General features: G+C 34.9%; 3 protein-coding genes and 1 pseudogene across 3 annotated transcripts; 1 reads left to right on the forward strand and 3 right to left on the reverse strand.

Annotated features, from left to right (window-relative positions):
* Nucleotides 1-2,712: 2,712 nt before the first annotated feature.
* Nucleotides 2,713-3,458, reverse strand: LOC132253836 (disease resistance protein RUN1-like; annotated as a pseudogene).
* Nucleotides 3,459-7,197: 3,739 nt separating this feature from the next.
* Nucleotides 7,198-40,306, forward strand: LOC100245124 (uncharacterized). Its single transcript, XM_059737001.1, has 13 exons — nucleotides 7,198-7,457; nucleotides 17,047-17,120; nucleotides 17,192-17,318; nucleotides 17,478-17,566; nucleotides 17,654-17,807; nucleotides 17,887-18,089; nucleotides 20,195-20,403; nucleotides 20,502-20,600; nucleotides 35,941-36,062; nucleotides 38,325-38,426; nucleotides 38,800-38,909; nucleotides 39,026-39,112; nucleotides 39,759-40,306. The coding sequence occupies exons 3-10, from the start codon at nucleotides 17,253-17,255 to the stop codon at nucleotides 38,367-38,369; spliced, it is 987 nt and encodes a 328-aa protein (XP_059592984.1). The 5' UTR covers nucleotides 7,198-7,457; nucleotides 17,047-17,120; nucleotides 17,192-17,252; the 3' UTR covers nucleotides 38,370-38,426; nucleotides 38,800-38,909; nucleotides 39,026-39,112; nucleotides 39,759-40,306.
* Nucleotides 40,307-46,314: 6,008 nt separating this feature from the next.
* LOC104877294 (disease resistance protein RUN1-like) lies at nucleotides 46,315-50,959 on the reverse strand. The gene is made up of 5 exons (XM_010652003.3): nucleotides 50,330-50,959; nucleotides 48,589-49,678; nucleotides 48,131-48,442; nucleotides 47,073-48,035; nucleotides 46,315-46,984 (listed from the first exon to the last, which is right to left on the reverse strand). The coding sequence occupies exons 1-5, from the start codon at nucleotides 50,827-50,829 to the stop codon at nucleotides 46,418-46,420; spliced, it is 3,432 nt and encodes a 1,143-aa protein (XP_010650305.2). The 5' UTR covers nucleotides 50,830-50,959; the 3' UTR covers nucleotides 46,315-46,417.
* Nucleotides 50,960-53,874: 2,915 nt separating this feature from the next.
* Nucleotides 53,875-60,705, reverse strand: LOC104877444 (disease resistance protein RUN1-like). The gene is made up of 5 exons (XM_019219970.2): nucleotides 60,101-60,705; nucleotides 58,405-59,497; nucleotides 57,947-58,258; nucleotides 56,679-57,851; nucleotides 53,875-56,590 (listed from the first exon to the last, which is right to left on the reverse strand). Exons 1-5 carry the CDS (start codon nucleotides 60,586-60,588, stop codon nucleotides 55,994-55,996), a joined length of 3,663 nt encoding a protein of 1,220 aa, XP_019075515.2. The 5' UTR covers nucleotides 60,589-60,705; the 3' UTR covers nucleotides 53,875-55,993.
* Nucleotides 60,706-72,089: the final 11,384 nt, after the last annotated feature.

Here is a 72,089-nt window from a genome sequence, read left to right on the forward strand (position 1 = left end):
CTTTTATTGGCTCAACAAACTCAATGTTGTTTGACCCCTTCTGAGCCACTTCGCAATATATTTATCTTATATTGAAGATAAATATTTAGTCAAAATCTTATGGTGTTATATAGTCCCCACATATCTTAAAGTAATTAAGAAGGGGAAGGATGATGACTTACCAGTAAGTTCAGATGAGGGCTTGAATGAACAAATAAAATAGAGAGATGGTGGAATATAAAGAGGACTTTGCTAGCAAGCGCACCTGGCAATGGAGCTTAATGCTTGAGATCAGTGTTGGATGCTCTCAATCTTTTAGGGTGTGGTTCCTGATCATCTGCTTTGTTTTCCCCGGCATCATCATAGCCCCTTTGATGATACAACAACATCATGATATGGGTGTATATCAGCTGAACTCCGCACCTCATGATATGGGTGCAAGTAGACGGATAATTAATCAAACTATCAACATCAATCGCAGCCAGAAAGTGCCATGGTTGATTGCGGTTGTACTTATTTGGAATAGCATTCTTAGGATAGAGAGCCACCCACAATTGATCTGATCCATCATCATTAATCTGGCAGCAGTTATGCCAAGAAGAAATGGAGAAGTCATCCACAATTTCATCCGGATCACCACGCAATCTCAGATAAAAATGATCTGGATCGTCCAAATAAGTTCCTCTATGATAAATAGAGAAGAAAGCAAATCCCAGAAAGTGGTTATCCTCGTACCAATTCAAAGGAGGCTCTATTCTTACTTGGCTATACCCACCCTGGAATTCCACCATCTCCTGAGATAATAATCATCTTGCCTTTCTTGCAATTCAAGTGCTGCATGTACAATCAAAGCTAATATGTAATTGGAGTACTACTGGGTGGATGAAAATTTTTACGTGTCGTTATTAAATAAAAATCATACCTCATTACTTGTTGGTTTGAACCATTTGAGGAGTGAAGACCAGAGTATAGATGATGGACTTGATAACATTTCCAGCTTCGTGAAATAGCTGGCATGTATTTCTCGTAGACTCGATGGAAGCTCTGGAATTTCTTGGAGCATCTTGCAGTGACTGATGTAAAGGGAACGAAGCTTACAAAGTTGAGAGATGCCAGAAGGTATGCTAACCATATGGTTTACACTTAAATCTAAATTTTCTAAGGAATATAGGCCCCAGATATCAGTGGGTATTGATCCTTCCATTAGATTGCAGTGACTCAAATTTAGTGCTGCTGAGGAGCAAAAGCCTTTCAGATTCTTGGGGAACCTCTCCAAGTTTGAACAACCATGGAGCATCAGATATTTAAGGGATCTCAAATCATAAATGCTGTCCGGAAGAGTCACAAGGTGCTTGCAATTCCTCAAAGACAACTTTCTGAGGCCTTTCAGAATTTGAATTGATGATGGTAATTCTTTTATAGCTGTTTCTTCCAAATAAAGATCAAATAATAAGTCTTTCTTATCCTCCATGATTTCTTGAAAAGCATCTAGATTTGAACAAACAAAGAGTTGGAGGTCTTCAAGGGACTTTAACCTGCAAATGCTACTTGGAAGACTCCTCAAGTTTTTGCAGTGTTTCATATACAACTCCTTAAGTCCAGTGAGATATTCTATTGGGGAGGGTAATTCCTTAATAGCAGATCCATCAAAGTGAAGATAGGTTAAAGCTTTCATAGAACTCTCCTCTATCTCCAGAAATTTCTCCAAGTTTGAGCAATTATTCAAGTAAATAGTTTCAAGAGAGTCCAAGTATTGAATGCTACTTGGTAAGCTCGTAAGGTTTTCACACCCACTCAAACTCAACAAAGTTAGCTTCTTGAGAACTCCAATAGATGGATCAACAATATTCAAACTTGTAAAATATCCAAGTTCTAACTCCTCTAGATTTGGCATATTTGAAAAGTTCGATAATTCAGTGAGCTGCTTCTATCGTTGTAAATTTAAGATCTTTAACTTTCCCAAACACTATGACAAAAGGAATTTTGATTTAGTAAATGAATTTTCATAAACAAAAAATTAATCTCAAAACAAAATAATATGATGAAATACTAATTATACCTTATTTCCTTGCCAAAGTTGTTTTATGTTGTTGTCCATCATTTTGAGTACAACAAGGTTCTCTCCATGAACATTTGACGGCAATGATTTCAAAGGGTATCCTTTCCAATGAAGATATCTCAACTGCTGTGAAGGAAATTGAAAGTCTTCATGAAGAATAATTTTATACTCCTTGTTCATAGAACCACAATAATCCATCCCATAAATCTTGAGCAATCTAAGTCGTTTCATCTTTGCAAAAACCTTTGTACTAAATTGTAGTTGTTTTGATCTAGACAAGTTTAAAAATATGGCCTCAACATTTTTCATCCCCTACAAACTATAACAAAAGGATTAGGCAAGCATAAAAGAGATAAAGCTAGCTAAAATTGTATGGATATGTAACTTAGACAAAAATTATATTGCTCACATTTACATATTTTTATGAAGCTTAAGAAAGTTCATGAGTTTGATGGTTACCTTCTTCATTGTAAATGCACGATACACATCACTCGGATCCCACAATTTGCTCCATTTTCCAGGATTATCAGGAAATTCAGTACGAATAATGTTCCATCCCATTTCTTGTATCAAATCATGCATAAGTATCTGATTGTTGGAAAGAGATATAAGACACTTATCATATAGGACTTTTATTCCTATCTATGCATACAAATCACAACTATCCAATATCCTTAAAACAAAAAGCTTACTTTAAGCACATTTTGAATTTTCACTTCAGGTTCTCTTTCCAATTTACACAATTCACTTTCCCATTGGAGTATTGTCTTGTTAAACAAGAGATAACTTAGGACTTTTAGAGCTAAAGGAAGGCCATGACAATAATATACTACATGATCCGAGAGGTGGATAAAGTCTTGTTTCGGAAGATTTTGTCTAAAAGCAAAGAGACTAAAAAGCTCACAAGCTTGTTCATAATTTAATTCCTCAACCTCATGTACGTCATCCATTTCTTGTAACAAATGTTTACTTCTAGTTGTTGTGATGACTCTGCTTCCTCTTCCAAGCCTATCACGATTTCTGAGTAAGTATTCTAATTGATCTGAATCATCAATGTCATCAAGAACAATAAAAACTTTTTTAAATCGGAGAACATTTTTATCATATTAGCTCCTTGGCCAACATTGCTTACATTTTGATTTCTCTCCACTTGTAGTAGATATCACAAAGAAGTTGATTTTGTAAATGATGCAAACTCATAGTATTGCCAACTTCTCTAACATTTTCGAGAAAGCTCATATACTCAAATTCACGAAAAAAATTTATTATTTACAACTTTGGCAATAGTCATCTTACCTATTCCGCCTATTCCACATATACTAATCATACGAACATCATTCAATTGATCAATGCATAGCTGCCGAATTATCTCATTTACATGAGAATCCATACCAACCAAGTTGGCACCAACATCAAACATTCTACAATTCAACCTCATGAATATATTGTTGATGATTTTCTTAATATGCTCGAACTCATACCTGCCAATTGTAAAGTACATGTGATGATTGATTAGGCTATAGCTGATTAAAAAATAAATACATGTTAAGCTTCTTCATGAAAAATGAATTATAGTAATATATATATATATATATATATATATATATATATATATATATATTAAAAGTATTAAGTTTTAAAACTCAAATTACATTTTTAGGACATTTTCACTGTATCAAGTATACAAGACAATTTTCTACACAATCACAAGATGACCGTGAGGAGGACTCGTTCGACTCATTGGAAGAGTTATCTTCTATTAGAAGATATTGGTTGTCATTAGATGATTCTACCGAGGTTTGACTAGATGAATCCGACTATGACTTTATTTTGATGAGATTAATCATTTGTCGTTTGGGACGCTTTCCTATGTCTAAGTCGGCAATTATTTCTTTGATTTTGCAATTTGGGGTGATATGTCCCTTTAGCCACAATTGAAACATTTAATATCTTTCTTTTCTATTTTCTTTGAAGTGTTTTTATATTTTTTATTTGAATATTTCTTATGTTTCGGCTTTCTATAAAAGGATTCTTCTTTGAATTTTAAGTATTTTTTATTTAATCTCTTTTTCTTTCATCTATAGTATTTTTCCTGTTTGGTCGAAAGAGGAAGGTGATTTTCATATCCATATTGGGCACAAAATGATTCTAATTCTTTCTTTGAGGTTTTAAGATCTTTTTTTGTGGGTAGCATTAACTTTGATCATATAACAAAGATTTAATGCTTTTTGATTGATGAAATTGCTTAATTGGCCATAGGTAAGGGAATCATAAGGTATGACACCATTATACATCTCTTTGATTCTAAGTTGGACTTTTTGACTAAAGGACTTAGATAACCCATTAAGGAATCTTTATTTCCAATAAGGTTGGTTTACATCTGGTTTGGTGTGGACTTTAGCAAAGTATAACTCTTTATACCATCTATAGTCACTAAGCTTTCTACATCTAATGTTTTGAAGGATTTCTGAGGTTCAGGCTTGAAAGGCAATTGGATCTCCAAGGAAGTGTTTGATTATGGCAAATATTAGGGTATGAACTGAATTTTGATTTCCTCTTTCATCTAAGCTGGTTTGAATATAGTCTTTTTCTTCTTCAGTGAGAGTATTATCCCACCAACTTTTGAGCTAGCTAGTGAATCCTGCAATCAGGTGTACACTGATCAGATGGTCAGAGTTTCCAGAAGCTATTGTGTCATCAAAACCACTCTTCAAAATGGTGGACTCAAATGATGGGCTTCAAAACTGCCTTTCAAATTCAAAGACATGTGCACAAATGGACAACCGATTTTCGGTGGATTTCAAACCATTTTGTATCTGTGGACTTTAAATCTGTCTCCAAGGGCCTATATGAGGCTCATTTTTCTCATTGTAAGGCAGAGAAAAAGTTTGAGTGAAAACTTAGAGAGAGAAAACAAGTGAGATTTTCCTCTATAAGATAGCCTTGTATTTGAGAAAGCTCTCAAATTCTGTTGTAAAAGCTCTCTTCAAGGATTGTAAGTTTCAACTTTTCAAAGTTCTTGTATATTTTATGTTTTGAATGAAAGTTTAAATTTCAAATTTAACTGTAGATCAAGTTTATTATTGAATATTTAAAGAACCTCTTCGAAAGTTTATGAACTTTCTGAAAACACTGTCAAAGTTATTTGGGTTTTAAGCAAGACCATTGTGACTCCTCTAGATTCAACTAGGAGATTTCTTCAAAGTTCGTATTGATATTCAAATTGAAGTGTTTTTCTTGCTTTAATTTTCTTATCATTCCTCGATCTTGTATTTATTGGTATCAGAGCCATGATAGTTAATTTTCAAATTTAATATGTTATTTTATTTTATGATTATTTGTTTAAATCCAAACTGCTTAGCGTTGGTTAACCCATAGTATCCGTTGGTAAGCCATTGTAGCCATGCTAGCATTTAGGTGTTCCCGATGGTGGTCCCACTAAGTTGCCTAGGATTTAAATAGAGAACCCATAGAGTAAAATGTCAAATTTGTTTGGAAATTTTTCTAGAAGTAGCTCTCATAGTAATATAAGTAGCATGAAACATGATCTCAAAATGCTAGAAGAAAACACTTCAAAATTTGAGAATCAATTGAATGTATAAATTGATACTCTGGAACAATATATCAAAAACGAGGAAATGCCAAGACAACATATCAAAGATATTTATCAAATAGGTACTTTCAGATTTAGATCAACATATAAAATCAAAGTGTCCAAAAACACACATTCTATAGGATCAGAAACTGAAACTATAGAACTCCTTAACCCCAGGGACATTAAGATGTTAAGAGAACAATCTTACAAAATTCTTCACATAGGAGCCATTCAAGTAGCAGTCAAACCATTAACCCGAATTGGGTTCAACAACCAATTTGTGTTTGCCTTAAAGATGCAAGACACAATAACTTTGATGACTCCTTGTTAAGAGTCATGGAATCAAACATGGCACATGACCCTATTTATTTCAACTGTTTCCCTTACCTAGAGTTAAGTTGTATAGATGATATGACTATACACAAAGCTTTAACTTTAAATGTTCAAACCAAGGGTTATGACATGAACCCTAGAGCAAAGAACATTCTTATATTATATCGAATATACTAGAAGGTCATGACCACCTCAGTAAATGCTAAGTGTTTATTGAAATCTCCAAAAGGGAAAACACTTTTGTTCCAAGCCAATGAGGAACATTCCTCAACTATAACCCTTGAAGAAATCCCTTGGGAATCTTTAACTCTTTCAAATACTTGGAATTTCACACAGTTAGCTCTTCCAAAACCTATTCAACATAAATTACACCTACAAATGTAGATAAAATAAGAGCCATATTTGAGGAACAGGACCCTCAAATAAATAGGATTAGACATCAATTTAAACAACAAACTAAGACTAGGAACTACTATCCTAGACCAACTCCTCTTGATCTTCAATATGAAGAAAGGAATCAAATCACCCAATCAAAGTATGATGGAGATGGCATTTATGAATGGAACATAGATGGCATAAGTGAACACCAAGTCTTGAATATTCTTTAAGAAATGATTATGGCCTCCACAACCTACAAATCCAGAGGAGACTTTGACCATTTGATTAGTGTACACCTGATTGCATGATTCACCGATCGACTCAAAGGTTGGTAGGACAATTCTCTCACTGAAGAAGAAAAAATCTATATTCAAACTAGCTTAAATGAAAGAGGAAATCAAAATTCAGTTCATACCCTAATATTTGCCATAACCAAACACTTCCTTGGAGATCCAATTGCTTTTCAAGCTCGAGCCTTAGAAATCCTTCAAAACATTAGATGTAGAAAGCTTAGTGATTGTAGATGGTATAAAGAGGTATAATTTGCTAAAGTCCACACCAGACCAGATGTAAACCAACCCTATTGGAAAAAAAGATTCCTTAATGGGTTACCTAAGTCCTTTAGTCAAAGAGTCCAACTTAGAATCAAAGAGATGTATAATGGTGTCATACCTTATGATTCCCCTACCTATGGCCAATTAAGCAACTTCATCAATAAAAAAGCATTGAATCTTTGTTATCTAATCAAAATTAATGCTACCCTAAAAAAAGATCTTAAAACCTCAAAGAAAGAGTTAGGATCTTTTTGTGCCCAATATGGATATGAAATTTTTTTAATGAATTTGAAGAATTTGATTACTCTGCAGTGAATATTTTTTTTTAATGATAATTTTTCATACTTTCCTTTTGAAATGTTAATAGCATGGTTTATAGATATGCTTTCAGGACATGTAGGAAGAGAATTGATTGGACGAGGACTTATCGTCTTAGTATTTCAGAATAGTATGGCAAAGGTTGCTACAGCTGGTCCTTTATCTTCTGACTCTTCGTTTTGGTGGGGGTTCTGGGAAGGTGGGGGCAGGAGTTAAAAGGAAGACACCATCGGAATTGAGAGTAAGTTTCTGAATTCGTGGTTTTGCTCTGTTCTCTACATTATTAGATGATAAATTGGGCATAAAATGAGTTTCTTTAACCTTTTATATGGAAGATCTTGGCAGGTTGTGTCTTCTTTTTTAATTTTTAATTTGTTAATTTGCAAGTTTTATGAGAATGGAGGAACATAGCCATTGCTCTGCATGTTTGCTTCATATACAAAGAAAGGAAGATTACTCTGATTATCTACTTGTACACTCTCCTGGTGCAACAAAGAAAATAAAAAATTGAATAGCTCTAGGCATAGAAGTCATCTCTAAGAGTTCTTACCTTTAATCTTCATGGTGGATGAGATTGATGGTTTGAAATTGGGATTTGAGAATCTCAGAATTGGACTTGTCGTACTTGGTATCAAACTCGGCGTGGTCAATATTGAGGCAGATACGACTTGGTTGAGTCATTCTGTGGATCCGCATTTTTCATGTCCTCACTCAATGGCGAGACTCGCTTTTGTTTGGTGAAAAATTAGTTTTGGAAAAGTTGGAGTCGTTACTTATTTTATTTTATTTTAAAAGGGGAAATAAAATAAGAAAGAAAACTTTAAAAAGTGACTCCATAGTTTGGGAAAAGCAAGTCTTGAAAAAACCTGAGTTTTGGTTCGGGGATCAGGTTACCTATTGGGAAGGTACCTCTAAGAGGTAGCACTCCTTTAAACCTTAAAGAGGTTTCTACAAGCTAAGTTGAAGGATGTGACAATTAATTAGTTGATTATGGATACCTAGGTAGGCCAAGGTGATTTCGAAACTAATATGCCAAAAAGAAATTAAACCACAATCATAAAGGAGGGTTAGGGTGTGTACCTGGATTGTATCTCAAATGCTATCATAAGAAATCAAAGTTAGCGTAGAAATATAGCATACAACTCAACATGCGCTTTATAAGAAATAATCGAATAGTCAAACAAATGTCAAGACACCCAAGTACTATCAAACATAGGCATAGTTCACAATGACATATATGTTCATGGAATTTTGAAATTAGAGAGTAGAGATAGCGTACATGGCTAGCAAGCATCAATGTCTCTATGGAAAACAAGGTTAGCTCAATAATAGGTGTAAAACAATCTCGTGCATATCATCAGGAGGAATCAAAATCAATTGATCACCAAACAACCATCTCACTTGAGTCAATATCAAAGAAGATGTCAAGAATGTTGGACCCCCCACCAAGGTCCAAATTACTTTTGCATGAATTGGTTCAATGGGTTCCATTATTTGGAACCATGAAGTTCGTTCATGCTTGTTTGAAGAAAAGAGAAAATTAGTTGAAAACAGTGAAAATACATGCTAGAAGGAAAATGACAGTAAGGAGTTTATTTAAATCTGGATTTTATGCCTAGGAAGGATCTAAATATGGATTTTTAAAACTGGAATTATTCAGTTGGAAATGGATTTGAAAAATCAATTCAAAACTGTAAATTTTCAATCCAAGAAACAAAAAGAGGAAGAAGAAAAGGTGTGCACCGAGGTGGCCTTTGCTGGAGTAGGACTTGGGGGTCTGGCTGTGACTGCGTTGCTGGTGGTCGTGTGAAGAGACCTCTGTATATTGATGGCATGACTGGAAAAGAACTGACCGTATTCATTCCAGAGCCCAAACTCACTGGGTTTGAGTGTATAATTTTATCAACAAAGACGTTCCAACCCAACTCTGGCTTCCTAGAATCACAACTTGCATTGCTAGCAGGAACTTGTGGTGAAGCAATTGAAGTCTAGCTCCAGATCTGATTCCCTTGCTGCCACTCATTCTCAAGTTTCAAGTCTTTGCCCAGAAATCCATCTGATTTATCAATTTTCTCACAGTTCACTTCTGGAATTTTATGTAGCTTAGATTCTGTGTCTTCTTGCTCATCCTGAGCTTCATTTCTTACCTCTTCGGTTATCCTAACCAGTCATCTGGAGCCTGCATGCGGGAGCTCACTGATTGATGCTCACATAGCCCACCTCCATCATTTTAAGATGTGACTGTGGCAATGGCAATAGTTCTGATCCGGGATGCTGCTTTGCTCAAAGAGGGCTCTCAGCTCTGTCTAGTGTCGTTGATGATGGGCTATCTCACCTCCAGCACTAGGGATTGGAGAGCCTCTTCAAATATCCCAGCATCTAGGTGGCCCATTAATTTTCCATAGCCAGCTAGAGGACTATAAACCCGTAAATGCCCAGCTTCATCTTTCCACCTTGCTTTGAATTCCCATCATCAGCCTCCAAGAGTGAAACAGGGGCCTTGTCCAGTAGAAATGCCATCAATGAAATCAACAATTCTGTCTTCTTGGCATTCTTAACGTAAGCAATCTGTAGTAGATTCTTCTCACATCTTCCAAAACATCTTTGCTGTCATTCCCAAATTCTGTTGGCAGTAAAACAGAATGAATGCTAAGTGAACTCCCTTGAAGCCACAGTACTGTATAAAGCAATAGGTAATCCTTTGGAAGACTGGGCAATATTAGGCTGTGGCAAAAGCTTCAGTAGAGTTTCGATCCCTGACTTTCATGCAGATAACTGGCGAGCTTCTGAATTTTCCATTATTCTGTGGACTAGAGCCATCACATGAAAGATGCAAAGTTGGAACCACTCATTACTGGTGCCTGCTGTAGCCGAAATTGTCGAACTGACCAGACAGCAATGGCCATCAGACAACCCAGGCAACTTTTCCTACAACCCTTCTTGTCATGAGCAGAAATGTTCAGTGGCTCACATCAATTTTCAATGGCTTTCATGTCAGAAGAACCTGTGTTATTAGGCTCTATCTCAAACAAAATATAAAAAACAAACTCCCTATGTCCAAAGTCACCGGAAACTGAAATCTCGATGAGTAGTGCGCTCTGAACCTTTTGGCATTTGTTTTAATTTGCACTTTGGGTACGAGTTCTGCTGAACCACACATGAACGGCGCTTTGGACAAGCCTGCTGCTTGTGGTGGAAGGCATGCTCTTTTCTCATGAGTGGTATACTGATCATCCACCTCCCATGGCCCAAATGCATGCATGAGGGCCTTCACCTCAGGTACAGATGAATTTATGGGAATTTAATACCAACACATGGGACTTCACTGATCTACAGCAGCTGACAACTTACCCTGCTGATGCTAGAATTGGCTTGGAATTACTGATTTATCGATACTAATCTCTTCGCAAGTGGTGTTGATAGGCAATTCAAAAAATTTCCAAATTAGATGACTAGGGAACTTTCTTTGTTTGGACATGAGTGCTATGAGCTGTTACAGTAGTCAGAACTTCTTGATGACACACCCCAGCTTGTTCTTGATTTTAGTCATGTGGATGGCATTACATCCAGGAACTTCACCAGAATTGGCCGAGCTTTCCTGAGAACGAAAAAAGAATCTGTGTTGTACCCAATTTCAGTAACCAGTTTTGCCTCCCGTTTTCTTCCCTGCAGTTCAAGTCTCTTGAAAGTCTATTTGCTGGCAAATAGATGCAGGCCGGTAGCTAAGAGACTGGAAATGCCTCATATGATGTCCATTGTCCTGAATGCATGAGGGTGAAGAAACGAAACATCTTTTAGTTCCTTTTCTCATCAGTTTCTGTAATCAACAAATCAGCCAAAATGCTCTTAGTTCTCTCCTGAGCATCACTTTCAGTTCTGCAATATGTCTTGCTCTCTTTTATTGGTAGAAATTCTGAAAGAGCCACTCAAAGAGTCTGATATCTGTCAAAGTATGTTGAACAAGCCAATTACTCCCCCCCCCCCCCCCCCCCCCCCCCCCGCGACAAATCAGTCGTTGTCCAGTTCTTCGCAGTACTAATGACCAGTGGGGTGGGATGATGCTGAGTGAAGCCTTCTATAGACCAGGGTATTGTGTAGAGCAATAGACATTACTTCAGAAGACTGGTCGAGATTAAGTCATGGCAGTAGCTTGAGTGGAAATTCGGTCCCTGATTTTTCCACAAATAATCAGCAAGTTTCAGAATTTTCTTTGTTCTATGGACCGGGATCATCTCATGAAAGGTGCAAAGTTGGACGAATCACTCGTCACTGATGTCTACGGCAGCTGAATTTATTGATGGCTATCATTTCTTTGTCTTCAAAAGTCATTTTCATTGCGGCAGTCCCGTTAAATCTTCCTGATGGCCCCCACATTTTCATCCCATGTTGAAGCAATTCTATTGACAATTTCGATAGTTATGTAAACACTAGTACTCCTTAATGAAAATACAGCAAAAGCTTTTCCACAACATTAGCCAAGGGAGCAAAAATCTCATTCATTGTTCACAAGGGATCATGACGCTGAAGCTTCTTTCACTTCCTTTAAGCCCTTGAGACAAATGGCACCAAGACCCTTAAGAACAAATGCGAGGGCCTTTGAAGAAGGGAGTATTCCTGCCACTATTGAAGATAAAAGGCATCAAGGTGATCCAGTTCATGCAAAGCAAAAAGACAAGTGAGAGCCTCTGAAGGAGAAAGTATTCCAGCCGCTCCAATCATTTCTGCATTACCAAATACCAGTGACAAAGTAGCAAGTAAAGGATTATCATAAGGATTTGATGTCTAATATCCGTATCATGGATCTCAACTCTTGTCACTCCGATCTCAGTATGATATATTTGCTTATCCAATATGAGATGCCATGTCAGGCATGGCATTAAAGAGGACTATGGCAGTCTTTGCTGAAAATCAAGACCAACATATGTTGTAGGACTTTGTCCGGCTTGTGGCACACAAGAAGGTAAATACCAATGACTTGCTACAATTGAGGAGACCCCACAAAGCTCTTAGTCCTGACATTTGTAAGTTGTGTATGGAGCAAGGAGAATCAGTAGATCATCTATTCCTTCATTGTTCTGTGACGTTGGGGTTGTGGCACAGACTATTTCAGCTAGCCAAGATGGATTGGGTTCCTCTGAAAAGCATTTCAGACATGATGTTCATCAATTATAAAGGTTTTGGCAAGTCCAAGAGAGGGTTGGTTTTGTGGCAAAATGCGTGCATAGCTTTAATTTGGGTTGTATGGCAGGAAAGAAATGTTAGGATTTTTTAGGACAAAGTTAGGAATTCAGAGAATCTTTGGGACTCCATTCATTTCATCGCTTCGTTTTGGGCTTTTTGCTTAGCGGGTTTTAAGGGCATTCCCCTTAACGTTTTACAACTAGATTGACTAGCAGTGTATAGTTCCAATGAGACGGTGTAGTGTCATGTTATTTTTTTTGTGTTGTTTAGTTTTAATTTTGGCGGGAGGATTTCTCATCATGTGTGGTTTCCTATTTTATCCTATCAATATATTCATGTGTGGTTTCCTATCAAAACATATGTTGTAGGACTCCATGAGCCTGGATCAAAAAAAGATGAACAGCAGCCCTGAATTAATAAGAAAACAAACGACAACTTGACCTTTGGCAATTGTGGCAGACCCTCTGAATCCTCATCAGCTATCAGACCCAGTAGACCCCCCTGTCATTTTGCTTACTTGGAGGTTCTTCAAGATCGTGGACCATGCCGGCTCCGTTTTGCAGTCGATATACTTTTTTAAGATTAGCAGGAGCAACAATCTGAACTCAGAATCAGACCATCTATGACCGTTTGGTCATTGGATGAGAAAACCTCCAGGTCCTTTTTGAGGAACATGTATTATAAGGACCCTACCATAGCTTTCTTTATCCATTCCTTTGCCAAGTAATATGTTCTCTTCTATCTTGCCACTCTGAATCCAAGCAAAATGAGTACCAAATTAAACATCGTAACCAACTTGTTCACCATGGCGGCCTTTAGTTTGAGCTCTACAATTTCTAGAAAACCCGTGACTGATCAAATTCCCATGCTGCATACCTGAACGCACCAGAACTGATGCTGATGCCTTCATGGGCACCAAAATTGATCAATCTCACCGCTGGCAAAGCTTCTCCAAAAAATGGGCAAAACTATCTATGCTTCACCTCTCCTCTGTTCTTCCACCCCTGTTTTGCTTCCTTCATTCTCCAGTAATAGATACTTCGACTGGTGCCAAACAATCTTCCTCATGAAACAGTAGTTGTATGAGAAACCACTGAACCTGCTTTTTTCTTCCAAATTTGGGTATTAAGTTTTGACAGCATCAAGAAGCCATTGTCTAGCGCCATCAATCAGTGACGCAGACGTGGCTGGAAATACTCGAAATATCCACAGAATACAAAGGAAGACTACCAAGGAAACGGAGCACGAAGAAAATAAACAAAAAAAAGAACCAATGGAAGCCACATTTCATATTTTATTCCACGGGCTTAGGTTGGTGAGGGGAGTACAAGCAGATTCCAGCAAACAAATACAGCCACAATTCTCATGTAATGCACAGTAAATATAAAAAAAAAGAGCCTTTCAGTTCCAAACCTAAACTAGAGAACTCCAAAGAGAGAAATCAACAACTATAGAAGCAATCTAGTACCAATGCAAACAAAATATAACCTTTGTCATTCTACACCCAAGCATCCAGTCAAAACTTAAAATCCAGTGAAGATTAATACATAACAAGAGGATAGTGGGAATGAAGGAAGAGTCTGCGGAAAGCGTACCTGGAAATGCTCCTTTCTGGTAAGAAAATCCCCGCTGGTATATCGTCTCAGATCTCTTACTCTACTTTGCCGTGCTTCCTTCGTCTCCCTTTCTTCTCAGAATGTCTTTTCTTTTCTCCCTCCTTTTGTTCTAATTCATAGTCCTCCTTCTAAAAATTCATAATCATCCTTTTATTTGCAAATTGGAAATTCCTTCCTTATTCACTTCTTGTTGATCCTCTCTGTTAAAGAAACAATCTTTGCCAGCCCACTGTATTTCCTTTAGTGGTGTGTGGATCCCATATGATATGCCTGTTGTATCTTTGAAGAACCTCCTCTTCTTGTGCTCCAGCCGTGCGTTCCTTTCTTGGAGAAAATTCTTCATCCAAAGAAACCCATAGGTCTCCTATCAATCTATTAACCTCTTTTTTTGAATTGTTTTCTTTCCTTGTCCAAAATTGCATGAATATCCTCCAAAGATCCCTACATGGCAGCCACGAGTTTGGAGAATTCCACCTTCCCATATGAATCTTTTTCTTTACAAACTTAGAATCCCTTTCGTGCGTGATTACCCTCAATATTTGCACTTCATCTATAGCAGTGGACTTTCCTTTGTCAAAATTTTTGGTTATCCTCTTTCCAAATAGCTGGTAGTCGTTTCCTCATGCAAGAAATAAAAATAAAGATAAAAATAAAGATAAAAATAAAAATAAAAATAAAGATTAAAATCAATAAATATCATGAAATTGAAAATCAAAAGAAATTTAAATCACGCAACTAAAAAATAAAAATCAACCACATGCAAGCCATGCAAGAAAGTGAATCATGTAATCATGCAAAAATACGTGCCATGCAACCATGCAAACCATGTAGAAACGCCTGAAGGTGACCTAGGGTGTGTCTAAGTGTCCTAGGATGAACTAAGTGGGCCTAGATAAACCTAGGTGGGCCTATGTGAACCTAGATGTTCTTGGGCAAACTAAGTGGAATCTAATCCTAAACTGCACTTAAGTAAAACCTAATCTAAACTTGAAAGGCGGCCAAGGTTAGATAAATCCCTCAACTAAAGTCTCCGAGGTGGCTTATAGAAGGCAAACTATATGAGTAAAAATGGGCCATCAAGGAACTACTATGGAGTATTGAAAGAGCACTTAAAAACATGTGCTAAAGGGACAAAATGGAGGGTCTACATGTACCGGACTCGGTCGACTTAGTTCGTCCTAGGACAAAGATTGAGAAATGTAAAAGGATTTTCTTTGGTTAGGGTTTGGGGAGGGAAAGAGAGAGTATCTTATAAGCTGGATCTGAGTGTGCTTCGAGAAATAAGGCCCTCTTAGAGAAGTGGCTATGGGGGTATACTAGGGAGAGTATTGCTTTATGGCACAAGGTATTCTTGAGCATCTATGGGACACATTCAAACGGTTGAGATGCCAACATTTTAGTGGAAAATGGGTCAAAAATCCGTTTTTGGGAAGATTTGTGTTGGGGAAATCAACCTTTGGTTGCATAATATTTTTGAGTCTTTACAAACTTTTATCAGTTCAAAATTCTCATATTTCATTTGTCCTCAGTCTTTCTTCTCCTATTACTTGAAACTTTAACTTTCAGCCAAACCTTACGGATATAGAGATAGAGGATCTTGAAAGACTCATGTCCATTCCCAATAGTGTTAATCTAACACCGTAATCCCTAGATATGAGACCTTGTTTATTATCACCTTTCAACTTATTTTTGGTCAAATCTTTTTTTCTTAACCTCATTTGATCATTTAACTTTAGTTTTCTTTTCTCTTGCTAATTTCATATGGAAATCAAAAGCTTGGCCAAAGGTCAAGGCATTTGCTTCTTTAGTGGCTAACAAGAAGGTTAATATCAATGACTTGCTTTAGGTGAGAAGACCATTAAAATCCCTTAGTCTAGATTGTTGACCTTTGTGTATGGTGAGTTGAGAATCAATGGATCACCTTTTTTACATTGTTCGACAACTTTAGAGTTATAACGTAAGCTATTCAAACTAGTAAGTTTGGATTAGGTTCCTTCTAGAAGTGCTTGTGACATGTTGACCATTTCTTTTAGGGGTTTGGGTAGCACTAATTGGGGTAAAGTTCTAGGGCAAATAGCTTGTTTTACATTGATTTGGATAGCACAATGGGAAAGAAATGTAAGGATCTTTGAGGACAGGTGGAGGACTTTCAAAATGATATGGGACCTAGTCTACCTCTATCCATATTTTTGGGCCTCTACTACCATAGTTTTCAAAAGTATTCCTCTCAACATTATTCAACTTGATTGACTTTCAATATGTAGATTAGAAGGGTTAAAATAGCAATGTTGAAACATTTTGATGTCTTTTGGATTGTTTTTCTTTTGCTTTTTTTTTATCAAATTTTGTATTTAGGGAAAGATTTCTTATCCTTCTTTTGTTTACTTTTTCAATGAAAATGTTCTTTGTTTCTAATAAAAAAAATTATAAGTTTTGTTTATTTATTTATTTTTACCAACCATGAAAGTCATGCTAAATATGGAAAAATGCACATTTGCTGGGAAATACTGCAATGCTTTTGTCTTTTGGATTTGTTTTATGAAAGTTTTAATGGATTTTTGTGGGTATTATATTTGGTTTCACATTAATGCAAATCTCTTGGGAATTACAGCAGTGTTTTCATCTTTTGGTTTCCTCTTCCTAAGTTACTAGTGATTTTTTTTTTTTGGTGGGTATTATATTTGTTGCCAGACTAGAATGCATTTTTAAAAAAAAATCTGTGGTCGGATTTCTTACTGTCATGGCCTGTAATTTAATGGGTTGACGTGGAACAAACATAAAAACAGGCTGGACCCTGATCAAAGTCGGATGCTGTGATATCCAGTTGCTGTGGTGTACAGCATCTTCCAACTTTTTGTGTGATGTAAAATAGAACTGTTGCATTTAACTGTAGCTTATAGGCTTCAAATATTAGCCTTAATTGGCAACAAATCTTACCACTTTTTTTGCAATTTGGTTTCTGCGGACCTTTCTGTGTAATCTTTGCAAATGGTTGTGGGGGAAAATTCTTAAGATTTTCTGTGTCTATTACAGGGAGAGCAGTTAAAGCAAAGGAACGTTATAGAGCTTGTAGATGAATCTCCGGCTCCTTTGCTTGGTTCTACAAAGTAAGCTTTGTTGTATTTCTTTAGATTTACCTTGATTTATATTTCAATAAGTACTTGCTTACTTCTCTCAGGAACACAATTGAGCTCAAGAAACAAGATGCATTCGAAGTTCCAAGATGCATTGACACCCGTATGGATGGAGTTTTTCCTGCTAAAAAGTCTAGGTTTAGGATGCTTTCTGGAAAAGAAAATGCTAAGGTACAATACTTTTTCATCTAAAATTGATTTATTATCAAGTATGTTTACGGTAACATGTTAGAACTGTCAAATCACTAATCTGTCAAGATCTTGAATGTGCCATGCAATTTACCATGCATTATTTCTGTCTTAATTTATTCAATTTTTTAATATATGCAGGAAGATATTTCAGCTGCGCCAGCTGGCTGCTTGAAGAATATCTGTGTTTCTTTGAATTCAGTTGTCAAGAGTCATCCACAACTTTCATGGTATACATTTCCAGGATGGTGTACCTTGTTTATAATTGATAAATTGTTTGCTTTTTTCTTATTTATTCAATTTCTTATTTCTATCAGTCCAGAGAATACTGTGGCTTCAGCTGCAGTTTCCAAAGATGGTACAAGGCAAGATTGTGAATATGCTGAAAAGTGCAGTCAAAGCACATTTCGTAGTGTGGCTGAATTATCACTTGGTAGTGAGAGGATATCTGAAATGGCTGTTGTTGATATGGTATTTTTGTTAGCATTTTCCCCTTTTATTTACTTGAAGAAAGTTCTGTGTCAAAATATAAATCTATTTATTTTCACAGGATAAAGCATTAAAAGGGCTGGTTGCCTGTGAACCCCGTGCTTTTTCTGGTTTAGCTGCTGATTCTTCTGAAAAGTTCGACAATTTTACTTCAATCTCTTCTGGCCATTTCTGCTCTGAATTTCATATTCCTGGGCAGAAGGCCCCACTGGATTTTACATTAAAAACTAATATGCAGATAGTGTCTTCTTCCTCTGTGAACTGGTGAGTGTGCTGGTATGTTCTGTGTTGTTGGTTCTCATCACAGTTACACATCTTACCTGTTTCTAGAGATTGTTTTGTTTACTTTAAGGGTGAAAAATAATGCTTCCTCATCTTTACTCTATTTCCATCTGCAATTTTTTTTGGTGGTTTAGGATGACTACCATAAAATACATTCTATGAAAAACAATGTAGCATCAACAAGTCTGTTGTATTTTTAGGAGGATTCCTCATCCTTCTTTTGTGTTCCTTTATACTTAATACATTTATTATTTCTGATAAAAAAATATATATCCTCAAAAGGCAGGATACAATCACAAGGACACAATAACATATCAATATATACTTTTATATATAAATTATATAATATCTGAAAATTATGAGTCTGGCTAGTTCATCTATTTTTTATACTAAATTGCATAGCTTAGAAGAAGCAACTCATTCACTTGTATCCATGCTTAGAGCATCTCTAATGCAATACCAAAGTAGCTTATATATATGTGTGTGTGTGCATGCCAAAAAACAACTAAATTTTTAAATATTGGCACTCCAATGGGAGCTGTCATTATTTGGCTTTCCTTTTAGCATTATTTGGCATTTGGTTGGAGAATGGTGGTTGCTTGCATTGTGAATCTGGTGCTAAAATTTGGCATCGTTAGTTTAATATTTAAGTTGGAGAGCAATTACCATTACCAGAAAATAAGTTTGGCATTTGTTGTTTTATCTATTTGCATTGGAGATGCTCTTAGTGTGTAATATCTTTTTCTTTTTTTCTTTTTAAATGCTTTTACTGTGCTCATTCTTATCATGCCAAATGTTTTTTTATTTTCTTTTTTAAGATTTAAGGTTTTATCAAGATTATACCAGGCTTAACTGCAGGTAAATGATATGTTGTTGCTGTGACTTATTTAAATAGATTTCCTTATGTCATTGGATGAGGTTTTCAGAAACATGTAACACAATAAGTAGTGCATACAAAATTTATTAACAATGCAGTCACATACGCAAAAACAAAATTACTAATTGGACAACTACATAAATTGATTGAGGATATGGTCTTTAAATACGTAATTGCACTCGAGTGGTTTGGAGAATGATGACTGGCGTCCATTTGTTTTTTTTTTTTTTTTCTGATAGGTAAGATTTGACTAACTTGTATGCCTAAACTTGATTACTCATTTATATTGGTTATTCCCTTCAAATTAAATGGCATGTCCGACTAGTCTCATGCTTACTCCATTCTTGAAAATTATCTATACCATACCAATTTACTGAAAAACTGGACTGATGCAATATTGAGAGAAGTACAATTCGACATAACTTTTGTTTTTTCTGATTTTCAGGAATGTGAAGATAAGATAATGGGTTCATTTTATTGTTTAGGTGGCTGGTAGTGCACTTTGTTTAATGCTATATGATGGAAACTTTAACTATAATGAATTTGTCAGTGCAATTCTTTGGTAATCTATCGTATTCAAAGCTATTGGTTATCTGTGTATAGAAGATGTTGTAGAAGAAAGAAGTAATCTAAAATTTTTATTTATGAACAAAACTAAAATTATGTTAATTGAAATTTTGAGAGAATATCATAATTGCCAGCTAAGTGTTGACGGTGTTGGATTTTCTTTTGTAATATTTTGATGCTCTTTTGCTGAAGTATTTGGATCTCATTTTTTTTTTCTGTCAAATCAATTTTTTTAAAATTCATACTTTAGTGCTAACATTTAATTAACCCACATATATTTCTGCTTTTGGACACAGTTGCTATTTTTCCTTGAACAATAAATTTTTGTACTAATATTTGACTAGAAGAAATATCATTGAATTATGTCCAGACTATTCTGATTTCATTTGATATCATCTATTCTTTTTATATTTATTCCTAGATCATTGGTTCTATATTGTGTTGGTATTTGTAAGCATTACAAGGTTATGCATTAATAAAATATTCAGAAAAGCGATGATTTTGCCATATATATGGGTTATGTGTATGTAAATTGTTGCATAATCTATGTATGGACTAATGTATATTCCACCACAATTAGCATTAGGTCGTTTGTAGAAGGTGATTTTAGCTAATCGACCTTATCTCGTTTTGCCATTCCTAGGTTTCATATATTGAACATGTCTGCTACTTACAATGGTACAACTACACCGCAATTTGGTTGTTCCAAGGATCAAAATATTAGCTGCTCCTCTGGGATCACTTCCACTGCCCAAATATTCAATTATAGAGCTTTGCACTCATGGGTGCACCCTCAGTCTTCTCTACCACCTTCTGTCATATCAGCATGGAACTTATCTGCTACAGATGGAGGTTTGTGAACCAAATATTTTATTAGTATGAAATTTAAGTTTTTCTTTTCCTTTCTTTTCCTCAAGTTTTCTTACAACAAATTTTCTTAGTCAATTTAGTGGAAACGGATTTCTTAATCAAACGACAACTAGCATGGGAAGACTCATTTCGAAGTCTCTATTACATGCTTAGAAAGAATATTTGTAATATCTTCTATGGTAATTACCTTCTTCCATGCTTCATAGTAGTTTTCAATTTTACGTAAGTAAAGAATTTCTGAATTCCTTTATTGAATTTTTAGGTACACACCATACACATATATATACACAAATGACTGAATAAGAAAATATCAATCTAGCTTGATTCTCTCCTAAAATTAGGAAACTAAATCATCTTAAATGATCTCTCCTTTTTTATTCCTAAAATACTTTCCTAAATTAAAACCCTAATTTTGAATGCCAAATTTCAACACTCCCCCTCAAGCTGGAGAATATATATCATATAATCCCAGCTTGCAAGTTAAGTCTTCGAAGTTAGGCCTAGGTAAAGCTTTGGTGAGGATATCTGCGGTTTGGTGCTTGGTAGGAACATAGTTCAATTTAACCGTCTCACTAGTCACCTTCTCTGTGATGAAGTGTCTGTCAATCTCAACATGCTTGGTCCTGTCATGATGCACGGGGTTCTTTGCTATGCTTATAGTTGCCTGATTATCACACATCATCAGAATTGGAGATGAACTCGTTTGTCCCAGTTCACTAAGAACCCTTTTTATCCAAATCCCTTCACAGATTCCCTGTGCAAGAGCTTTGTACTCAGCTTCTGCACTACTTTTGGCTACAACTGATTGCTTCTTACTCCTCCAGGTAACAAGATTTCCCCAGACAAAAGAACAATATCCAGAAGTGGACCGCCTGTCAATGATGTTTCCTGCCCAATCCGCATCTGAGAGTATACTTCAATGTCACGGTTCTCTGTCTTTCTGAAGAATAGACCTTTCCCTGGTGTCATTTTTAAATATCTAAGAATCCTGTAGACTGCTTCCATGTGTTCCTCAGTGGGGCTGTGCATGAATTGACTTACAACACTCACTGCAAAGCCAATATCTGGCCGAGTATGTGAGAGATAAATCAAGCGCCCGACAAGCCGCTGATATCTCCCCCTGTCTACCGGTGTACTTTCTTTCTCGATACCAAGTTTCTTCTGACTATCCATAGGAGTATCAATTGGTTTGCATCCAAGCATACCGGTCTCCTTAAGAAGATCGAGTATGTATTTTCTTTGAGAGACTACAATTCTCTTCCTTGATCTAGCCACTTCCATACCAAGGAAATATTTCAAATTTCCAAGGTCTTTAACTTCAAACTCTTCTAACAAATACTTCTTCAACTTCTGTAATTCCTCCATATCATTCCCAGATAGAATAATATCATCGACATAGACTATCAATATGGCCATTTTCCCGGCATGAGACTTCTTGACAAATAGAGTATGATCACCTGATTCTTTGCCATACTTTCTTCGAAACCAGGTGGTATTTCCATGTAGACTTCCTCTTCTAGGTCACCATTTAGAAATGCATTTTTTATGTCCAATTGTTGCAAGCACCAATCTTGATTGACAGCCAATGAGAGAAGAATCCTGATAGTGTTCAGTTTTGCAATAGGAGCAAAAGGCTCCTGATAGTCTATCTCATAGGATTGTGTAAACCCTCTAGCTACCAAACGAGCCTTGAATCTCTTGACTGATCCATCTGCTTTGTATTTTATGGTGAAAATCCACTTGCACCCCACGGGCCTCTTCCCAACCGAAAAATCTGTGATAGTCCACGTCCCATTTTTCTCAAGTGCATCAATCTCATCTTGTACTACCTTCTTCCATTCTGAAATTTTGAATGCCTCTTGTATTGTGTTGGGAACCTGAGTATCATCAAGAGAAGTAGCAAATGCTCTGTAAGATGGTGATAACCCTTCATATGTAACATAATTCCCAATTGAATGATTTGTACATCTCCTAACACCCTTCCTCAATGCAATCGGCAGAGTAGAATCATCAATACTGGGAATTAACACCTTTCCAACCCTATCCTCACCTATGTTCTCTTCAGGAAGACTTGAATTTGAGTCAATATATTGGCCACATGTTGACTGTGATCCGTGCTCTAATTCCTGTCTTTTCCTCCTCCTGATGTAAACTTGTAAGTTCTCATTAGCAAGTTGTGGGGCTATAGGTTAAATAGGCATGGGAGACTGGATGGTCACGGGAGAAGGAACATTTGTGTGTTGGGCTGGCTGGACTGATGACGGCATGGGTGTGGACAACTCAGTGGGTGCGAATTGGGAAGGATTTGGTGACTCTGAGTGAAAAGAAGGTACACCCTCAAGAAGAGACTCCCAAACTTGATGTTCATTCATGCTCTCCCCCTGAACATGAGATTTGGGATAGAAGAAGACATGTTCAAAGAAAGAGACGTCCATGGTGGTGTAAAATCTTTTGTTGGTTGGAGAATAACATTTGTACCCTTTTTGGGTTGGAGAATACCCTAGGAAAATGCACTTATTGGCTCGAGGAGCAAATTTGCTACGATTTTGAGGATACACATGAACGAATGCCGTGCAACCAAATACTTTGAGTGGTAAATCAGAAGAGGCTGCACGGGTGTGAGGAAATTGTTTTAAGAAAAGTTGACGTGGGGATTGAAAGGTAAGCACTCTGGATGGCATACGGTTAATCAAATAGGTAGCTGTGAAAATAGCTTCCCCCCAGAAATAGTTTGGAACATTAGAGGAAAACATAAGGCACCGGGCAACCTCCAAGAGATGTCTATTCTTGCGTTCAGCCACCCCATTTTGTTGTGGGGTGTCAACGCAAGAACTTATGTGGATAATGTCGTGATTTTGAAGATAAGTACTGAGACTACTAGTAAAGTATTCCTTTGCATTATCTGACTTGAGGACTTGAATTTTGGAATTGAATTGATTTTGAACCATAAGATTGAAGGTTTGAAAAATGTGTCCGACCTCTGACTTTTCTTTCATAAGGAAAACCCATGTTACTCGTGTATGATCATCAACGAATGTCACAAACCATCGAGTGCCAGAAATATTTTTTATCCGGGAGGGACCCCACACATCACTATGTACTAGAGAGAAAACGGTCGAAGGTTTGTATGAGATTTGAGGATATACTGTTCGAGTATGCTTTGCAAACTGACAAATTTCACAGTGATAAGATGCTGGATTTTTATTGATAAATAATTTGGGAAACAATTTTGCAAGGTAAACAAAGCTAGGATGACCAAGGCGATAGTGTAACATTATAATCTCACTATCTTTATTGACCTTAGAATTTGACACAGAATTGAAAGACTCTAACATACTCTAAGACTGTACGCAACTTGCTTGAGAGACTTGGTTTGAGAATTGGCCACATGAGAGGAGGTAGAGCCCGGAACACAGTTCAGCACTGCCAATCATCTTCCCCGATTTCAAGTCCTGAAAAACACACGAGTTTGGATAGAATTTAGTAACACATCAATTTGCTAATGGACAAAAGATTACAATCCAAGTTTGGAACATGGAGGACAGAGTCAAGATATAAGTCTTTAGTAAGTTTTATAGAACCTGTCCCGGCAATTTTTGACTTTGAACCATCAGCAATATGGACGGATGAATGACCATTACTTGGCTTGTAACTTTGAAGAATGGCAGCATCTCCTGTCATGTGATCAGAAGCACCTATGTCCACTATCCACGGTTTCATTCCTCCTCGATTAGCAGTGAAGGCTATCCCGGTAGTACTGCCACTGCCAACTTGGCTTAATAGTTTCTGTAGCATCTTCATCTGCTCTTTGTTGAATGGACTCGGCTCGGGAACAGATGTGCTCTCAGAGTTGGCAGCCACGTGTGCTCTGCCATCTCTATCAGACCGTGGCTTTGGTTTCCAATCAGCCGGTTTGCCATGAAGCTTCCAGCAAGCCTCCTTATAATGGCCTGGTTTCTTACAATAATCACACCAAGGCCTATCCCGTTTCTGACGATCTCCACCACTACTATTAAATGACCGAGCAGCAAGGGCAGAGGCATCCAATGTTGGGACAGGTTGCTCTTTGGATCCCATCATCACTTTCTGATTACTACCAAAAAGTGCTATTTTGTAGACCTAATTATAATGGTTTTAAGCACCTTTGAGTAGTAATCATATTCATTTAACCCAATTAATTCATTAAGGTCCTTAGTAATTGGTTTTAACCATTTTGTGGCAAGTTTACATGTTTTTATCAGCTTATGAATCAATTCAAGAATGCCAAATGATGGAGGAGCTACTTGGACAAGTTATGGCAAAGCTTTTCGAAGCTCAAATTCATGAAGAACCAAGCTTTGGAGCTCCATAGCCCTTTGCCAAAGTTGTTCAAAGTATGCAAGGAAAGAACAATGGAGAAGAGGAAAACAGAGGACAGCATCTGCAGTCTTCTTTCGCACTTTTGGAGCAATTCCCAAAGTCCATTTTTTACATTCTATATACCATTTCAAAGCTCTGTAAGTCAAGAATCCAACGCTTCAAACCGTGTACAATTTGAAGCTGAAATGAGGAAGATATGGCCTTCGGAAGCCAACTGCTCCAGGTTATGCGAAAATTTCGCATAACACGAAATTCGCATAACACCTTCAAAATTCGCATAACCCATGCGTGTTGCGAATTTTCCTCTGCTTTTGCCGACTCCACTTTAGATATTTTCCTTTGTATTTTGTGATGTAATTTCCTTTCTTATCCTTGTAACTAACCAATCACAAGCTTTTGTTTTTGTAAAGACTATATAAGGGGTAGAAATCACCTCTTGGAACATATATAATAGATAGAATATAGAACATGCGTATTACGTTTTACACTGAGTGATATATAGAGCTCTCTCGTCTCTCTTTTCTCTTTACTATTTTATTTTCTTGGAAGCCAAATAGCCTCTGAGGGCTTTTCCTCAGAGGATGATTGGCTAAAACTTTTAGTTTCTCAAAGTATGGATGTTATGTGATAGCTTGGATGCAATCCCATGGAAATTTCTCGCACCTGGAAGGTAAGGTAGACGTTTTTCATTAATGGTTCATTAATGCAAAGTTTGGTTTTTATTTCCTTTGGACAACTTCCAACGGCCAATACTTGATAAGCTTTTGGATTTCTATCCATTAGTTATCTCCTACGAGCTATTGGAAGGTGAGGTTTTCAATTCCAAGTTTTACATTAATCCGTTAGAACCAATTTCAATGGCCATTGAAAGGTGAGTTTATCACTTGGAATGACTTTGAGTTGCCAATATTTGGTAAGCTTTCGGCTTTAGACCATTAGTTATCTCTTACGAGCCATTCAAAGGAAGTCTAAGGTGAATAACCATTGATGAAATTCACTACCATCTGTTTTGCCATTTTAAAGGATTAAAACTTGATTTGCTAAATCCATACCGGTTCGGGAAGCAAGCATCACCATAGTTGCAACCCCAACGCGAGGAGCCTATCCTGAGATTTCCAATTTGCATAAGAGCCAGAGCATAGCTATCCTATCTTTGAGAAACTTGTTTTTACACCCTTTCATTTTAGTCTTTAATGTTAGCTTAGATTAGTTTAAATCTTTCTAAAACATTTACATCTTCTTTTAAAGCTAACATCCATAAGAAAATCACCTATTTTCCTAATTTGAATATCACTTGTGTTTGCGAAAACCCTTCCCAGTGAACGATCCTATAACCACTATGCTATAGTAGCTTGGCTACTTTAGTAATAGTATTCAAGGTATAAATTTTGTTGATACGCCTTTAAAGCTAAGCTACCATGAGTCGCATCACTTTCTTTCTACTTTCTTCACGCCTAACCTCTGAAAAAGCCTCCCTGAGACTTGGAAGGGGTTTAATGCCCATGATTCGGCCTCTAACATCATCCAATTCCCTATTTAGTCCTAGGAAAAACTTGAACAGTCTCTTTTGTTCCACAATTTTCCTGTATGTTGTTGCATCATCCAAACATTTCCATGAGTGAGTCTCGAATAAGTCAAGTTACTGCCAATACCTTGTGAGTGTGTTGTAATACTGAGTAACTGACTGTTCTCCTTGGCGGAAGTCATGTAAGGCTGATTCAACCTGAAAAAGTTCTAAAGTATTTTCAGAACTTGAGTAAGTTTCTTTAGCTGCATCCCAGATGTCCTTTGCAGTCCTAAACAGCAAAAAAATTTCACCTATGTCATTGTTCATGGAATTGATAAGCCATGACATGACCATGCTGTTTTCAATCTTCCACTTCCTGAAACCCGGTTCTGTAGTTTCTAGCATGGCTGCTTCTCCAGTGAGGTACTCATCCTTTCCTTTACCGCAAATGAACAGCAACACAGATTGTGACCACTGTAAATAGTTATGGCCATTTAATTTGTGTCCTGTGATGAGAATAGGAGAGGAATCACTGCCACCAAGGTTTGGAATTTCATATCTGCCCCCTGATTCTGGTGACGTGACGCTGGATACTTGTGATGATGTCATTCTGTATTTTGTCATGGACCGGAAAGGTAGAAGAACACTTCCCAAGGCACGTGCAGGGATTGGAGTTGAGAAAAAATAGCCGGAGGACGCCGGAAAAACTGATCGGAGGGCCCGTAGAGGCAAAAGAACCCCAAAAGAGGCACGTGCAGGGCTCAGATGGCAGAAACAGGTAAGAAGGGTGGCTGGTCAGCGTCAGGCGAGCCTGGAGGAGGAAGCTCATCGCCGGAAAGTGGCTCACGCGCCCTCATGCGCCGGCGCGTGAGATGCAGTCGCCGGCCGGAAAAACGCGCGTGGCCGGCGCGTGGATGGTTTTCTGGCTCCGGTGCTTTGGGAAAAATTGGAGATCTCCTCTAGGCGGTCCTTGCGGTGTAGAAAAAACCGTCGTCGGAAAAGTTCACCGGAAAAGTTGCCGGCAGTGAATGTTTTTTTACGACGATTCGACCGACTGGAAAGCATTTTCTCCCTTGGCTCTGAGAACAGGGACTGATGACCGGAATGAGAGATGGCCAGAGAGAGAGATGGTCAGAGAGATTTGGCCGGAATGAATGATGGCCTGAATAAGAGATGACCAGAAGGGATTAAGGTTTCAGAAAACTGGCTCTGATACCATGAAGAATTTCTGAATTCCTTTATTGAATTTTTAGGTACACACCATACACATATATATACACAAATGACTGAATAAGAAAATATCAATCTAGCTTGATTCTCTCCTAAAATTAGGAAACTGAATCATCCTAAATGATCTCTCCTTTTTTATTCCTAAAGCACTTTCCTAAATTAAAACCCTAACTTTGAATGCCAAATTTCAACAGTAAGTTCTTGTAAGATTTCATATCTTGTTCATATGGAGCAACCTGCAGATTAATAGAATACCCTTTTGATCCCTTATGGTGAATGATCTTTTCTTGCGTTACCTGAAGTATTAGTTTATGTTTTGGGCTCAATTGCTTTGGTCAGTTGCTGTTTGGTTTTTGGAATACCATGGTCTTTGTCGTTGTGATGAAATTTCTCTGAGTATTTATGTTCTCTCTGTTCTTCCTGGCATTGCAATTATTTGGTGTACTAATTCTTATAAAAAGGGAAAAGACAGTATTATATAGAGAAAAATAAGTTGTTTGTTAGTTTGTGCATTAGCGCTTTTTTTTCTTCCTCTTGTTGGAGGGGTCGGAACAAAAGATAATAATATTACATGGAGAAAAATGAGTTGTTTGTTACTTTGTGCATTAGTGCCCTTTTTTTTCCTCTCTTGTGGGAGGAGTCACAACAGTGTTGGTTATTTTATGAATTTGAAGCAAAGTGCCTATAGTTTTGAAATTTAATAATTTGTTAGTGTCGAACTCAAGGCTACAAATGTTGGTTTTAGTGGAAATTTCATGGTTCCTAAGTATAATAATGTTAATAGATCTATGTTTATGCCAATGTCACTGTTGAGAAATATTTTTGGTGATTTGCATGAAAAAAAAAAAGTATACTTTAAGTTAAACCTCAAAATTTATAATAATTTAGAAGTCCAAATTCTAAAATCTTAGAAAATTCGAAGACTTAATTGCATTGATTAAACAAAATTGGGTTTAAATTGATTACCAGATAACTGAGTGAAGATTATGTCATGAAATGTGGGAATTTGTATGGAAAGGAAAATTTGTGTGTTATTACATAATAGTGTCTGAAAAGTACAATCCATATTCTTAGCTCATAGAAAATTTGGAAACTAAATCACATTCATGTTGACCAAAACCAGGTTTAGATAGATGACAGGATAACACACTGAAGACTATATCATAAAAAAAATTAATGGAGTCCATTCTAGTTTGTAATTCTAACACATAATCTTGTGGAATATTATGATAGTCATTCACATGAAATAATATAGTCTGACACAATACACCACATTATATGCAATAGTCCTTCTGATGTCATGTCTTCCCGAATTTACTTCTCTTTGTCTTACTATCTCTAACATTAATAATACATAAACAATACCTTTTGATAAAAGATCGACATATTACAGGTTCAAGATGCTTATGGAGCAAAGCATCTTTTTGAGAGCTTTTTGTGATAATTTGACATGCATACTAACATTGGTATTTTCCCCTTTGTTGATCAAAATACCATGCAGGAAACAAATGAACAACAAAATTAAATGGGAAGTACAATGCATTCCTACTTGATACAACATAAAATCTTTGGGTGCTTGAAATCATCATCTATGTCATGCTTGAGTTGGTGTAGTACCACTCCATGTATTCTTTTATGCCCATTGCTTTTTTTTCTTTTTCATAGGTAATAAAAGGGCTTGCATTAGAAAAGCCTAAAAACGACGAAAACAGTACACACAAAGTATACACATATGCCCCAAAAAAGCTAAGCAATAAGAAGACAAAAAAAAGCCTTCTCCTTACTTGACAAACAACCAATTTATAAAATCAATCATAGACAAAGTGTGGTCCTCTCTATATGCACCCTAGCTCAATTCACAAAAGTATACATGAAAAAAGATTTCATTGCTTGGTTGGACCGCTCAACAGCGATGAAAGCTCTTCCATTCCTTTCCTTCCATAAATTCCACATTAAACTTAAGAGAGCAACCTTCCATGCACTCTTCCTAATTGAGGAATGCATAACCCACTGCACACCGAAAATGGAATAAATCAAGTTCCACAAAATTTTAGCCTTGCCATAGAACAAAATTAGGTGGTTAGTGGTTTCCTCCTCTTCTTTGCACATGAAGCACCTATTCAAAATATTCAATCCCTTTCTTTTCAACTAGTTGAGAGTCAAAATTATGCTCCAAGACACTTCCTAAGCAAAAAAGCTCACCCTTCCTAGAGCCCAAGACCTCTAAATAATATTCCACGAAAATTGATCTCTAGATACCCTCGTATAGGAGCCATAAAGGGAGCTAACTTAAAATTTGCCATTCTTACTCTCTCTCTAACTCAAAATGTTGTCCACTTTTCTTCTCATAACAAAGGGTTTAAGCTTGCAAAACAAAGACTCAACTTCTCCCATCTCTTAATCATTAAGATGTCTTGAAAAGCGGGGGCTCCAGCTACCTAAATTCCCACTCTCCTCCCAAGCTTTTGAGACCTAATTGTGTTTATTTATTGCCATAGAAATAAGTTAGGGAAAACTTCTTTCAAGGGTTAGTCTTCACACCAAAAGTCTTTCCAAAACTTAACCTTTCTCTCATTCCTAGCAATCAAGTGGGATCAACTTCTTATGTCCTCTCATTCATTTCTGATGGCTTTTCACATCACCACACCATGACCTCCCCTTACTCCTTTCGAACACTAAACCTCTTTCTCTACTCCAAACTTCCCAATGATAATTTGTTTTCAAAGGGGCCGACTCTCTTTCTTCTGCAAATCTCCAACTCCACGTACCAAGTAAGGCTTTATTAAGGGCCATAAGACTATGAATTCCTAAGCCTCCCTCCTTATTTACACAAACCAATTTCCAATTCACCAAATGAGGCCTTCTCTTTAGAGCACCACCACCCCATAAAAAATCCATTTGGATTTTTTCAAGTCTTCCACACACTTTTATTTTTATTTTATTTTATTTAATCAAGGTAAGCCTCCCACCCTTAGATATGTATCACATTTTCCATATTGTTAATTTTTTTTTTTGAATCTCTATTCCATTGCATCCCACACCCTACGAGATTTAAAAGGGGCACCCAAAGGAAGACCCAAATAAGATGTGGAAAGCTTCCCTACTCTACACCCCATCACCAAAGCATCATTCTCCAAAGTCTCTACCCCCTTAAAAGAATAACCTCACTTTATCCATATTCGCTTTTAATTCAGAAAGCATCTCGAACCACATAGACAACTCAAATATCTCAACTGTTCACTGTTGGCCTTACAAAAGATTAATGTGTCGTCAACAAACAGAAGATGGGACACATCCCTTCTTTCTCCACTTCTCCTTTCCACCTTAAACCTTAAAATGAAGTCACTGCATCTGGCTCGGAACAACAACTGACTAGGAGCCTCCATAACCAAAATTAATAGATAGGGGGATAGCAAGTCGCCTTGTCTTAAGCCCCTAAAACTATGAAAAAGGCATGAAGGGGTTCTGTTGATAAGAACAGAGAAGCTAGCTATGGAAATATACCAATTGATCTAACTTATCCACCTTTGCCCAAACCCCACTTTGAACATAACTGATATAAATAAATCCCAATTGACATGATCATAAACCTTCTCAATGTCCATTTTTCAAAGGAGACCAGGAATATTGCTCTTTAACCTAGAGTCAACAACCTTAATAGCACTGAGCATAGTGTATAAAATTTGTCTACCTTGAATGAAGGCATGTTGATTTCACCTCCCTCGTTGTTGTCTTTACCTTATTTGCCAAAACTTTGATTAATAGCTTATACAAACCCCCAACCAAACTGATTGGTCTAAAGTCTTTCAAATCTTTAGCTCTCCCTTTTTTGGGAATCAAAACCAAGAAGGTGGAATTTAGGTTTCTTTAGAATGTGCCATGAAGAAAGAACTCCTTAAAGAAAGGTATGATCTCTGGTTTGGTAAAATCCCAACAAAAATGTCAAAAAGCCATGGTAAAACTGTTTGGACCTAGAGCTTTATCACCAGAGAGACTACTCAGGGCTTCAAAAACTTCCTCATTTGAAAAAGGAACCTCTAGACTTTTGGATCTATCTTACCCCAACACTTCAAAGCGTAAACCCTTACGCTCGGTCTCCAATCCCCAGTTTCCAAGAGAATAGTATGATAGGCATTGCACACCCTAGCTTTAATCTCCTCATCATCAATCAGAGTAACCCCATTTTTTCTCACCTTGGTTAACAAATTCCTTCTTGCATGAGCATTGGCCATCTTGTGAAAAAACTTGGTGTTCTTGTCTCCATCTCTTAACCAAATTTCCTAGATTTTTGTCTCCATGAAGTTTCTTCCAATAAAACCCACTTCTTATAATCCTCAAAGGCCCCCTTTTTAGCCTCTACCTCCTCAAGAGAAAGAGGACATTCTCTCTTCTTAGAGTCCTAGAATTGAACATAAGAAAAGGCTTATGATTTGTTAAAGAAGAGATTGCCAAAACCTTCTTTTTTCCACACTTTAAGATCCCTTTTAAGAGCTTTTAATTTCTTAATGAGGCAGTGATTGCTAAAGCTAGTAACTGTATACCCAGTCCACCAATTTCTCACAAGCTCTTTGAAGCCATCAGTCAAAAGCCACATATTCTCAAATCTAAAGGGGATCTTGCACTTTTTGACTCTTCCACCCTTGAGAATAATGGGACAATGGTCAGAAGCTAGCCTAGGAAAGCGAATTGAGAAATACCCAAAAAATGGTTCTCCTACTCATCAGAGACTAAGAAGCGGTCAAACCTAGAAGCTGCTTGAGAATTAAACCACCACACCATGTGAATGAACCTCCAGAAAGAGGAAGGTCCTTCAAACTCAACTCCTTTATGACATCTAAGAACCTCCTCATATCTGTCATAAATCTAAATTTGTTCATTCTTTCCCTTGGAAATCTAACAAGGTTAAAATACCCTTCTATGCACTAGGGATCATCCCATAGACCTTTGATAGCTCCCAATTCATCCCAGAAATCCTTTTTTTCCCTCATTAAAACTAGATCATAGACTCCTGTGAACACCCAAACAAAATCATCTTCAACATTTCTAAAGTGACATGAAATGGAGAACCCACCACACTCCAACTGCAATAGGTCCAAAACTCTATTGTCCTAAAAAATCAAAATGCCTCTTGACGCTCATCTAGCATCAACTGCACCTTAGTTCAAAAACCTTCCAACACCTAAGCTTCTTACCACTTGTAACTCCATCTCTTGCACCTTAGTCTCTAGAAGGCAAACTAGATCTACCTTCTGAGTCCTAACCACAGACTTGATTAATTTCCTTTTTTCCTCATCGTTGAGTTCTCTTATATTCCAGGAAAGGATTTTAATCTTCATCAATCAACTAGAACCAAATCCTAATTGTTCCTACCATTCCTTCTAGAAGAGAGCAAGGAAGTTTCATAATTGATTGAACAATCTAGTCTCCTTAGCTCCCTTTTGAAACGAGAGGAGGACACACATTTCTTCTTTCCCCCTCTACTAGGAATCCCACATCCAACTTTCCTTCTTAACTTCCTCAACAAAGACTAGATTTTCTTTTCAAACCCCTGAACCGACATCCCCAAAAATCTATTAAAATCTACTAGCTTGGTGAAGTCCTTGTCTGAAAGCGGGTCCTTGCATTCCACACCATTGGATCCCACCTCTTGAGTTGAGGCTAAAGCACCGTTACCCCCCGACTCAACTCCACTCTCTTGATTGGGGGAAAAATTCTCTAGGAAGACCACAACTTAGCCATCTTGAAAAGCCATTGATAGAGGCTTTTTCACAGCGTCAACCAAAATTTCTGACACTTCCCCTCCCAACTCAGAAAAACCTTCTCCCCGCTCAATACCCAAGAAAGGAGTTGAAGAAGAAGAAGGCCCTTCTCCCCAAGAGGATTGAGTCCAAGAGAGCGTACCTTGAAATCTAAGTGCTTCATCTAAAATAGCTTTGTTGGCTAAAGGCTTCATCGTTGTCTCCGTGGAAGGCAACTTTGACATGCAAGGATTAGAAGCATGAAAGGAGTGGACTCAATGGTAGTAGCCTTGAGGCCCATCTCCCTTCCCTTTTTAAAGCTCACCTAACCCACTTTAAAAGGAGCTTGGGCCTTATCCAAAGTTGATTTTTTGGCCCTCTCCATCTCCATAGAGCCTAACTTGACCTAAGGCCCAACAAAAAGGCCCAAGGCCTCATCTACTAACCCACATAGCTCCTTCCTAGTGATAGAAGGGGAAGGATGGGTTTTTGTAGAAACTTTGATTCCCATCTTTTTGGGAATTGTACCACTTTTTCTTTTTGTAGAGTTCGATGGATTGAGAGACAACACTTAAGCTTTCACTCTTTTAGAAAACCATTCTTTCACTCTCAGATAGGCGCGTGACCTTACCCTACTCTCTTTTTCTACCCTTGTTTCTCTACAACTCTGAGAAGACTGCACCTCACTCTTCAATGGAGGAATCTCCCACCACATCTGAATTGCGAAACAAGAGGATGGAGAGTTTGATGGATCAAGAGATGACACTTGGGCTTCCACTTTTCCAGAAAACCCTTCTTCCACACTTCAGACAAGTGCGTGACTTTACCCTACCCTCTTCTCCTACCCTCCTCTCTTTGCAACTTTGAGAAGACTACACCTCACTCTTCCATGCAGGAATCTCCCACCATAACTGAATCATGAAACAAGAGGAACCCACCATCACCTGCAAAGAACTAGGTAACTTCCCTTTGATCCTAGCAAGAATCCTCGCCCATTGCGAATTCCTACACTCCGCTGTATCCTCATCGATGGCCACAAGACTCTCACAAGCTTCTCGTAATCTTTTGAACAAACCTTTTCCCCAAAGATGCAAGAGAAGGCCCAAAACCCTTACCCACACCTCTCGAACATCCCTTGCCTCCATGAGGCAACCCATAGATGGATTCCACCACTTTAGTAGAAGACTTTTTCCATTGAACCATTTCACCCTCGAGTGGAACACCCTCTTAGCTTCAACTATATCTTCAAACTTGAACAGAATAAGGGATCCTCCCAACAATGCCAAGTGGAGTTTTCCTTTCAACCTCCAATTGAACTATGCCTAGTTCCTAAGAGAGACAGGGTTAGGAGGTTGGTCAAAAAGCCCCTCCCATCTTTGATTTCAATCCACATAGTGTTACACTATTAAGAAGAACTAGAGATCTCCATCTCTGCTACCGAGTACTCATTCCCATCATCACCCCTCTAAGAACCAACCCCTTCGAAGAGGTAGCTTTGGGCTCCTCCACTCTCCTTAGGGTCGTAGAAACACCAAGGCTTCTTAGCTTGCTAGACAGGATTTTCCACCCCCCTACAAATCCCCTTTCTTCAGGAAACACCAAGGAAAACTTCTTTCCTTCCACGTCCTAAACAGAACAAAGTAGAAACCGCATTTCTCCTATTATTGCTCAAATCCAGCAAATGGTGTCTACCCCACTCCACCCAAGACTTTCTAAAAAACTCTCCATCTTTGAGAGCACAGCAGGTCTCAGCCCCTTCCACTAGCAAAGCCAAGCCCTTACCCCATTGAATCTAATACATGACGAAAAGTTTGGACCCCTTTCACAAATCTTCCCAATCACCTTCCTTTTGGTCTCCTCGATTAAATCCTCAAAGCTCTTTGATTCAACACCAAACCAACACTTATCTCCAGGATAAACCACTGACATTTTTCAATCCCATGAAAAAACAGGAGTTTTTTTTTTTTTCCTTTTATGCCCATTGCTGAGTATGAAGTCAGCTAGTTGTCATCTATCATTCTCACATCTTCCATACACAATCATTTTCACATGTTCCCTTACATCTAGCTTGAAGGTCTATCTTGATTCTTGATGGTTTTGAATATTCATAATGATCTTATTCATATAATCATGTGGTAGGGGCTAACAATTCATCACTGGTTTACATATTGTAGTGTTATGACACTGTAACTACATTTACTGCTTCATAACCACTACAATTTCTTTGGCAATTTGGCTTGCCTAGGCCATACTTTTGCAATGGCTAGTTTCTTTCCTATTTTTCTTTAGGAATTTTCAGCACATAAATTACATATAAAGCAATTTAGATTATGTGGTGATTTCATCATATTATTTTTGGTTGTGTACTCTAGAGTTTATTTATTATTCTCTAGAAACTCTAATTATAACATTGAAATTGTAAGAAACTTCTTTCTTTCTCCTTGTAATGCCCTACACCATGACTTATGTGGACCATAATGTTAGAGCCTTTTGGTCGTTCAGGTTGTAATAGGAGCGAAATGTGCATGATCCATTCATTTTGGATTTTTATGCTCTCCCTTTTTTTTTTGGGTTTTGTTCTTTCTTTGTCTTGCCTTTTATTTTTTTGGGGTTTTTTTATTAGTTAAATTTATTTTGTATGTCACACTGTACATTGATTTTTCTGTTTTATTGGAAACTTTCTAGTTTGTACTTCACAATTTGTGGTGGTGTTTGCTAGTGGTGATGGCTCAGGAGGAAAGAAACAGTTCTCTAATGCTTATATCTCCCAGTCAACAAGAGGCTTAAGGTCACTGTTGAGAGAGCATGTAAGATGTATCTTTTTTATCTTTTAAAATTTGCATGGATAGGAAGTTTATTTTCTCTTTATGGAACATGTTCATAAACAATTTTCATGTGGAAAATATGTTTTTTCTCACTCTAAATGCTAATTCGAGTTTTTTCTGCTTGAATATAAAAATTAGTTCCTGAAATAAGATATTACTTTTTTTTTTTGCACTTGGTATTAACTAAGATAGTGGCATTGAAATAGAAATCATGGGGGTGCTTATTTTGACTTAAAACCTGGAAATGGTTGCTACTTCTTTGCTAGAGGTTTAAATATGAGGTTTATAAAATTGTAACAGAAATGAGTGCAGTGAGAAAATATTTTGTGTTCTTTTTGCAAACTTCTAAGCTAATCTGGGAATGATAATTTTAAACCATTCTTGTGGAATTTAGATGATTACCAAATTTATTGATTTTGAGAATGTTGATATTTATTAAGGACCTTGATTTGCTGACCAAGTGGCTAACTGTTAGATCATTAGAGATAATTTATCAGGGACCTTGATTGTCTGGCCAGATGGTTTACTGTGTTTGACTTTTACCAACTAAAAAAAAACTGTCATCCTTGATTTTAATGAGCATTGGTTGCTCCATATTTTTGGTTTTTTTCTCATTGCTGAGCAATTATTTTGCTTTTTTCAGAAAATTCTCATAATTTTGTCTTATATAGTAGGCCAACAATGTATATCAAGTTAAGTTGACTTAGGCTAAAGCCTTAATGTTCCACTGGACATGCAACCTTCTCTTGCTTGTACTTGGCTCAATAATGGGGATTTAACAAGCAATGAGGTTCAAACTTATGGTCCCTTAGAAACCAAAGCTCTTGTACAATATTATGCTGACTTGGAGTAAAATCCTAACTGTTTTCTCATTTTTTATTTTGTAAGTTCTCGATTCATATAAGAAAATGAAAGAAAATTTTAATCAATAAAGAAGTTGCTATATTTAGGTAAGGATGCATGAGACTATGTGTGACAGGTGGTGATACCCGGATTCTCAATTTTGCTAAAAGTAACCCTATTGACAAAAAGGACATGGGTATTGTTGTGGGATCCTCATGGGATATATTATTATTATTTTTTACTTGGGACTGGATAATTGTTAGTAATTTTTAAAGTGAAATTTTGGAACTTGGGAGATGAATTAAAACTAAAAAAAAGGAATTAAGTGTTGTTGGGGAGATTCAAGGATAAGAGAAAAAAAAAAGGGGCTTTTATGAGGATATTTAAAGATAAAAAAAAAATGGTATACCTGGGCAGGTGGGGTGATAGAAAACAGGTCTCTTGGCACTTCATTAGCATGAATTTGTTACTTTTAGAATAGTAACATTTAAAGAGATGATAAATCAAAACAAAGGTAATAAAATAAAAGTAAAGGGATGGATATGGATAAATAATAAAAAAATATATTGATATAAAATAAAATTAGTGAAAGAAATATGTATGCATATTGTATATTAACAAAATTTGAAATTTCCAATGACAAAACATGACATACGATATAAATTAAATTTTTTAGTACATTTCCTTCATGCGTAGGAGTAATATGACTTGAATTACTAAAGGGTAATATTATGGATTCCATGGAGAATAAAGTAGATATAGATCTAAGTAAGCACTCAAATATTTGACTTTTGACCATGTCCAAGTATCTGTACCATTGTTAAGTTCCTTTCAGCCAAGTCCTTGTATCTTAGAGTTTGTGAATTTGAATGATTAGATGTGTAACACATACCTGCATCTAATACTTGCAACTAAATCCCTGTAACATATGTGGCAAGCAGACATAATTTGTGATTGTTTCTATTTGTTGCATGTGCGATCAGGGGTTGCTTGGATTGTTTTAGGGCAACGTATTTGATTTCAATTTGATATAATTGTGTTCAAAGAACCCAGAAACAAATATGGAAGCTCAAAACAATAATTGATTTTGTCATTTTGATTCAGCATAATGATGGGTTCAAATGTGGATCAAAGTTGAAAATCTTGGTAACCCAGTGGGCAAACCCCAACTTTGCAACCATGTAATGAGTTATGTGCTTGTGAATTTGTGCCTATCATATATGCTCTCTTCTTTTCAGGATGTTGGACCTTTGAGATTATGATATTAAGGGCTTGCAGTGCTAACCATTTTAACTAATTAATCTTTGTTTTGGATTTTACATTTTTTTTTTTCCATGTCTATAATATTTTTTTAATCCAATGAACTAACTTTTTCTTTTGTTTGTATATTATGAAAACTAGGATGTTTGTTTCTCTATGCCTCTTTGTCGTTCTAAAGTAGAATAAGTCACTACTGAAGACCTGGTTGAGCTCTCAGAGATTGAGAAACGCAATCTGGGCCAGGTTTTTGTCTATGCTTTTAATTTTGATAGTCTTTTATCTTTCACCTTGCTAAACTTATGCCTGGAATAGAACATGGGATGTCTTTCTCTGCCATTTGTGGAACTTCCATGCTTGCTTAGACTACTTGCTTGTTACAGTTGCCTCAATGGGATTTTCTTAGGCATTTATTTTATGACAAATTTATGAGCAGCAAAGGCAAAATATAAAGAAGCAATTCCAAAAAGCTTCATGTTTGATTTGATGTCCATTACTGTTTTTTTTTCTTTTCCAAAATTTGATTATGAAAATCTCCTTAGTTACAGAAGTATACCTACTTCTCCTGATGTTGTTCTTTGTGATTTATCACTCGTTGGTGATTCTCATTTCAATTCAGACTTGACGTCTTAGTTCCATATCTGATGTGGATAACAGTCCATAGTCTTTGCTGTCTTTTAGTGGAAACAAGAATGTGCATGCTTTATATGACTTTATGCTAAATTATAGGTAAATACCTAGCTAATGTCGGAAGCACTACATTTCTCTAGTAAGTTAGGTACTTTGTCTATATTTCTACTCTCTTTTATTGTCAGTGGTTCTTCATTTCTTATGGCTATTTCCAGATCTTTCTTGACCTCCTTGACAAGTGTGGATGTTCCTCTTCTGTATTCACCTGTTCCATTTCAAAATGCTGCTCTTTCTGCCCAGAGGTAAGTGTAATTTAATTCAAATTTAATGGTTATAGACTGGTGTTAGTGACCTTTGTTTTCCTTGTCCATGAATGCATTTCCAAGAGCAAATATACGTTTCAGCCAGATTCTCACATAAATGGTGGCCAATGGTTGGATGTTTAGATCCACCATATTGAAAATACATCCAAACTATTTCTGTGCATATGGATAGGGTAGTCCCAAACTTCGAACCTTCTAAAGGTAAGTGCTTCCCTGGTACTGCTTTGTGTTCTCAAAGTTTCATCAAATAGGATCCCTGAACTTTGTTGTAACATGATTGAAATAACTTTGATCAATCCTTCTTCCACATTTTCTTATTGTTATAATCATTTATCAACCTTTCCTTGTATCTGCATCTGACACGAAGAGGTCCAATGCATGTATTACTGCCCTTCTCATGTAATATAACCTACTCAGGATACATTGCTTTTCTTTTATAGGATTACCGATTACCTTGGAAGGAGAGTAGTCATCCTTTGAAATTATAGCAAAATGGTTCTTTGTAAATTTTAATACTTGTACAACGATAAATATTTATTATGATTAATTTTAGTTGCTTGGTTTTGCTTGCTAATTCCTATGGGGTAGGTGCTTGGGATTTTTCAGTAGTGGCCTTCTTTTGCAGGTCAGTTGCGGGGAGTTGAAGAGAGCTGATCATGTTGTTTTTCCTCTTAAAGGATCCAAAATGAAAGATGAAGCAAATGAAAGTGTTTCGGCTGGTCTCTCCTACAACATTGAAATCAAGGATGCTTACATTCCACCGTGGATAATATCCAATATATGTGCAACCATGGGTTCTGCAAGGAGGAGCTTTGAGGTAAGGTATGACAAATTTTGTCACTGTGCCTAATTATTTTCTATGATTAGCCCTGATCTCACTACAAAAAGCTGCAGTAATGGTAGATGAACAAATATATGTAACTGGGAGCTTTGGCTTTCAGTTATTCATCTTACTGGAAATCATGTCATTAGATATTATTTTACGCACTTGTTCATGTTTGTTGGCATATTGTATAGCCATATATAGATAGCATTACCGGCTGGCTAACAATAATAAGCTAACTTTATGTGTGTGCGTGCGTGTGTGCGCACAGTTTTACAACAGAGCCGACTTCAATTGGCCTTGTTAGATAGTGTGCAGTTATTTAGGTTATTTACTTTTCCTTTTCCTTTTCTTTCCTTATTGTATTGTGAGTCTCACTAACATGTATATATATATATATATACCCAAGTCCAATGTGTATTATTAACAGTTTTTCAATAACAAGAATTAAGGATTCTCCATTTTCTCTCTTTTCACATGGTATCAGAGCCTAAGGAGAAAAAAAACCCTAATTATTTCCGGTTTATCCGTGAATCCATTTTGGGAAATCTTTTAGTGACCATGTTTCATTCCGATCACCTTTCCCATCTCCTAAAGCTTTCCGATCAACTGTATCGTCGTTAGAAAACCCTCACCGCCGTAAAAAAAACCCTCACTGCTGGCGACCTTTTTCCAGCGAAGTCCTTTTTCGACACCGACCATACCATCAGGTGCGCAAGGAGGAGATCTTCAAGTTTTCTCAAAGCACCGGAGGGAGATTCTCAGTCATGCGCCGGCCATGTGCGTTTCTTCTCCGGCGGCCTGAACGTCACGCGCCGGCTCACCTGACGCCGTCTAGCCACTCTTCATATGTGCTTGTGCCATCCGAGCCCTGGAAGTGCGTTTTTTGGGGTTTTTTTTTTCTCTGTCGACCCTCTAAACAACCTTTCCAGCGACCTCCGGTGACTTCCTCTCCACCTCGAGCCCTGCACGTGTCTTAGGAAGTGTTCTTCTACCCTTCCAATAGTGCCACATTTATTTTTCTTTACTATTTGGTCTCTCACAACCGCGGATCCTCGGTTTTTCTTCTTTCGGCCGCGATCTGAAGTTAGGGCTCTCTTCGATCCAAACATATTTCGTTCTTCAGATAAGTAGATATGGCTACTAAAAGTTCCACTTTTTCCTCTGTCATATCTGGATCTCCTATGATTACTTTGGAGAAATTGGTTGGCAGTGAAAATTATTTGTCCTGGTCTGCCTCTGTGGAGTTTTGGTTTATGGGTCAAGGTTATGAGGATCACTTTGTTACGCAGGAGGCAGATATCCTTGAGGTTGACAGAGTACAATGGAGGAAGATAGATGCATAGTTATGTAGTGTGTTATGGCAATCAGTTGATTCTAAGATTCTGCTTCATCTTCGGGCCTACAAAACATGCTTTAAATTTTGGAATCAGGCGAAAGGGCTATACACGAATGATATCCAACGTCTTTATAAGGTGGCTTCTTCTATTGTCAATGTCAGACAACAAGACATGGATTTATCTACTTATATTGGCCAGATTGCCTCTCTTAAGGAGGAATTCTTGACCGTGATGCCTCTTATTACTGATGTTGGGGATCAACGAACACAGATTGACAAGTTCTTCATGGTTCTTACGCTTATTAGCCTTCGTCCAGATCTCGAGACCGTCTGCGATCAGATTCTTGGCAGTTCCTCCATACCATCATTGGATGATGTGTTTGCTTGCCTCCTCCGTATCTCCTCCACTCAGACTTTGCCATCTGATAATACTTTAGATTCTTCTGTGTTAGTTTCTCTAACTAACTCTCGAGGCAGACGCAGTGGTAACCGAGGTAGAAGCCAACGTCCTCATTGCACCTATTGCAATAAGCTTGGCCACACTCGTGATCGGTGTTATCAGTTACATGGGCAGCCTCCCCGCACTGCCCACATGGCCCAGTCATCTGGTCCTCAGTCGCCTCAGCCTCCCAGTTCCTCCACGTCTTAAGGTATTTCCCTCACTAACAGTGAGTATGATGACTATCTCCGCTATCAGGCCACCAAGTCAGCTTCTGTTGCTTCTGTTGCCCAGACTGGTAATGTTTTTGCTTGTCTTACCCATACATCTTCTCTTGGACCTTGGATTTTAAATTCTGGCGCTTCTGATCACATATCTGGTAATAAGGATTTTTTTTCTTCTATTACTACTACCTCTGCCTTACCTACTATTACTTTAGCTAATGGTTCCCAAACTATGGCTAAAGGTTTTGGTTTCGCTCATCCTCTCCCTTCCCTACCTCTCCATTCTATCCTTTATGCCCCTGAGTGTCCTTTTAATCTTATTTTCATCAGCAAAATAACTCGTACTCTTAACTGTTCTATCACTTTCTCTGATAAATTTATGACCTTGCAGGATTGGAGTACGGGGAAGACGACTGGTATAGGACGTGAGTCTTAAGGCCTCTATCACCTCACCTCGCCTTCAACTCCTACAGTTTGCATTTCCACTGATGCTCCCCTCCTCATCCACAATCGCCTTGGCCACCCTAGTCTATCCAAGTTCCAGAAAATGGTCCCTCGTTTTTCATCTTTGTTGTCGCTTGCGTGTGAGTCCTGTCAGCTTGGGAAACATACTCGTGTCTCGTTCCCAAAGCGTTTGAATAATCGGGCAAAGTCTCCTTTTGAACTTGTCCACACTGATGTTTGGGGTCCTTGTCGGACTGCGTCTACTTTAGGATTTCAGTATTTTGTCACTTTCATTGATGACTATTCTCGATGTACTTGGTTATTTTTAATGAAAAATTGAGTTGAGTTATTCTCTATTTTCCAAAAATTTTATGCTGAAATCCAAACCTTGTTCAATATTTCTATTCGTGTGTTGTGCAGTGACAATGCCAGAGAATATTTTTCTGCACCATTTACTTCATTTATGTCCCAACATGGGATCATTCATCAGTCTTCTTGTGCTCATACTCCTCAACAAAATCGGGTAGCTAAACGTAAGAATCAACATCTTGTTGAGACAGCTCGTACTCTCCTTCTCCATAGTAATGTTTCTTTTCGTTTTTTGGGGACGCTGTTCTTACAGCATGTTATTGGATTAATTGTATGCCCTCATCTGTATTATACGATCAGATTCCTCATTCCCTTTTTTTCCCTGACCAACCACTTTATTTCCTTCCTTCTCGTGTTTTTGGTTGTACTTGCTTTGTTCATATTCTTACTCCTGGACAGGACAAACTTTCTACTAAAGCTACAAAATGCATCTTCTTGGGATATTCTAGACTTCAAAAGGGTTATCGTTGTTATTCCTCTGAGACTCATCGCTACTTTCTCTCCATTGATGTCACTTTCTTTAAGGACTCACCGTTCTTCTCCACCTCTGAGTCTCTTCCTGTTTTTGAAGTCTTACCCCTTCCCATTATCTCCCAACCTAATGCAGTGCCTTCTCGCCCACTTCAGGTTTATCATCGCTATCATCGTGTCGTTATTCCTCCTTCTTTGGCTGAGGTACCTGCTGACTCACTTCCTATCCCTTCGGCTTCTCCTGCCTCGGTTCTGCCTCCTTTTGCTGACTTACCTATTGCTCTTCGGAAAGGTAATTGATCTACTCGTAATCCTCATCTCATTTACAATTTTTTAAGTTACCATTGATTATCTTCACCCTATTCTGCATTTGTTTCTGCTATATCTTTTGTTTCTCTTCCCAATAACACCCTTGAGGCTCTTTCCCATCCAGGCTGGCGACAGACAATGGTAGATGAAATGGCTGCTTTACACTCCAATGACACTTGGGATCTTGTTGTTTTACCCTCTAGTAAATCTACAGTTGGTTGTTGTTGGGTCTACACAGTTAAGGTTGGCCCTGATGGTCAGGTTGATCGCCTTAAGGCCCGCTTAGTTGCTAAAGGCTATACTCAGGTTTATGGTTCTGATTATGGTGACACTTTCTCTCCCATTGCCAAGATAGCTTTTGTTCATCTATTGCTCTCCATGGCTGCTATGCGTTCTTGGCCTCTTTATTAGTTAGATATTAAAAATGTTTTCCTTCATGAGGATCTTGTTGAGGAAGTTTATATGGAGCAACAACCTGGTTTTGTTGCTCAGGGGGAGTCTGGTTTAGTGTGCAGGTTACGTCGTTCTCTATATGGTTTGAAACAATCTCCTCGAGCATGGTTTAGCCTTTTTAGTTATGTTGTTCAGGAGTTTGGCATGTTCTGCAATACAACAGACCATTCCGTTTTCTATCATCATAACTCTTCGGGGCAGTGTATTCATCTGGTAGTTTATGTGGACGACATCGTCATTACAAGCAGTGATCAGAATGGTATTCAGAAACTAAAGCAACACCTTTTCACCCACTTTCAGACTAAAGACTTGGGGAAACTCAAGTATTTCTTAGGGATTGAGATAGCTCAATCCAGTTCCGATGTGGTTATTTTCCAAAGGAAGTATGCTTTAGACATCTTGGAAGAAACTGGTATGTTAGACTGTAAACCGGTAGACACTCCTATGGATCCAAATGTCAAACTTATACTAGGACAGGGGAAGCCTTTAGGAGATCCTGGGAGATATCAGCGACTTGTAGGTAAACTGAACTACTTCACCATTACTCGTCCAGACATTTCTTTTCTTGTAAGTGTTGTTAGTCAATTCCTACAGTCACCATGTGATAGCCATTGGGATGTTGTAATCCACATTCTTCGATATATCAAAAGCACACCAGACTAAGGTGTGTTGTACGAGAACAGAGGTCATACCTAGGTTGATGGTTACACAGATGCAAATTAGGTTGGCTCACCCACAGATAGACGTTCCACTTCCGGGTATTGTGTTTTTATTAGAGGTAACCTAATATCCTGGAAGAGTAAGAAACAAGATGTAGTGGTCAGATCTAGTGCTGAAGCCGAGTATCGAGCTATGGCTTTGGCAACATGTGAACTCATATGGCTGAAACATCTTCTTCGGGAGTTGAGATTTGGAAATGATGAACAGATGAAGCTTATCTGTGATAACCAAGCCGCTTTGCATATTGCATCCAATCCAGTCTTCCATGAAAAGACCAAACACATTGAAGTTGATTGTCACTTCATTAGAGAGAAGATCACATCAGGATGTGTGGCGACTAGTTTTGTCAATTCAAATGATCAACTAGCAGATACTTTTACTAAATCTCTCAGAGGTCTTAGAATTAAATACATTTGTAACAAGCTTGGTGCATATAACATATATGCTTAAGCTTAAGGGGAAGTGTTAAATAGTGTACAGTTATTTAGGTTATTTACTTTTCCTTTTCCTTTTCTTTCCTTATTGTATTGTGGGTCCCACTAACATGTATATATATATATACCCAAGTTCAATGTGTATTATTAACAGTTTTTCAATAATAAGAATTAGGGATTCTCCATTTTCTCTCTTTTCACAAGCCTAAACGCTGCAGTTGAAACTGTTGGCCTGAAAGCACATATGCATTTGGAATTCCGGAGGCTGTTGTAACTTGTTACATGCATTTGGCCTCCTTGAAAGGCTTGAAATATGCCAATGGTTCTTTTACTGCTTGTCTTTCGCCTATATAACAAATCTGTTTTCATTGATTATTATTATTATTATTATACTATCATATTTTTTTTCTAAATATTATTTTTTATACACATCCTTAAAAATATTTAATTGTACACAACTTATTTTTATTATAATATACATTTTTTTTTCTAAATTAAATTTCTTATTTCTCAATAAAATAAATCTTTCAATAGTAATAATCATACATCTACATTTTTTTCAAACAATCGTATTTTTTTTTTCTAAATTAAATTTCTTATTTCTCAATAAAATAAATCTTTCAATACTAATAATCATACATCTACATTTTTACAAATATAATTAATTTTCAAAAATCAAAATTATTAATTCCAATGGTAGGTAAGACTAACTTAACTTCCTTGAAAAATTCTATATAATAAAACTAATGACGCAAATTCAATTCATTTGTTTGACCATTAAAATTCTTTGAATTTTTCCAATTCTTTCACACGTGTTATTAATTTTGCATTTTTTTGCCTTTTCAACCCTCACTTTGTTAGAAATTTTTTCACATTCATGGTTTCCATATGGGATATTACATGACCTTTCAGTTTTTGTGTTCTTTCATTCGTGTATTTTCATTAAGACTTGCACCAGCCCAATAAATGATATAAGAGTTTTTGTTGGCGTAACAACCTCAACATTGCCCTTTCAGGATGTAGCGAAAAGACCTTTTAAAGGATTTGTATTTTATCATAAAATAGAAAAGAAAAGAAAGAAGCACAACAGAATTTTGACCCCTTTGAACCACTTGGCTCATATCTTAAAGTAATTAAGAAGGGGGAGGAAAATGGCTTACCAATAAGTTTCCATGAGGGCTTGAATGAACAACTAAAATAGAGAGATGGTGGAATATAAAGAGGACTTTTCTAGCAAGTGCACCTGGCAATAATGGAGCTTAAAGCTTGAGATCAGTGCTGGATGCTCTCAATCTTTTAGGGTGTGGTTCCTGATCATCTGCTTGGTTTTCCCCGGCATCATCATGGCCTTTTTGATGATCCAACAACATAGGCACATTGTCATGTAGATAATCATGGGTGCATATCAGCTGAACCCCGCACCTCTTGATAATTTTAGCCTGATCATCAAACGCAGCCAGAAAGTGCCATGGTTGTTTGCGGTGGTACTTATTTGGAATAGCATTCTTAGGATAGAGAGTCACCAACAATCGATCTGATGCATAACCATTAAGGATGTCGCATGTACACAGATAGCAAATGTCGTGGTCATCCACAACTTCATCCGGATCACCGCGCAATCTCAGACTAAATTGAGATCCATACAGATAACGATTCTCGTCACTAAAAAGAGTGAAGAGAGCAAATCCCAGAAAGTGGTCATCCTCGTACCAATTCAGAGGAGGTTCTATTCTTACTTGGCTTCCAATCTCCTGATGCAATACCCACCCTGGAATTCCACCATTTCCTAGGATAAGAATCATCTTGCCTTCCTTGCAATTCAAGTGCTGCATATACAATCAAAGCTAATATGTAATTGGAGTACTACTGGGTGGATGAAAAGTTTTAAGTGTCGTTATTAAATAAAAATCGTACCTCATTACTTGTTGGATTGAACCATTTGAGGAGGGAAGACCAGAGTAGAGATGATGGACTTGATAACATTTCCAGCTTCGTGCAATGGTGGGCATCTATTTCTCGCAGACTCGATGGAAGCTCTGGAATGTCTTGGAGCATCTTGCAGTGACTGATATCAAGGTAACGAAGCTTACAAAGTTGAGAGATGCCAGAAGGTATGCTAACCATTAGATTGCAGTGACTCAAATTTAGTCGTTCTAAGGAGCAGAAGCCTTCCAGATTCTTGGCAAACTTCTCCAAGTTTGAACAACAACCTCGTAGTGTCAGATCTTCAAGGGATCTCAAATTATAAATGCTGTCTGTAAGAGTCACAAGGCAATTGCTCATATCCAAACGCCTGAGGCTTTTCAGATTTTGAATTGATGATGGTAGCTCTTTTATACCAGTTCCTCCTAACTCAAGAAATTCTAAGTATTTCATATCCTCCATGATTTCTGGAAAAGTATCTAGATTTGAACAATCATTGAGAGAGAGGATCCCAAGGGACTTTAACCTGCAAATGCTACTTGGAAGGCTCCTCAAGTTTTTGCAGTTTGACAAATTTAAGCACTGAAGTTCAGTGAGAAGTTCTATTGAGGAGGGTAATTCCTTAATACCACATCCACGTAAGTGAAGATAAGATAAAGCTTTCATAGGACTTCCCTTCATCTCCGGAAATTCCTCCAAGTTTGAGCAAAAATCCAAGTCAAAAGTTTCAAGAGAGTCCAAGTATTGAATGCTACTTGGTAAACTCGTAAGGTTTTTGCACCCCCTCAAATTCAACGTGGTAAGATTCTTGAGATCTCCAATAGATGGATCAACAACATTCAAACTCGTACAATGTTCAAGTACTAACTCCTCTAGATTTGGCATATTTGAGAACGATATTTCAGTGAGTTGCCTTGATCTAGATAAATTTAAGATCTTCAATTGCTCCAAACACTGTGACAAAAGAAATTTTGGTTTAGTAAATGAATTTTCGTGAAGAAAAAATTAATCTCAAACAAAATAATATGATCATGAAATACTAGATATACCTCATTTCTTTGCCTTAGTTGTTTTATGTTGCTATCCTTCATGTTGAGTTCAATAAGGTTCACTCCAAGAAAATTTGACGGCAATGATTTCAAAGGGTATCCTTCCCAATGAAGATATCTCAACTCATGTGCAAGGAATTGAAAATCTTTAGGAAGAGTAACTTTCAATTGCTTTTCCGTAGTACCACAATAACCGCTTGAATAAATCTTGAGCAATCTAAGTTGTTTCATCTTTGCAAAAATCTTTGTACTAATTTGTAGTGGTGTCGATCTCCACAAGTCCAAGAATATTGCCTCAACATTTTTCATCCCCTACAGATAATAACAAAGAATTAGGCAAGCATAAAAGAGATAAAGCTAGCTAAAATTTAATGGATATGTAACTTAAACAAAAATGATATTGCTCAAATTTAAATATTTTTATGAAGCTTAAGAAAGTTCATGAGTTTGATGGTTACCCCCATTCTAAATGCACGACACACATCACTCGGATCCCACAATCTGCTCCATTTTGTAGGATCACCAGGAGATTCACTACGAATAATGTTCCATCCCATTTCTTGTATCAAATCATGCATAAGTATCTTGTTTTCAGAAAGAGATATAAGACACTTATCACAGAGGCCTTTTATTCCTCTCTCTGCATACAAATTACAACCGTCCAATATTCTTGAAACAAAGTCTTTGTCTTCCCCTTTAAAACAACATGCAATATCAAGAAATATTTTCTTCTGTGTATAATCTAATCCGTCAAAGCTTACTTTAAGCACATTCTGAATTTTCACTTCAGGTTCTCTTTCCAATTTACACAATTCACTTTCCCATTGGAGTATTGTCTTGTTAAACAAGAGAGAACCGAGGACTTTTAGAGCTAAAGGAAGGCCATGACAATAATAGACTACACGATCCGAGAGGTGGATGAAGTCTTGTTTGGGAAGATTCTGTCTAAAAGCAAAGAGACTAAAAAGCTCACGAGCTTGTTCAAAATTTAATTCCTCAACCTCATATATGTCATCCATTTCATGTAACAAATGTGTATTTCTAGTTGTTATGATGACTCTGCTTCCTCTTCCAAGCCAATCACGATTTCTGAGTAAATATTCCAATTGATCTGAATCATCAATGTCATCGAGAACAATAAAAACTCTTTTACATCGGAGAACATTTTTTATCATATTGGCTCCTTGGCTAACATTGCTTACATTTTGATTTCTCTCCACTTGTAGTAGATCACATAGAAGTTGATTTTGTAAATGATGCAAACCCATAGTATTGCCAACTTCTCTGACATTTTCAAGAAAGCTCATATACTCAAATTCATGAGAAAATGTATTATATGCAAGTTTGGCGATGGTCGTCTTACCCATTCCGCCTATTCCACATATACCAATGATACGGACATCATTCAATTGATCAACACATAGCTTTCGAATTATCTCATTTACATGAGAATCCATACCAACCAAGTTGTCACCAACATCCAACATTCTACAATTCAATCTCCTGAATATATCGTTGACGATTTCGTTAACATGCTCGGACTCATACCTGTCAATTGTAAAGTACATGTGATGATTAATTAAGTTATAGCTAATAAAAAAAATATAAAAAAGATTATACGTTAAGCTTCTTCATGAGAAATGAATCATAGTGAAAAAAAACATATCAAAAGTATTAAGTTTTAAAACTTAAATTACGTTTTTAGGACATTTTCATTGTATCAAGTATACAAGACAATGAAAATAAAATATGTATTTGTTTAATTTATTTGCTTGTGAGACATTGTCAAATTGATTTTTTTTTTTTTGGGAACATTTATAGGCTGCTAAGCATGGAGCAAATTTATATCAAACAAAATCATATTGTAATGACCCACTCTCTTGTGCATATGTAAATATCATTTGCAGCTCTCTCTCTCTCTCTCTCTCTCTCTCTGTGTTATGTGTAACATTATAATTATCCAATCCCCTATCCACAACGTAGACACAAGGTCTTCATCATGTCTCATAATATCATGGGTTTGCAGGTCTTCAGCGACTTTCTTGATATACTTTGAATATTTCATGACTTGCAATAATCATAAATGACCTCCAAATCTCTTCAACTATTACTCTATAATCATAAAAATGTCTGATTCCTGTGCCAGTAAATAAAGCCTACTTATAAATGAAAGTTGAAGGGTAATTAATAAAGCGTTACCCATCCTTCACATGCTCTCCAGATGTATTTGCTGCTTCTGTCAATGCACTCCTCCAACTTCGCACCTTCTCTTTCATCTCTTCTGTATCTTCTTTGTAATAAGAAAATGCCTCTCCAAATCTTCCTGTCTGGTTTCGTACATGGGATGGATCCACATGGTAGAAAATCGGTACCACAGTTTGTTTCATTTCTTTCTTGCACTCCATGATCTTCACCAGCTCATCTAAGCACCATCTAGAACCAGCATAGTTTTCCGAGAAAACTATTAGGGAAAACCTTGATTCTTCAATAGCTTTTAGGAGTTCAGGTGCAATCTCTTCTCCTCTCTTAAGTGAATCATCATCTCTAAAGGTATGAATACCTCTTCGAATCAAATTTGCATACAAGTGATCTGTGAAATTGAATCGGGTGTCTTCACCTCTGAAACTCAAGAAAACATCATACTTCCATTGTGGGATGAAAGTAGAAATAGAAGTAGAAGTAGAACTTGTGGAAGCCATAGGAAACTTTTGCCAAAATTAGAACTCAGAAGAGATTTTGCAGAATTGTGAATGTAGATTGTGCTGTTTTTTTTGCAAGAATTTGGTGATGAAAGACTTTGGGTCAATGTTTCTGAGGAGGACACTGAGTACGGGGGCACTGAGTACGACTTTCTGAGGAGGACAGATTTGAGTGTGATTCAGTCCACCACGTGGAGCACTACAACTGTTCATCGGTGACAGGGGGTTTTAAAAAGCAGCGCCTCATAAAAATCTCCTCCAACCATTGCGAGTCTGTTTAAATCCTCGTCTACTCGCTCTCTTCTTCTGCCACCTTTCTAAATTATTCTCATCTCTATTAAGTTATGTTGGATTTTCGTGTAAAGTAGTAAGAAGGAAAAATAAAAATAAAAGGTACCATAAATATATGAAAAGTATCAAATATATTTAAAATTTATCAAAATTTTATATATTTTAAAATTATTTAATCTATATATAATAAAAAAATTAAATAAAATAGATTTTAAAAAATATATAAAAATAATTTATTAACTTATATGTATTTTATATTCTCTTTCACTCTTTTTTTTTTTCTTATTTTTTTGGAATCTAACAGGGTCTCAAATTTTTTTTTAAAGGGTTAATTTCATTAATTTCCCTCAAATTGTAGCTAAATATATTTATCTCCTATAGTTTTAAAATTTTATTATATACCTTTCTTATTTTGATTAAAAAAATATGAGTAAAAAATAAAAAAAATAAAAATTATAAAAGAGATATTGAATGAAATTTCAAATTTAAAAAAGTTAGACATATTTAGTCAAAGAGGTGAATGAAATTAATATTTTTTTTTAATTAAAAATATTTGTACATGATAAGAAGATCCCAAATTAACGTAATGAGACTCTTTTGCTTTCTCTAGAATTACTAAAATTAAGTGATCAAGAATTCCAACATATGAAACAGTGAGCACGCGCTGCCTGCAGAGGGGATCACAAAGATGGAGCATCTTACTTAGGGTGATGTCAGTGCCAGCTGGAAGGGTGGTGGTTGAAGAATGAATTATTATAGAGTGAGGGGGGTTCTTCGTTGGTACCCATTCTCTCTTCATTTTGGGTAACTACCCATTTGACCCCAATAATAAAATGAAATATGCAAAATATATTTCATTAAAAAATTTATAAAAATTTATCAACTCGATAAAGATGGTTTATTGATAAAACATAATCACATGCATTTCATATATATCTAATTTATTTATTAAAGATGACTTATTGATAAGAAAGATGACTTATTAGTAAAGTACTCATATTAATTTGTTTGTTAAAATTAAAACAACTTCAATATATATAATATTAATTTTTTTATTATTTTTGGAGGTTTTGTTTTTTCAATATTTCTATGATGCTTGAAATCAGGTTGTCAATATATCTGTTATAATCGATATTTTCATCCTTAGTTTATTATGAGTTCAGAAACATGCGATATCAACCTAATATAAAAAAATTGCATTTGAAAGTGGTCTTTTGAATATGCTTCCGACCTAATATTCAACACCAATAATTGGACTTTTGAGTTATGGTTATTCTTCTAACCTAATGTTGAATTTCAACAACAAAAAACTTTGATAAGTTGTTAGCAATATTTTTAGAATCAAATTGAGTATTAAACCGAAAATATTGTTGATTTACAGTTCATTGATCGAATCGGTGGTCGAATTATGATCAAATCAATGACAACATAAATATATAATTTATATTTTAATAAAATTTAAAATAATTATAATAAATTAATATGTATATATATATATTATTAAAATTTTTAATAATATATATCGGAAAGCTCCTTTTATTATTATCAAAGATCCCATATCGGAAACCTATAAACCATTTATGTGGTATCTATATCTGCAAACCTTGGGAATGAGCAAACGGGGCTGGGAGTGAAGGGATCTGGGCCAGCAGATGGGCATCTCTACCTATGCTTAATAAAGGTTTTCTGCCTGAAGTAAATGGGCTGGGAATGGATGAATCTGGGCCGCTAGATGAGTAAAAACCCATTTAGTAAAAGATGGATACAGTAAAAGGACTAAAACATATATTATTTTATACAATGGGTTAAGGAAATATAAAATTTTCTTGAAAGAAGGAAACAATTAATATATTTGGAAAACTCCATAGTAAATCATATATTATTCCATACAAAATTAATTATTTTTTAAAAAATTCATGGTAAATCAATGTTTAATTTTTATTTTTTTTTATGTAAGTATTATGTTAAGGAGCCTATTTATTTTTAGAATTTTTGTATATAATTAATTAATGCGATTAGTGCTAAATTATTGTGGATGCAATTTAGGAAAGCTGTAGGCCCTAATTGTTTGACTCTTTATAGCTTACAATTAATTAATTATTTTGAAAATTTTTATTTAAAATTGTTGGATTAATATTGTATAATATATATTGTCGTGATATCGCAATATATTAATTATTAAAATATAATCTTAGTTTACTTTGATTTTGTTAATGTAATAAATGGATAGACCACATTAATTCAATGATGTTATTTTAATAGTCAAAACATAGGAAATATAATCTTAATTTAAAACATTAATGTACATATTTTTCTAAATAATGTATAATGAAATTCTTCTTCTTAACAATAAATTTATTTTCTGATACACTTATTTTTCTAGGAAATGTACTTTTTTTCAAAATGTAATTGTTTTTTGGAAGGATGTAATTATTTATATTATTACAAATAAGTGAAAGTTTATAAACAATTTATGGTAAAAAAAATTAATGTATATATAATGTAGTTTTTTTAAAGAAAAATAATTAATTTTCAAAAGGATCTACTTATTTTTATAAGAGATGTTTTTAATTTTATTTTTTATAATATACTTATTTTATGATGAAGGATGTATTTGTTTATATTGATACAAATAATTGAAAGTTCATTAGTTCTTTTATGATAAACCTTTTATATATATATATATAATTTATTCATTTTTCATACTTATTTTTTTAAAGAATATACTTAAAGGATCCAAAATGAAAGACGAAGCAAATGAAAGTGTTTCGGCTGGTCTCTCCTACAGCATTGAAATCAAGGATGCTTACATTCCACCGTGGATAATATCCAGTATATGAGTAACCATGGGTTCGGAAGGGAGGAGCTTTGAGGCAAGGTATGACAAATTTTGGATATTACATGACCTTTCAGTTTTCCTTGCTTAGATATGTATGGAGTTGTCATGTCTCATTCTACATCAAAGGATGCTAGTTACGAATACATCATGCTGAAGAATTAGTACACCCTGTTAAAAAATAAGCGCATCGGATCAACATCAAGGTGGGGATCACTCTACTAAATGGTGGCAAGTCTGGCTTCAAGAATGGCAGTGCAGTGGTTCTCATGGTGGTTAGAAGGGCAGCAGGGTGCTCCAGAGTCCAGCCATGGTGGTGCTAAGTCAACATTGATTCTTCAGTTGTTGTAACCTGTACATAGAATGATGGTTTTGGATTGCCTCAAGATTTTACTAAGAAGAAGAAGAAGCAGAAGATAAGACATTGAAGGTACAGTAAAGAATTTAAGCAACAACTCCAATCCCTTTGTTATATAGACTTGAAGGAGAAATGAAGATGACTTACAATTACAACTGTAAGGAAACCCTGCATTTGAAGACATCCTTCCTAGGTAGAGCTTTTAAATGATTAAAAACATGAACAACTCTATGCTTGAAATATGCAAATCAAAATCAACAATAAATAGAAATAAGAAGCTGAAAAAACTGTCACGTGATGCTATTGTCATTCTAGGAACAAATCCCTCACTTTAAGACTCTTTTACTTTTAGAATATTCCACCATCAACCCATGATCAGCCATATTTCCATAAGGATTCATATTAATTTAAGATGGATTTATTATAGAACTAAAATGAGAATACATTTTAAAATGTTTATTGGGAGTAATTCAATTATATTTCAATATATATTTGAAAAATAACACTACTAAGAAATTTAAGATACTTGCCATAATTGATGATAAAAATATGAAAATAATTTTAGACAAAAGTTTTGATCTAGAAAAATCAACAATTTTAATTTTGTTGTTGTCCTATATATAGTAGCTTGAGATATATACTTCACTCCGAATGCATTCCAAATTTGAGTTATAGATGGATATGTTCTTCACTATTTAAGTTTAATCGATAATTTGTTCCAAATATGAATTTCTGAAACTAAGTGTTTAGCTAATCTAAAAGAAACAAAGTCAAGTTTTAGGCATTAGGGTTCGGATTTCCAAACTCAATAAAGTTATAAAATGGCTAATATTTAAGGTGAACCATGTTGAAAATTAAGTGTCTCAAATTCCTAATTTTGATGTATTCTTTTTTGTAGAAATGATATTATATAGAGAATTTTCAAAGTTCATATGTGATTGTAATTAAATTCTTTATAGAATAAAAAACTTAGTAAGAATATCTCTCTAAATATTCTACGTCATGAGAGGAAAAATGTTATAATATAAGATAGAGATAGAGATAAGAAGAAAAGTAAGAGATATTTGATGGAGTAAGAATGCTTACAACTGAAGTTAAAGACATAAAGACTAGGAAAACGATGGATGTTTAGGGACCCAAAAGTTGTTTATGTTTTGTTATCTGTAATATTTTTTTATTATATAGTGAAATGTTATCTCTTATTTGTAGGTGTAGACATACATGTTGACTAAACCATGCATTTTAAAGCTTTGACACCTTTATATGTGGATTATCTTTACTTTATGTGTTCTTTCATTCATATATTTACATTGAAACTTTTGCTAGCCCAATAAATGGTATTAGAGCTTTTGTTGGCCTAACAAACTTAATGTTGTCCTTTCAAGATGTAATGAAAAGGCCTTTTAAAGGATTTGTATTTTATCATAAAATAGAAAAGAAAGAAAAAAAACATTAGAGAATTTCGACTCCTTCTAACCACTTGGCAATATATTTATCTTATATTGAAGATAAATAACTAGTCCAAATTTTATGGTGTTATATAGTCCACACATAGATTAAAGTAATTAAGGAGGAAGATGGCTTACCAGTAAGTTTCCATGAGGGCTTGAATGAACAAATAAAATAGAGAGATGGTGGAATATAAGGACTTAGCTAGCAAGCGCACCTGGCAATGGAGCTTAAAGCTTGAGATCAGTGCTGGATGCTCTCAATCTTTTACGGCAAGGTTCCCGATCATCTGCTTGGTTTTTCCCGGCATCATCATGGCCTCTTTGATGATCCAACAACATAGGCACACTGCTGTTTAGAGAATCACGGGTGTACATCAGCTGAACCCCGCACCTCTTGATATTGGGATGAGTAACCTCACCATTAATCCGGGTAGAAAAATCAAACGCAGCCAGAAAGTGCCATGGTTGATTGCGGTGGTACTTATTTGGAATAGCATTCTTAGGATAGAGAGTCACCCACAATTCATCTGATACATCACCATTAATCTCGTGACATTTACACAAAGAATCCATGGAGAGGTGATCCACAACTTCATCCGAATCACCGTGCAATGTCAGATCAAAATAATATGGAACCTCAAAATGATTCCCTTTATGATAAAGAAAGAAGAAAGCCAATCCCAGAAAGTGGTCATCCTCGTACCAATTCAAAGGAAGCTCTATTCTTACTTGGCTTCCAATCTCCTGATGCAACACCCACCCTGGAATTCCACCGTTTCCCGGAATAATAATTACCTTGCCTTTCTTCCAATTCCGATTCATGTACTGCATATACAATCAAAGCTAATATGTAATTGGAGTACTACTAGGTGGATGAAAAGTTTTAAGTGTCGTTATTAAATAAAAATCATACCTCATTACTTGTTGGATTGAACCGTTTGAACCATTTGAGGAAAGGACAGAGTAGAGATGATGGACTTGATAACATTTCCAGCTTCGTGCAGCCGTGGGCATCTATTTGTGGTAGACTTGATGAAAGCTCTGGAATTTCTTGGAGCATCTTGCAGTGACTGATATCAAGGAGACGAAGTCTACAAAGTTGAGTGATGCCAGATGGTATGCTAACCATATGGTTTCCACTTAGATTTAATGTACACAAGGAATATAGACCCCAGATATCAGTGGGTATCGACCCTTCCATTAGATTGCAGTGACTCAAATCTAGTTCTACTAAGGTGCATAAGCCTTCCAGATTCTTGGGAAACTTCTCCAAGTTTGAACAACCAGGGAGTATCAATCGTTTAAGACATCTCAAATCATTAATGCTGTCTGGAATAGTCACAAGGTTCTTGCAATTGCTCAAATACAACATTTGGAGGCTTTTCAGATTTTGAATTGATGATGGCAGTTCTTTTATAGCTGTTCCTTCCAAACCAAGCACCTCTAAGTATTTCATACCCTCCATGATTTCGGGAAAGTTCCGTAGGCTTGAGCACCCATTGAGAAAGAGTCGGCGAAAAGATTTAAACCTACGAATGCTGCTTAGAAGACTCCTCAAGTTCTTGAAATCACTCAAAAACAATGAATTAATATTAAGAAGATGTTCCATTGATGATGGTAGCTCTTTTATACCTGTTCTTGAATCAAGAAATTCTTTCATATCCTCCATGATTTCTGGAAAAGCATCTGGATTTGAACAAACAAAGAGTAGGAGGTCTTCAAGGAGATATTTTATTGCGGAGGGTAATTCCTTAATAGCAGATCGATCAAAGTGAAGATAAGTTAAAGCTTCCATAGAACTCTCCTCTATCTCCAGAAATTTCTCCAAGTTTGAGCAATTATTCAAGTAAATAGTTTCAAGAGAGTCCAAGTATTGAATGCTACTTGGTAAGCTCGTAAGGTTTTCACACCCACTCAAACTCAACAAAGTTAGCTTCTTGAGAACTCCAATAGATGGATCAACGATATTCAAACTTGTACAATATCCAAGTTCTAACTCCCCTAGATTTGGCATATTTGAAAAGTTTGATATTTCAGTGAGCTGCTTTGATCCTAGTAAATTTAAGAACTTTAACTTTCCCAAACACTGTGACAAAAGGAATTTTGATTTAGTACAAAATGAATTTTCATGAACAAAAAATTAATCTCAAACAAAATAATATGATGAAATACTAATTATACCTTATTTCCTTGCCAAAGTTGTTTTATTTTGCTATCCATCATGTTGAGTACAACAAGGTTCTCTCCATGAAAATTTGACGGCAATGATTTCAAAGGGTATCCTTTCCAATGAAGATATCTCAACTCTTGTGAAGGAAATTGAAAATCTTCAGGAAGAATAATTTTATACTCCTTTTTCATGAAACCACAACAATCCATCCCATAAATCTTGAGCAATCTAAGTCGTTTCATCTTTGCAAAAACCTTTGTACTAAATTGTAGTTGTTTTGATCTAGACAAGTTTAAGAATATGGCCTCAACATTTTTCATCCCCTACAAACAATAACACAGGATTAGGCAAACATAAAAAAGATAAAGCTAGCTAAAATTGTATGGATATGTAACTTAGACAAAAATGATATTGCTCACATTTACGTATTTTAATGAAGCTTAAGAAAGTTCATGAGTTTGATGGTTACCTTCTTCATTGTAAATGCACGATACACATCACTCGGATCCCACAATCTGCTCCATTTTCCAGGATTATCAGGAAATTCACTACGAATAATGTTCCATCCCATTTCTTGTACCAAATCATGCATAAGTATCTTATTTTCAGAAAGAGATATAAGACACTTATCATAGAGGACTTTTATTCCTATCTCTGCATACAAATCACAACTATCCAATATCCTTGAAACAAAGTCTTTGTCTTCCCCTTTAAAAAAACATGCAATATCAAGAAATATTTTCTTCTGTGTATGATCTAATCCGTCAAAGCTTACTTTAAGCACATTTTGAATTTTCACTTCAGGTTCTCTTTCCAATTTACACAATTCACTTTCCCATTGGAGTATTGTCTTGTTAAACAAGAGAGAACCGAGGACTTTTAGAGCTAAAGGAAGGCCATGACAATAATAGATTACACGATTCGAGAGGTGGATAAAGTCTTGTTTAGGAAGATTTTGTCTAAAAGCATAGAGACTAAAAAGCTCACGAGCTTGTTCAAAATTTAATTCCTCAACCTCATATACGTCATCCATTTCTTGTAACAAATGTTTACTTCTAGTTGTTATGATGACTCTGCTTCCTCTTCCAAGCCAATCACGATTTCTGAGTAAATATTCTAATTGATCTGAATCATCAATGTCATCAAGAACAATAAAAACTCTTTTAAATCGGAGAACATTTTTTATCATATTGGCTCCTTGGCCAACATTGCTTACATTTTGATTTCTCTCCACTTGTAGTAGATCACAAAGAAGTTGATTTTGTAAATGATGCAAACCCATAGTATTGCCAACTTCTCTAACATTTTCAAGAAAGCTCATATACTCAAATTCATGAGAAAATTTATTATATATAACTTTGGCGATACTCGTCTTACCCATTCCACCTATTCCACATATACCAATTATACGAACATCATTCAATTGATCAACACATAGCTGCCGAATTATCTCATTTACATGGGAATCCATACCAACCAAGTTGGCACCAACATCAAACATTCTACAATTCAATCTCATGAATATGTTGTTGACGATTTTCTTAATATGCTCAGACTCGTACCTGCTAATTGTAAAGTACATGTGATGATTAATTAGGCTATAGCTGATTAAAAAACAAATACATGTTAAGCTTCTTCATGAAAAATGAGTTATAGTAAAAAAAAATTATATCAAAAGTATTAAGTTTTAGAACTCAAATTACATTTTTAGGACATTTTTATTGTATCAAGTATACAAGACAATGAAAATAAAATATGTAGTGAGACATTGTCAAATTGATTTTTTTTTTTGGGAACATTTATAGGCTGCTAAGCATGGAGCAAATTTATATCAAACAAAATCATATTGTAATGACCCACTCTCTTGTGCATATATAGATATCATTTGCAGCTCTCTCTCTCTCTCTATGTTATATGTAACATTATAATTACCCAATCCCCTATTCACAATGGAGACACAAGGTCCTAATCATATCTCATAATATCATGGGTTTGCAGGTCTTCAGTGACTTTCTTGATATACTTTGATTCATGAGTTGCAATCATAAATGACCTTCAAATCTATTCAAGTATTACACTGTAATTATAAAAATGCCTGATTCCTGTAGCAGTAAATAAAACCTAACTTATAAAAGAAAGTTGAATGGAAATTAATAAAGCTTTACCCATCCTTCACATGCTCTCCAGATATATTGGTTGCTTCTGTCAATGCGCTCCTCCAACTTTGCACCTTCTCTTTCATCTCTTCTGAATCTTCTTTGTAATTAGAAAATGCCTCTCCAAACTTTCCTGTCTGGTTTCGTACATGGGATGGATCCACATGGTAGAAAATCGGTACCACAGTTTGTTTCATTTCTTTCCTGCACTTCATGATACTCACCAGCTCATCTAAACACCATCTGGAACCAGCATAGTTTTCCGAGAAAACTATTAGGGCAAACCTTGATTCTTCAATAGCTTTTAGGAGTTCAGGCGCAATCTCTTCCCCTCTCTTAAGTGATTCATCATCTCTAAAGGTAGTAATACCTCTTCGAAACAAATTTGCATACAAGTGATCAGTGAAATTGAATCGGGTGTCTTCACCTCTAAAACTCAAGAAAACATCATACTTCCATTGTGGGATGAAAATAGAAATAGAATTTGTGGAAGCCATAGGAAACTTTGCCAAAATTAGAACTCAGAAGAGATTTTGCAGAATTGTGAATGTAGATTGTGCTGTTTTTTAGCAAAAATTTGGTGATGAAAGACTTTGGGTCAATGTTGTGTACAGAGAAAAAAAAAAGAGTGGGTAGCGCCCCATAAAAATCTCCTCCAACCATTGCGAGTCTGTTTAAATCCTCATCTACTCGCTCTCTTCTTCTGCCACCTTTCTAAATTATCCTCATCTCTATTAAGTTATGTTGGATTTTCGTGTAAAGTAGTAGGAAGGAAAAATAAAAGTAAAAGGTACCATAAAAATATGAAAAGTATCAAATATATTTAAAATTTATAAAAAATTTATATATTTTAAAATTATTTAATCTTTATATAATAAAAAAATAAAATAAATTTTTAAAAATATATAAAAATAATTTATTAACTTTATATTTATTTTATAATTTCTTTCACTCTTTTTTTCTTCTTTCATATTTTGCCTTTAAATTTTTTGGAATAAAAAAGGGTCTTAAAATTTTTTTAAAAGGGTTAATTTCATTAATTTCCCTCAAATTGTAACTAAATACATTTATCTCCTATAGTTTTGAAATTTCATTATATACCTTTCTTATTTTGGTTAAAAAAATGAGTAAATAAAAAAATAAAAATTATAAAAGAGATATTTAATGAAATTTTAAATTTAAAAAAGTTAGATATATTTAGTTAAAGAGGTGAATGAAATTAATATTTTTTTTGAATTAAGAAGATCCCAAATTAAGATAGTTGCATAATTAGACTCTTTTGCTATTATTTGTTTTTAAAAACTAGCAAAGTTATTAAAATAATTTCATAAATATTTAATTATTTTTTGCTTTCTCTAGAATTACTAAAATTAAGTGATAAAAAATTCCAACATATGAAACAGTGAGCACGCGCTGCTGCAGATGGGATCACGGAGATGGAGCATCTTACTTAGGGTGATGTCAGTGGCAGCTGGAAGGGTGGTGGTTGAAGAATGGATTATTATAGAGTGAGACTTGTAGGAATGGTGAATGGGAACAAAATTTGTTGTCTACTTCAATTTGCTATACCTTTGTTTATCTTATTCATATTTTATGTGATTTTTCTCCACTCACACCTCACCATGCGTTCAAACATACGACTCTTGAGGATGCTATGGGATTTCTCAAATGACGGGCACTTCCTTAAATTTACAAAATAACATATGACTCCCTAATTCTCTGGGCACTTGCCTCATAAATATGGCAATGTTTCCTCTTCCATGTTCATTTTTAAAGCTAACTAGAAAAATAACATAACTTGCTAGGGAAGGGGCTTGGAACCAGAGACATTGAGCAAGGGATGACAGCCTCTTACCACCAAACTACTTGGGTATTATAAAACCACATAAATTCTATTATATCTTTTATATTTTATAAATTATAAATTAATTCAAATCAAATTATTTTAAATTAATTAATTTTAATTATTTTATTATTTATGTTATAAAATAATTAAATATAAGGCAAATATTAATTTTTAAATAAAATTATTGATATTTTTAAATAAAAAAAACTTACATATATTATTATTTATTTTATATCCTTCAATATATATTAATTTGTTTGTTAAAATTAAAACAACTTCAATATATATATTATTAATTTTTCTATCATTTTTGGAGGTTTTTTTTTTTTTTTAATATTTCTATGATACTTAAAATCAGGTTGTCAATATATTTGTTATAATCGATATTTTCATCCTTAGTTTTTGATGAGTTCAGAAACATACGATATCAACCTAATATAAAAAAAAAATTGCATTTGAATGTGGTTTTGTGACTATGCTTCGGACCTGATATTCAACATCAATAATTGGACTTTTGGGTTATGATTATTCTTTTAACCTAATATGGAATTTCAACAACAAAAAACTTTGATAAGTTGTTAGTAATATTTTTTTAATCAAATCGAACATTAAACCAAAAACATTATTGGTTTACAGTTCATTGGTTGGATTGGTGGTCAAAACTATAATCAAACTAATGACATCATAAATATATAATTTATATTTTAATAAAATTTAAAATAATTATAATAAATTAATATATATATATATTATTAAAATTTTTAATAATAATTTATTTTTTATGTGAAATTAAATAATAAATATAAATATAAATGTACCAATATATTAAAATTTATTAAATAGAATATGTATAATATTTAAATATGAAAGTATATATAAGATGAAAAGAAAATTATAATATTTAATTTAATTATATATCTATGTATTTTGTTATTTTAAAATTATTATATTGATTAATTTATATTGTTTGAATGTTTATAATTAATAATTATTATAAAAATAATAATAGATAAAAATATTTATATTTGTTTAAATGTTTTATATGATAAAAATTTTAAGAACAGATAAATAGATATTTACCAAATTATTAATCAAACAACTGCGTAGCATGGTGCTGTGTCCTTCATTTTGTTTAACCATAAGTCACACGTTCAATTCCCCACCATGCAAAGCTCCTTTTATTATTATCAAAGATCCCATATCGGAAACCTATAAACCACTTATGGGTATCTATATCTGCAAACCTTGGGAATGAGCTAACGGGGCTGGGAGTGAAGGGATCTGGGCCAGCAGATGGGCATCTCTACCTATGCCTAAAGGTCTTCTGCCTGAAGTAAATGGGATGGGAATGGATGAATCTGGCCCGGTAGATGAGTAAAAACCCACTTAGGTTTTGACCTTGACCGGCCCGTGAATAACCGAACGGTCCAGTCCGGTTTTTAAAACAATGGTTGTTAGTGTTGGATTTCTCATTGTCTCATCTTATTTTTGTGTTTACAAATCAATAAAGGAAATTTTTTAGCAAAATCAATTTTTAGTTGAAAAATATGTAACATATGATACGGAACACAATTAGATTATCAAGGATTTGATCGGCCCGTAAAAAATCGATCCAGTCTGATTTTTAAAACAATGGGTGTTAGTGTTGGATTTCACATTGTCTCATCTTATTTTTGTGTTTACAAATCAGTATCTAATATTTGATTATGAAAGGAAAGGAAATTTTTTAGCAAAATCAAATTTTAGTTGAAAAATATGTAACATATGATATGGAACACAATTAGACTATCAAGGGATGTCTATTCATAGATACATTTGTCCCAAATTATCAAAGATTAATAGTTTTTTAATCCAATATTTGAAATGTAGGGTAAGTAGACAACTAAAAAGCTAGAGTTGAGTATAATTCTTTTGAAAGAAAGAATTTGAGCATTTCATACAATAGTCCTTTTTTCACAAGACAATAACATTAGAAGAATATTGTGAATTTAGTAAAAGATGGATATAGTAAAACTACTAAAATATATATTATTTTATACAATGGTTGAAGGAAAAATAAAATTTTCTTGAAAGAAGGAAACAATTAAAATATTTGGAAAACTCCATAGTAAATCACATATTATTCCATACAAAATTAATTATTTTTTCAAAAATTCATGGTAAATTTTCTGTAATCAAACATAGTGTTAATTTTTTTGTTAAAGGGTTAATTTCATTAATTTCCATCAAATTGTAGCTAAATATATTTATCTCTTATAGTTTTGAAATTTCAGTAATTTCTTATTTTGGTTAAAAGAAAAGATGAGTAAAAATAAAAATAAAAAAAATTATAAAAGAGATATTAAATGAAATTTTAAATTTAGAAAAGTTAAAGATATTTAGACAAAGGAGGTGAATGAAATTAATTTTTTTTTGAATTAAAAATATTTTGTTTATGATAAGAAGATCCCAAATTAACATAGTTGCATAATGAGACTCTTTTGTTATTATTTGTTTTTAAAAATTAGCAAAGTTATTAAAATAATTTCATGACATGAGGGCAAATATTTAATTATAATCATAGTTCAATTTAAATAAAATTCTCTAAATAAAAAAAATAAAAAAATAAAAATTCTTTTCACTAACTCATAAATGCCATTATGGTCTAATTTCATATTATCATCAAAGTCTCCATCCCAAGTCTCAAACAAAAATTCCTATAGTTCATTCACAACCAACTAGAGTCAAACTATATATACTTAAATTCACTAAATTAGTATAAGTTCAAAGGTTTAACAAAAGTGATTGTTAAAATTTTTAAGTAGCTCATTAACCTCCTAGGACATTTCAGAACCCTCCGTGATGCCCCTATAAGTTTTCAAGAATAATATCTACATCTAAAATATTTTTATAAGAAAAAAGTGAGCATTTTCCCATTTTAAATCACCCCTATAAGTTTTCAAGAATAATATTTACATCTAAAATATTTTTACAAGAAAAAAGTGAGCATTTTCCCGTTTTAAAATAGTGTCTTAAATACCAAATGGTTAGTGGGTAATCATTAAGGGTTAAGTACATTAAAACAAACATTTAAACATAAAATAACCATTCAAACATTAATCCAAATGTTTTTCTTTTAACATGAATATACAACCTACACATATTTTGATAATTAAATAAAAATACAAATAGAGATATAATACATAATCATACGATGTGTCTATAATCAAATACAATCCCCATTCAAAGTTTTATTGGGGTCAATTTTTGTGTCTTTTACATTAGAAATTTTGCTCTCTTTTTAATTCACCCACTTAGGGCACTTTGTTTTTCACTTTTTTTTTAATCCATTTCATAAAATTTTTAATTATTATTAATTTTTTTCTCACACAACTATGATTCAAACTGAATGCATTACGTTCATATATTAGAAACTATTATTTTCATAATACATTTGTATTTTCTTTTCAGATGTAGTCTAATTGTCTCAAACAACACCAATAATTTGTTTTTTCAATTATCATAAATTTTATTATCAATAAATGATTATTTAATTATTTTCATTAACCAAAAATTCATAAATCCTCAAAAAGTAAAATCTAAACAATAATTATATATCAAATCACATGCAAGAATCATAAGTATAAACAAATCTATCTCACAACAACATCTATAATTTTTTTTTTTAAAACATATTAAATAAAAATTTCGAGGATAAGTCATCCTACCAAATACCAAAACCCAATCGTTAAGTTTAAAATTAGACTCCGTACCAAAATTTCCCATGTGAAATAAAATATCCTCGTAGAATTTCACATGGAACAACCTTTTGATGACCTATGATACATGCCCTCTTTTCTTTTCTATTTCCTTTTTTAGTTTTTAATTTTCTCATTTCTTTGTACTTGCGTCCAACCATTTCTCCTTTTTCTTTTTCTTTTTAATTCTTCATCATCACTTCCACACCACTTTCGGCTTCTTTTATTATTATTATTATTACAATTTTTCCGTATTATTTTTATACATATCCTTTAAAATATTTAATTCTCTACAAATTATTTTTATTATAAAATATATATTTTTTCCAAACTATCATTTAAAAAAAATTAAATTTATTATTTCTGAATAAAATATATCTCCTAATAATACTAATCATATATTTACATTTTTTTCAAACTTAATTAATTTTCAACAAATCAAGATTATTAATTCTAATAGTAGTTAATACTTAACTTTCTAAAAAAATTTATTTAGTAAAGCTGATATGATATGACGCAAATTTAACTCATTCGACCATTAGAATTCTTTGAATTTTTCTAATTCTTTGGCCCGTGTTCTACAGTTTTTACTTTTCAATCATAACTTGTTAGAAAAGTTTGAGCGTGATTCAGTCCACCACGCGGAGTGCTACAGCTGGTCGTCGGTCACGGTCAGTCCAGTTGTCACCGACAATGGGTGTTAAAAGGCCCCGTCTTTTCCTCTTCCTGCCCATAAAAATCTCTCCCTCTTCCTCCCTTCAACCATTGCGAGCATGCTTAAATCTCATTTACTCGCTCTATTCTTCTGCCACCTCTTTAGGTTATGTTTGGTTCAAAAAAATACTAAGGAAAGAAAAAAAATACAAAGAAAAATTATTTTTTCATGTTTGGTTGTCATATGAAAAATATCAAAGAAAATCAAATATAATTAAAACTAATTAAAAACTTATATATTTTTAAATTATTTAATCTTTATATTAATGAGTTAAAATAAATAAAATGAGTTTGAAGTAACAAAAAAAATAATTTATCAACTTTTAATCTTTTTTTTTATATTTTTCTTCACTTTTTCTTTCCTTCTACTTTTTCTTTATATTTTCTTTCTTTTGCATTTTCCTTCAAATTTTCTGGGAACCAAACATAGCCTTAAATTTTTCTCATCTTTTAGGCTATGACTGGTTGTCAAAAAGTGTTAAAGAAAAGAAAAGAAAAGAATTTAAAAAATGGTTTTCTCTTTGATTTATTTATATAAAATTTAAAATAAAATAAAATATAATTAAAATTTATCAAAAATATATATTTTAAAATTATTTAATTTTTATATAATGAAGGAAAATAAATGAAATAAATTTTAAAAAACATATAAAAATAATTTATTGATTTTAAACGTATTTTTTAATTTTCTTCTTCTTTTTTTTTTTTTTATATATTTTCTTTCCTTCTTATTTTTCCTTAAATATTTTAAAACCAGACATAGCCTTAAACTTTTTTTTGAGGGGCTAATTTTATTTGCCTCTTTCAAGATTTTGGCTAAATATATTTAGTTTCTATTGGTTTGAAATTTCAACAATTTAGCATATACCTTTTTTGTTTTGAGTGAGAAATGAGATAAGTAAAAATGAAAAATGAAAATGATAGGAGAGGTATTTAATGAAATTTTAAGTTTATGAAGACCAGATGTATTTAACCGAAACCTTAGAAAATGTGAACCAAATTAAACTTTTTTTGAGTAAAAATGTTTTATACATGTGATTCACGTGATGCCAAATAAATATACTTGCATTATGAGACTTTTTTGTTATCATTTATTTTTAAAAACTAGAAAAGTTATTAAAATAATTTCATGACACAAAGATAAATATTTATTTATTTATTTTAACATTTTATGATTGTGCATTTGTGATATTATTGAAAAATATTTCTACATTTTTCTTACCACGAAAAAAAAAATCAATTATTAGAACAATCTAAATTTCTAAGTATTTTAAGGACTAAATTGGCTCCATCAAAGCATAATTAAATGAAGGAGTTGAACAAATTAGAAAAATATCAAAAAAGACACTTTAAAAATATATTGCTATTAGAAATTAGAAATTAATTATCATTGGAATTAAAAAACACATTTAATATGAAAAAAATTCCAATATATGAAACAATGGCTAAAGAGAGTGAGAGACACGCGCTATTGCAGATAGGGTTATGGAGTGTTGAAGTAGAGAGAGGATTATTGAGAAACAATGACTTGACTTTTCCATTGATTAAGAATGAATATATATACACAAAACCTAAAACACAAAAATCGGAAACAATCTACCCAAAACACCAAAAATAAGAAACAATCCTAAAATTAACCCAAAATACAAAAATAGAAAACAATCATAAAATTAGGGGATTACAACAAAAATAGGAAATTACAACTAATTACAAGAATTTGAAAATAGAAAGAAAATCTATTGTAATGAATTCTCTAATATGCCCCCTCAAGATGGAGTTCCGGAGGAGACGCCAATCTTGACTCGTAATTCTTGGAAGCGGCTTTGTGGAAGCGGTTTAGTAAACGTCGACAAGTTGATATGCTGAGGAAACATGAGTAACATGAAGAGCACCTGATTGAACAAAGTGATAGTCAATTGCCACATGTTTTATGCACGAATGAAAGACTGGATTAGAACAAAGATAGGTGGCACCAAAATTGTCACAATAGATAACATGCGGTGTAGGAAGAGTGACGCCAAGCTTTGTGAGAAGTGAACAAATCCAATTGATTTTTGAAGTAGTAGCAGCAACTGATCGATACTCAACCTCTGTGGATGACCGAGCAACTGTACGTTGTTTCTTGGATGACTAAGAAATTGGATGACAACCAAAATAGACAATATAGGCACTCTTAGAGGTATAGTCATTTTTGTTGCCAACCCAATCTAAATCTGAGAAGGCATGAAGAGAAAGTGTATTTTCCTTATGAAGAAATAATCCATGAGTCAATGTGCCACACAGATATTGAAGCTGTCGTTTTGCAGCATTCCAATGTTTAGACGTCGGACGATGCATGAATTGGGATAACTTGTTAACATCATCTGATAGGTTTGGGCGAGTGAAGCAAAGATACTATAGACTGCCAACAAGGGTTTTATATTCTGTGCAGTTAGTCAAAGTTGTACTTGAATGAAGTGTGAGATTTCCATCTATAACAAGTGGTGTAGCAATAGGTTTTGCATCAGACATTTTTGTCTGGGCAAGAAGATTGGAGATGTGGCGCCTTTGAGTAAGCAACACACCAAATGGAGTGGTAAGAACCTCAATGCCGAGAAAGTAAAATAAGGCGCCAAGATCCTTGATTGAAAATCATCGTGCCAAGAGGTCAATGTAGCGCTGAATAATATTGGTGTTGGTACCTGTGATAATAATGTCATCCACATAAACAAGTAGATACATAGTAATGTCACCTGAGTGGAGAATGAATAGATAAGTGTCTGCATGAGAGTTTGTGAACCCAAACTCAATGAGGAATTGACGAAATTCAATATACCAAGCCCGTGGGGCTTGCTTGAGTCCATATATAGCCTTCTTTAATTTGCATACATGTGTTGGATTGTCTTTATCAACAAATCCCGGAGGATTATTATGGAGTGAGACTCCTAGGGATCGTGAATGGGGGAACAAAATTCGGTGTCTACTTCAATCACTCTAAAGTCTTGTCATGTTTACTTCTTTGCTATAACCTTGGTTTATTTTATTCTCCACTACCTTGCCTTTTCTCTCACTCACACTTCACCATCAAGTTTGAAGTGTTCAAAGCATAGGACTCTTGAGGATGGCATGGGATTTCTGAAATGGTTCAAGGGTACTTCATCCTTAAATTTACAAAATAAGAATGGATGGTGCCAAGGTTTACAATATAAGAACACGATAATGACTCCCTAATTTTGGGCACATGTTTCCTCTTCCATGTCCGATGTAAGATTGGGATTGCATTTTTAAAGCTAAATAGAAAAATAACATAACTTGCTAGGCTTGGAACCAGAGACCTTGGCTGGTTCTTTGCTAGAGGTTTAAATATGAGGGTTTATAAAATTGTGACAGAAATGAGTGCAGTGACAAAATATTTTGTGTTCTTTCTACAAACTTCTAAGCTAATCTGGGAATGATAATTTTAAACCATTCTTGTGGAATTAAGATGATTACCAAATTTATTGATTTTGAGAATGTTGATATTTATTAAAGACCTTGATCTGCTGACCAAGTGGCTAACTGTTAGATCATTAGATATAATTTATCAGGGACCTTGATTGGCTGGCCAGATGGTTTACTGTGTTTGACTTTTACCAACTAAAAAAATATTGTCATCCTTGATTTTAATGAGGCATTGGCTGCTCTATATATTGATATAAAATAAAATTAGTGAAGGAAATATGTATGCAAATTCTATAATAACAAAATTTGAAATTTCCAATGACAAAACATGACATACAATATAAATTAAATTTTTTAGTACATGTCCTTCATGCCTAGGAGTAATATGACTTGAATTACTAAAGGGTGATATTATGGATTCCACAACGAATAAAGTAGATATAGATCTAAGTAAGCACTCATCAATATTTGACTTTTGACCATGTCCAAGTATCTATACCATTGTTAAGTTCCTTTCAGCCAAGTCCTTGTATCTTAGAGTTTGTGAATTTGAATGATTAGATGTGTAACACATACCTGCATCTGATACTCGCAACTAAATCCCTGTAAGATATAAGGCAAGCAGACATAATTTGTGATTGTTTCTATCTGTTGCATGTGCAATCAAGGGCTGCTTGGATTGTTTTAGGGCAACGTATCTGATTTCAATTTGATATATATAATTGGGTTCAAAGAACTCAGAAACAATTATGGAAGCTCAGAAATGTAATTGATTTTGTCATTTTGATTCAGCATAATGATGGGTTCAAATGTGGATCAAAGTTGAAAATCTTGGTAACCCAGTGGGCAAACCCCAACTTTACAACCATGTAATTATTTATGCGCTTATGAATTTGTGCCTGTCATATATGCTGTCTTCTTTTCAGGATGTTGGACCTATGAGATTATGATATTAAGGGCTTGCAGTGCTAACCATTTTAACTAATTAATCTATATTTTGGATTTTACATATATTTTTTTCCATGTTTGTAATATTTTTTTAATCCAATGAACTCTAACTTTTTCTTTTGTCTGTATATTATGAAAACTAAGATGTTTGTTTCTCTATGCCTCTTTGTCGTTCTAAAGTAGAACAAGTCACTACTGAAGACTTGGTTGAGTTCTCGGAGATTGAGAAACACAAGCTGGGCCAGGTTTTTGTCTATGCTTTTAATTTTGATAGTCTTTTATCTTTCACCTTGCTGAACTTATGCTTGGAATAGAACATGGGATGCCTTTCTCTGCCATTTGTGGAACTTCCATCCTTGCTTAGATTACTCGCTTGTTACAGTTGCCTCAATGGGATTTTCTTAGGCATTTAGTTTATGACAAATTTATGAGCAGCAAGGGCAAAATATAAAGAGCAGTTCCAAAAAGCTTCATGTTTGATGTGATGTCCATTGCTGTTTTTTTTTCTTTTCCAAAATTTGATTATGAAAATCTCCTTAGTTACAGAAGTATACCTACTTCTCCTAATGTTGTTCTTTGTGATTTATCACTCGTTGGTGATTCTCATTTCAATTCAGACTCGACGTCTTGGTTCCATATCTGATGTGGATAACAGTCCACAATCTTTGCTGTCTTTCAGTGGAAACAAGGATGTGCATGCTTTATATGACTTTATGCTAAATTATAGGTAAATACCTAGCTAATGTCTGAAGAACTACATCTCTCTAGTAAGTTAGGTTCTTTGTCTGTATCTCTGTTCTCTTTTATTGTCAGTGGTTCTTCATTTCTTATGGTTGTTTCCAGATCTTTCTTGACCTCCTTGACAAGTGTGGATGTTCCTCTTCTGTGTTCACCTGTTCCATTTCAGAATGCTGCTCTTTCTGCTCCAGAGACAAGTGTAATTTAATTCAAATTTAATGGTTATAGTGTTGGAATATGTGCCCATAAACAAATGAGATTTTTTTTTATTTTGCTGATTATTAATATTTTTTTTAAGGAATTATTTCAATATTATTGTTGCATGCATGTTATAGATGCTTTATAAATATCGAAAACCCTAGATTATTTAATTGTAACTTTAAATATTGTATATAAGTGTTATATACAGGAGGATAATATTTAAAGTAAAATAATCTAATATGTTCGTAATTAAAAATTAAAGTTGGGATCTTTAATTTAAAATTACTAGCGCGGTTCATTACATTCTGAATGAAATGATCTTATCCGGATTGTTAATAATGAGATTATTGGAATGAAAGCACTTTATATAATTTGATTATATAGGACTGGAACA

Source organism: Vitis vinifera, chromosome 5 (genome assembly GCF_030704535.1).
Source record: "Vitis vinifera cultivar Pinot Noir 40024 chromosome 5, ASM3070453v1".
Taxonomy (NCBI): domain Eukaryota; kingdom Viridiplantae; phylum Streptophyta; class Magnoliopsida; order Vitales; family Vitaceae; genus Vitis; species Vitis vinifera.

Excerpts from the sequence above, each read along its gene's own strand:
- LOC100245124 (XM_059737001.1), top strand. The coding sequence starts at position 17,253 with ATGGATGGAGTTTTTCCTGCTAAAAAGTCTAGGTTTAGGATGCTTTCT. Across the intron at positions 17,567-17,653 it reads AGTCATCCACAACTTTCATG|TCCAGAGAATACTGTGGCTT; the intron begins GTATACATTTCC and ends TATTTCTATCAG. Across the intron at positions 17,808-17,886 it reads AAATGGCTGTTGTTGATATG|GATAAAGCATTAAAAGGGCT; the intron begins GTATTTTTGTTA and ends TTATTTTCACAG.
- LOC104877294 (XM_010652003.3), bottom strand. The coding sequence starts at position 50,829 with ATGGCTTCCACAAGTTCTACTTCTACTTCTATTTCTACTTTCATCCCA. Across the intron at positions 48,443-48,588 it reads GTCGTGCATTTAGAATGGGG|GGGATGAAAAATGTTGAGGC; the intron begins GTAACCATCAAA and ends TATTATCTGTAG. Across the intron at positions 48,036-48,130 it reads AACTAAGGCAAAGAAATGAG|TGTTTGGAGCAATTGAAGAT; the intron begins GTATATCTAGTA and ends CTTTTGTCACAG.
- LOC104877444 (XM_019219970.2), bottom strand. The coding sequence starts at position 60,588 with ATGGCTTCCACAAATTCTATTTCTATTTTCATCCCACAATGGAAGTAT. Across the intron at positions 59,498-60,100 it reads GGAGAGCATGTGAAGGATGG|GTACGAGTCTGAGCATATTA; the intron begins GTAAAGCTTTAT and ends TACAATTAGCAG. Across the intron at positions 56,591-56,678 it reads TCAATCCAACAAGTAATGAG|TACATGAATCGGAATTGGAA; the intron begins GTATGATTTTTA and ends TTGTATATGCAG.